This window comes from Haliotis cracherodii, unplaced genomic scaffold, assembly GCF_022045235.1.
Source record: "Haliotis cracherodii isolate W230 unplaced genomic scaffold, xgHalCrac1.p SCAF_4, whole genome shotgun sequence".
NCBI classification, from domain to species: domain Eukaryota; kingdom Metazoa; phylum Mollusca; class Gastropoda; order Lepetellida; family Haliotidae; genus Haliotis; species Haliotis cracherodii.
The window spans coordinates 64,828,198-64,895,777 of NW_027266297.1; the positions used below are offsets into that span (position 1 = coordinate 64,828,198).

The window sequence follows — 67,580 nt, forward strand, 5'->3', positions numbered from 1 at the left end:
TATATATTCACAACTATAAATACAGGGAGATTATGTGTCTTCATGTTTCCATAATTGAAAGTGGAAAGTTGAATGTTGAATAGATTCTGAAGTAAGACTCATTACAGAAAAAGATAGCCAGTATACCTCCAACAAATAATATACAGATTATCTTCGTGCATGTTGTGTGTGCATGTATGCGCATCTGTGAACAATGTCTAAAGTCAACGAGGTCTTTTAGGGAGTTATATTAAAGATGTCACGGTATCAGTGATTGGCTCAAATTCATCACAGACCAACATACCTTTTTAAAAGTTGATGATGCCTATACCGTCAAGCATTACTGTTTCATGACAACATGATTGCAGTACATGCTCAAGCAAAAATTTAAGGAAGAGAATTAATGGATGTCAACTTCTTTATTATAAGGAACACAATGTTTCTGAGTATATGCTTACTCCTTCATCAGGTGAATGAATGCAGTGAGACAGATAGCACATATATGTACATGTAAGAACAACAAAAGTGATAAGACAACAAAAGGTGGAAAAATTGGCGAAGAAAATGTATTTATTGGGAATTTATTTTTAAATGAACAATGACTTTAGCATACAACACTTGTGATTATTGTGTATATTTGTGATAAGTAAACTTCAACCAACTAAGTACATACACGTGAATACATATACTGGGGACCGCCTCCGTGGTCTAGTGGTAGAGCGTCCGCCCGGAGAGCGGAAGGTCAGGGGTTCGATTCCCGGGCGCGTCATACCAAAGGACGTTAAAAGATGGTACGTGTATTTACCTGTCTGGCGCTGGGCATTAAGGGGCTAAAACAAGGACTGGTCGGCTCGGAGTCAGTATACTGTGTCTGAGTGGGATATTCATGTTAAACTGCGGCATGGTATCTCAGTGAGCTAGCACTTTAAATCGGTCCGGACTAGTACAAGCAGCCACACAAACACACACACGTACATGCACGTCGCTATATAAGTGCAATAATCCTGGGCGCGACGTTAAACCCCATTTCACCTCACATCACATATACTAGACACGATGTTCCAAAACCTGGGAACAAACAGGAACGTAGCCCCAACCACTAACGTCAAGTGTGAAATCGCACCCCGTTCCCAAACCAACCAACGTGGACGATAGTATCAAGTATGTGTTCCAAGCAATCTTTCCGGAAGAGTCAAGGCCACAATAATGAAATGTCAAGAACCAACTGTTGAAACTTTGTGTGGAACAGGTCAACAACACCCTGTTGCTGTCGTAAGATGCGGGGGCACGGTAGGTTCAGTCGTCTAAGGCGCCGTGATTCGCTGTGCAGAGTTGCGTCCCTTGGGCACGCCAGATTATGTTTCTAGGTTTGTCAGCACCATACCCGTGCTCGTGGGTTTCACCGAAGTGGTAAACGTCTGAGATCTGCATCACTTCGGGCTTTCCTCCCACATTAAGCTGGCACGCCGTGATATAACTGGAATACTGTTAAAAGTGGAGTTAAACCCAACTCCTTCACTCACTCACTCGTAAAATGCGTATTTAATGAACACGTATCAGGCGCTGTTACGTGTAATCGTATCCGAGGCGAGTCCTTCAGTAAGTAGTTCATCTGGTCCATATTCGATTGTTTATGTGTCTTTTGTGGCATATTAATCACCACAGGAACATAAATAAATACCATGCAATTGATGCATACTGTCCCAGTATGAGGAACTTTCTGCTAGCTCATAGCAACGACTCTAGGTTCCAGCATAATAATATATATGTTCCTGTGTTCTGTCTGCGTTATGCATGCATCATTGCAGACAGCAGGAAGGTTTGCCGACACATCATATGCCCTGGTGGAAAGACCAAGTGTATCAACAGATGGGCAACGAGCAGAATCATTCATCTAGAACTGAATTTAATCCTTATTATTCCGAATCTATTATCTATCTAATGTAGTATTCAACAACTTATTTCTGCCATAGTGCATCCCGAATGTCAATAAAGACAATGTAATGTGGCGGTAGAAACTGTTGTATGTTTATTTCTTTGTGATTGTCAGTGCAGCAAATGATTGAAGCACTGGTAAAATGCCGAGCCCTTTCATGGCCACATTTTAGCGGCAGACACTGGCAGCGATTTACAGTTATCTACCTTTGTGTAAACTCGTTTGAGTCGTTGTGATATGGGACATTTTCTAGAAGGCTGGCTGTACCTATATAGGTTCGACAAGAGGTTGATTCGAGGCCTTTTCTGCCTATATTGCGTCTTATCTACTTGCCAAGTGCGAATCTGATAACCATTTGTAAACACCGAATTCCTGCCAGCTTACAACACTATTCGGGGTTCAAGAACGGAGACAGGCCTGTTTCAATACATTCAATATGAATATATAAAACACAACTGTATTTCTGTAAGCGTTACGAAAGCCAATAAACACAGCATTTAACCGATGTGTATATATGTTTACATTACAGACATATTATAAACGTTAGAGGCTATTCTCCGATAGACTTTTTCAAAATTGCCATGTCCAAATTGTCATAGGTCAAGGTTATGAGACAGAAAAATCTCACAAAAATAAAAAGTTTGTGGTTACAAATTCTCAAAGACATGTTAGTGCATTTATCAGTCAACTTGCTTTATACCTTCACTGGATGAGGAACTGCCTCGAAAAGGTTTTGATCAAGTTATATTATAGTCAAGTCAGCTTTTGAGGCATGTATACGTGTACCGTCTTCCCGAGGCAAGGGAGTTAACTGACTTTAAAAGTCCAGTTTCCACCCTTGCCGAACTAGGCTGGAATTACTGGGCTCGATCGTTGCGCCACCAGTGGCTTTTAGCAATTATGTCCCTTCTCAGCCTCTCCTATGGACCGATCAGATTCCACCTCTCGTATCACTTGCGTTTACTTCACACAAAATAGTGGCGCCTAGTCAGGACGATCTGATCGATAATCAAGATCTATATTGTGATAAAACGTGTCTTACATCGCGAAATGCATCAAATCACGTGAGCTCCTTGATTAAAAACATGAAAGGATTTGGAAAATATCTGCTGACAACGAATTGGCGATGCACATGCTTTGCAAATCCGGCAATCGATCGAAATCTGCACGACAGTTTACGAACCGGATTTGGATTTCGGTGCGCGATTTTGATTGGACTATGCATAGACTCGTTAGTCCAGACAAAACGTAACTCCATAATACCAGCCTAGTTCGGCAAGGGTGGAAACTGGACTTTTATAGTCAATTTACTCCTTTGCCTCGGGAAAATGTACGTGTACAGGCATGTGTCGAAAGTATTCTACCTTCTCTTGGATTCTGTGCAAAGATGATAGAAATAAGAGGATATCCTACAATGGAATTGTACAACATGGATCAAGGGAATTCGTTTGATAGAGGCTCATGAGAAGGTCAAAAGTCGAGCTGACGAAATCTCAAAGTTATTGGGTTACAGTTTCTCAAACGTGTTAATGCATTGATCATTGAGCGTTGCATGTCCCTCCTAAAGGATTGGGCCCTGCTCTGAAAAGGGGTCTGGTAGATAAAGAGTGATTACAATAAGTCATATGTGTTCAGAACACGGTGAAGATGTGTCGAGCTTCACTCGATGCTACCACGTGGTCTCAGTAAAAGGTAACACGGAAAGCACTTTCAGCAACATTAGTTAATAAAATCAAAGTTGGATCTAAACGATGTACGTTGGAGTTGATGTCAGATTCATGGACTACATTGTCACTTATAAACTGAGAGTTCACTTTTGCGTTTTTCTTGCAGAGTCTATTTTAAATGAACACACAATGACAAGTATCACCATTCCGACAATTATAAATCGGCACGTCTCCCATGGCATTGTATGTTCATAGCTTTCGGCCATTGGAGCCGTGCCAATTTACACTTGTCAGAGGGGTACACAAAGTACGTGATCTACCAGTTGTCTTACTTTGATTTTGGTGGAATCCTCGGTGGCTGAGTGGGTTAGATCGCTGACTTTGTGTGGTGGCGATTAGGCGCCTCACTAATTTGCAGTGTGGGTTCGAATCCCGGACGGGCCTCAACGCCCGAAAGTGCTAGAATCAGTACTATCCCAAAGTCCCATTTTTCACAGCATATAGAAAAGGAATCATATGGATCTTGTGCACCGGCTGCGTTTTTGTCAGAGAGAACTGAGTCATCTGCATTTGATATTACAATGCATATATGTCACATCTACGGTTATGCAGGCTTGCCAATCTTTATACATTCAAAGAAATCACAGTGCTTTTAAGGAGGTGTGAAATTCATTTTATTATCCATCTTTTCTGTTTATCATGTTAGTATATGTAAGAATCACATTGTTTAATCCCAGACTTATGTCCTGACTCAGTACAAACAATTTTAAAGATGATAATAACAATTTTCCAAAATAAATTCACTGTGAAAATCTTCATGAGCATATACAATGAAGGGGGCACGGGTGGCCCAGACGTCTAAGGCGCCGCGATTCGCTGTGCAGAGTTGCGTCCCTTGGGCACGCCAGAAACCTATGATTGTGGGTTCGAATCCCGGTTCGCCCAAATTGTATTTCAAGGCTTGTTTCACCGAAGTGGTAAACGTCTGAGACCTGCATCACTTCGGGCTTTCCTCCCACAAGCCGTGATATAACTGGAATACTGTTAAAAACGGCGTTAAACCCAACTCACTCAATTTACAATGAAAATGAAAATAGGACTATCTAACTCCACGACATCCCTCAATATACAACTATTGCTTAGTTATGCATCACATGCCACACGCCCGAACACACTCACACTTTATCATGCTGAGTCACCATATGCCATGTGTCCGCAGATGTGTAAGGTAGTTAAACACAATCTGAGATTTGATCATGTTAATTCCGAACCCGTAGTGTGCCCCATCGTAGCTCATGATGCCGTCTGTCATGTTGAAGGTGTCTAGTATTGGTATCCCAGCCGCTCTGACATGGCTGTTGATGAAGGCGTTATATCTGACAACGCTGCTGTAACTCTGGCCCGGGACTCGTGGGGTTTCCAGTATTCCGGGAGCGTGGGGGGACACCCACACCAGTTTCGGCCATGTTATCTTATTTCTTGCGTTTTCGTGTAGAAAGTTGATTGATGGAGAAAGAAAGTTGTTCCAGACCAGCTGTTCTTGATAGGTCCCGTGGATACCAATGCCAACGAAGAAAATAGACTTCTGGTTCTTTTTACTTTTCAGTAAGCTGAGTAATCTTGGGCCTTGATTGTGTGTGATGAGTTCAACATGGATGACGTTGGTTTGGCCGCCACACACGGGAGATACGTAGTTTAAGTAGGAGTAGCACAGCAGCTGCATCCACCCTGAACAGTACTCCCGCCACCCTGGAAACATACAGCACAGTATAGTCACAAACAGCAGTGGGGAAGCACAGCACACTCCTATCACAAACAGCAGTTGGGAAACACAGCACACTCTAATCACAAACAGTAGTGAGGAAACAGCACACTATAGTCACAAACAGTATTGGAGAAACACACAGCACACTATAATCACAAACAACAGTGGGGAAACACTATAATCACAAACAGTAGTGGAGAAACACACTGCACACTATAATCACAAACAGCAGTGGGGAAACTCACTATAATCACAAACAGTAGTGGGGAAACACACTATAATCACAAACAGTAGTGGGGAAACACAGCACACAGCGCACCAGATCCACAAACAGCAGTGTGGAAACTCTGCACACTATAATGTGTGTGTGTGTGTGTGTGTGTGTGTGTGTGTGTGTGTGTGTGTGTGAGAGAGTGTATGTGCGAGTGTATGTGCGTGTGTGTGTTTGTGTGTGAGTGTACGTGTGTATGTGCGCGTGTGTGTGTTTGTGTGTGAGTGTACGTGTGGATGTGTGTTTGTGTGTGAGTGTACGTGTGTATGTGTGTTTGTGTGTGAGTGTACGTGTGTATGTGCGTGTGTGTTTGTGTGTGTGTGTGAGTGTGCGTGTGTGTGTGAGTGTGTGAGTGTGCGTGTGTATGTAAGTATGTGTGTGCGAGGATATGATAGGGCAGTTTTAATATCTCAGCATAATTGATAAATGCTATTGAGCTAATGAAGAGACTGGTGGACTCCAGCATAGGGGACGTTTATATCACTTATTCGACAGAATGAAAACAAGACAATTCAATGTTGTTCAAGCTATATACTCTACTGAAGTAAAATGTTTGGCATGATGGTTATATCCCTGCAGAATAGCTGTTACATTGCTGCTTTACATAACTTTTGGGGTAGGCGACTAACGTGATCGGGTGGGTCAGGAGTTAACAAACAAATAAACAAACCTTTTGGTGTTGTAGACTTTAGCGTGGAGTCCTTATAGTTGCCAGTGAGGATGTGGACAGTCACTGTGTACATCTGCCTCAAGAACGAGTCCCCGATGTAATAGATAGTAGCCCCTTTAATTAGTTCACACGCATCGTCTTTGTTCGACATTGATATCTGACAATTAGGACTGGATGGTTTCCAATCAGCAAGTTCAGCATTAATAGGTCGGCGCATGTCAAAACAGTTCTCACACATACATTCCTTCACTGTCTTATACACGCACTTGTTGTTATAGCAACATGGTTTTGGACCAAACGGATCACACAGGGGTCGGAACCACAGAGCCTGGTGTTGTAAGCCTTTCAGAATGTCAAAAGTTGTATTTCCACAAACACCATCGGGGCGTGCCAAGGTTGTTGGTATGAAATATTTTCCTCTGGATGCTATCAAGAATCTTTCAACTTTCTCTCTTTCTTCAAACGTCACCCTCCTTGGCGTCCATGTTCCTCGCACCATTTCATCCAAGACGTTTTTGCACTCGGTCTCTGAACCATTTTGGCGGAGAGAAAGGTTATAAATGATGTTAGAAAAGCCTGCGTCCAGGATGGTCATGAACTGCTGTTCCCAGGTAGTGAAGAAGAGGAGTCCAGTCATCACAAACACAGCGGTGAGGAATAACACAATATTCTTCGGCATAGCTTCAACACCGGTGATGCCCACTGTGTATGTGCCTTTATAGAATATGGATGGCTTAGTGGTGAAATCTTGATATCATTTCAGTATGACAATCATCATAAATTGTGTTATAATAGGTTCGCATAATCTGGCTCTGTCCACCAAACAGGTGCACAGTTATTCATTCTGTGCGTTACTGACAAGGGAGAATTGATAATGATACATTTTAAAATATCATCCGTAAGAGAGATATAAAAATACATGCGGATGTGACACTTTGTGATACCATGCCCTACTGAATTGTTGACATGATGTTAAGACCATCGTGACCTAATGCTTAGACCATCGTGACCTAATGCTTAGACCATCGTTACCCAATGCCAAGACCATCGTGACCTAATGCTAAGACCATCGTGACCTAATGCTAAGACCATCGTGACCTAATCCTAAGACCATCGTGACCTAATGCTTAGACCATCGTTACCAATGCCAAGACCATCGTGACCTAATGCTTAGACCATCGTGACCTAATGCTAAGACCATCGTGACCAAATGCAAAGACCATCGTGATCAAATGCTAAGACCATCGTGACCTAATGCTAAGACCATCGTGACCAAATGCTAAGACCATCGTGACCTAATGCTAAGACCATCGTGACCTAATGCTAAGACCATCGTGACCTAATGCTTCGACCATCGTTACCTAATGCTTAGACCATAGTAGGCGTAACGCTAACAAAAGATTCCTATACACTATTTAATTGACTTAACTCATTCAAATGGTCATACATTTAACTCCATTTACCTGTTTATCTTTAAGACATCGTTCAACACACGTATTGCAGTAACATTGCATTATTTACACATCAACTTTCACCAACGTATTTGATAAGTCACTTATCCTTTGGGCACAGTGGCAAATAAGTTGCGAGTTTGGATACGGCTGACTTTGACATGCGATAGAACTACACTGCTTTGAATTATTCATATCAACATGCGTTTTGTGTGGAGTTTTTAACAGCAGTAACGACATGTGGTGGTGGGAACACACGCCGTCTCCGTCTAATTCTTCTCGGCAGTAATCTAATCAAAACTCCGTTGGTTTGATGATGTAAAACCATAACGTGGTTTTATTCATATTTTCTTTGTGAGTGTACATAAAATGGTTTAATCATACTTACTTCATTTAATAACTTGTGATATACACAAGGTATATTTTGATGTGTTTTACAATGAATTGGGCGTAGCTCTTACACTGCAACACGAAAACGTCGTAAACAAAAGTCTGTAAACTGCATCTGAATGAACTTGCTGGCTGTTACAACTTATCTTTTGTTGGTGGTCACCGTTGGGTATATATTGCTAGAGACTATATACTGATAATTCGGCTCTGATATTGCTTGCAAGTATAGAAGCTTGGAGGCTAATTGTATGATAAATAGTCAGGTGGCAGTGTAACAGAATGCTACATATCATCCCGCACAGTTATGTCTCAACGTAAATTTAAGTCAGGAAGAAGTAGTTAAAGGCGTAATGTCATATTCAATTACTGAATATTTCCCTTACATATAAGATGCTGGGGTACCACATTTGCATTAACATTAGCTAAAGTCATTAAAAAACGTTCAGTCTTAGAAAAGGTCAAAGAATAAGAAATACATATACTTTGAAATATTTGGATATTTGGAATTTCATACAATCCATCGAATGATCAGTCGTTATCTTCCCAATATAATGAATAAATACGCAACGAAATATGACACTTCAATTGCAATATATTAACACTTGCAGGCATTAAAAACGTATGTTAACAAGATATACAGTGTATCCAGCCAATAAGGTTCATTCCGACGACGCCTATATAGTAAACATATTTGTCGACAGAACAGAACAGAACTTTATTACGCTCAGGCCAAAATCAGCGGCATATGAGGTACAAAATGACAGCAGAATACACATTATAATAGCGGATATGTGGTTAGCCGGAAGATTTTACAATTGGCATTACATATTTACAGAATTTACTAAGGTTTTTTTAATACAGATATCTCTTTACAAGTGAAAAGTCTTTGAAATTTAACCATATTAGGTCTTTTAGAATATGTAGGTGGGATATACAAAATTCTTTCTTTAGTAAAATATGGACATTTAAAAATATAGTGAAATTCATCTCCAATATCATCAATAAAACACAGTTTACATTTTCTTTCACAAATAGGTATCCCATTCCATCTTCCTTTTTCAATTGGCAAGTGGGGGCATGAAGTACGAAATAAAAGTAGAGGGATAGCTTTATTTAGGGGTAGGGACGTTAGATACTTTTCTAATTCAAATTGTGGTTTCAAGAGAGAATAGACTACACGAAGAGTAACGATAACGACGTGCGCGTGATGAGGTCAGAGTGAGCGCTCCCCAAATCTCTGTCTGTTTTATAATCCCAAGCCCTTACCAAAACTGAACAGGGCCTTATTCCTGTGGGTACTTTCGCCACATATATACGACCGCCTCTGTGGTCTAGTGGTAGAGCGGAAGGTCCGGGGTTCCATCTCCGGCCGCGTCATACCAAAAGACGTAAAAAGATGGTACTTGATGTTACCCTGTCCGGCGATCGGCATTAAGGCGATAAAACAAGGACTGGTCGGCTCGGAGTCAGTATACTGTGTCTGAGTGGGATATTCATGTTAAACTGCGGCATGGTATCTCAGTGAACTAGCACTATAAATCGGCATCAGTCCGGACTAGTACAAGCAGCCACACAAACACACACACGTACATGCACGTCGCTATATAAGTGCAATAATCTTGGACGCGACGTTAAACCCCATTTCACCTCACCTCACCACATATATACAAAAAGCACTATGCGCCACGTCAGCGCATACTGGTAGTAGTGGAGGTGTTGGTGCCCCGGAGTACCTTGCCTAACCCAAGCTTGTCAAAGACTGAGACCACCTTGAATTTTGTGTAGCTATCTGCCGAGATTATTGTCGAGCCCTGATGGTATGCACTTTATTTCGTGTGTATTTAAACACAATTGATGAGCGATACTCCTTTGTTCTGGTTTTACTTGCCTAGTACCTGGGCATAGACTAACATCCAGTTATTTTACTGAAATTTGTTTTGGTTAAATTATAGATATAAGATATAATTAAAAGGAGCCCACAGACTTTCTTGTTTTTCCGATACTGCAGTAATCTAGATTTGCCAAACATTAAAGACTTGCTTTGGTAAACAGTTTGTGAGGTATGCTCCAAGAACGACTGTCCCTACACTCATATACCTGGACACGCAATATGAAAAAATCCCTGAAAACTCACTTAATAGCCAAAGGTGCCAGTCAAGCGCATGTCTAAAGTGTATATTAAGTTTAATGAAGAACGATGGAGATAATTTTACTTCTTTCTGATTTATTACTTAATATTTATTATATACTCTTCAAAAATGTTTGGCCACAAAAGCAAAATTAGCCAACCAAGAGGTGCAAAATGAAGAGGTTTAATGAGGTTTCAACTTTTTCCACATCAAAATGATCACATCAAGGACATGCAAACTATTAGTCAAGAAAGCAGCACTATGAACGGTATTAAAGTGGAAAGGTTTTTGACTGCCTGGCATCTGGGTCAGTCGAACAGTGATAGTTCAACAATATGCCAAGATTAACAGAAATGCAAAGAAACAACGTCATAGGCCGCTTGCAGGCAGCTGAATCCCGGTCAGCTGTTGCCAGGGTTTTCAATGTAGCGCCCAGCACCATCACAAGGCTATGGGATCGGTTTCAACAGCATGGGACAACACGTGATCGGCCAATGTGGTGATGGTGGTGAAATGGGGTTTAACGTCGCGTCCAAGATTATTGCACTTATATAGCGACGTGCATGTACTTGTTTGTGTGTGTGTGTGGCTGCTTTTTCTAGTCCGGACTGATGCCGATTTATAGTGCTAGCTCACTGAGATACCATGGCGCAGTTTAACATGAATACCCGACTCAGACACAGTATACTGACTTCGAGCCGACCAGTCCTTGTTTTAGCCCCTTAATGCCGAGCGCCAGACAGGGTAACAATAAGTACCATCTTTAAACGTCTTTTGGTATGACGCGGTCGGGGATCGAACCCCGGTCCTTCCGCTCTCCGGGCGGACGCTCTACCACTAGGCCACGGAGGCGGTCGATCGGCCAAGGTCGGGACGACCAAGAGTAACCTACCCCGCCCAAGATCGCTACATCCGACTACGAATCCTACGTGAAACGACGACCGCGGCCACATCAACCGCATCCCAAATAGCCAGACTGCGCAGAATCTCCAGACCGTACGAAACCGTTTAAGAGCAGCAGGTCTACGAGCAAGACGTCATGGCGTCATATTGAGTCGACAACAGCGTCAACAACAACTGCATTGGTGTTCAGGACGACAGGACGAATCAATATTTCTTCTCCGTCGAGGGGATGGAAGAGCACGGGTCTTCAAACGTCGGGGAGAACGTTACGCCGGAAACTGCGTACAGGAAGTAGACAGGTTTGGTGGAGGTAGCGTTAGGATGTGGGCGGTTATCTCTCATCATGAGGGGACAGGTTTGGTCCATATCCAGGGCAAACTTACGGCTCAACGATACATCAACAAAATCCTCCTACCACACGTCAAAATTGCGTCCCTTGGGCACGCCAGAAACCTATGATTGTGGGTTCGAATCCCGGTTCGCCCCAATTATGTTTCTAGGTTTGTCAGCACCATACCCGTGCTCGTGGGTTTCACTCAAGTGGTAAAAGTCTGAGACCTGCATCACTTCGGGCTTTCCTCCCACGTTTAGCTAACACGCCTAGATATAACTGGAAAACTGTTAAAAGCGGCGTTAAACCAAACTCACTCACTCACTCACCACACGTCCTCCGTACGGCAACGGTGTATTCCAGCAGGGCAACACTCGGCCGCATACAGCACGGATCACAAGAGCCCGTCTACACAACAACAACGTTGATGTTCTCCCCTGGCCCTCCAGATCCCCAGATTTGAACCTGATAGAGCACATGTGGGATGAATTGGATAGACGGCTACGCCGACGTCAACCACAACCCCAGACATTGCAGCAGATGGCTTAAGCGTTGCAGGTCGAGTGGGCTACCATTCCCAAGGTTGTGATTTGCATACTCGTCTCTTCCATGGGCAGGAGATGTCAGGCCGCTATCGATTCCAACGGGAGACATACGCTTTAAAACCAGTAATCATAAATTACCTAAATAAACAGGCCGATTGGAAAAAATGCACGTGAGCAAACGATATGTACATATTGTCACTCCCGAGTATCGGATGTAATTCTCTTTCAACCTTACAAACTGACACCCCATTCAGGCAATCACCCCAACGCCTGTTCTTTTTGTTATTATACTCATGTTCTTCCGTTTTGTAACAGTAATTAGTAAGACAGCCCAGTTGTGAGACACCTTAAAACAACAATGTCAAACCTGGTTGCACATGTTAATCAGGTAATTAACCCCTATCATGAAAATGGACTTGTCTTATTTTTCTTAAAGACAAAAGAAATGACTCAAGATGCTTGATACCCTCTTTTACTTTATTTCATTCAACATTTTAATTCATCCATCCCTTAAATCCATTGTTTTAACATATTCGCCACTTAGCGTTCATTTAAAGTTAAAATCACAGTTCACATCACAGTTCACATCGAGGTTGTCACACTGACACAACCTTAATCCATCTTCAGAAGTTTGCCAACAGCATCCAAGAACTGGAGTGGTGTCTTGACACCCTGGGATAGCTGATTCTTCAGTCTGGAAAGTCAATTGTCAATCTCCTTGTACACACGCTTTCCTGCTGGTGGAGCTGCATCTAGGTCTAACTGAAATAGCTTGGTCTTCTCAGATTTCTCAATCTTCTTGATGATCTCGATGAACCTGTAGAGATTAGGATGACGATGATTCAGTGATGAATTGAGGCGACTGTGGAAACCCTCATGGCAGCAACTTCAAAGTCGACCTGGAATGTTTCTGGGTTGAATGGTTGGTTCAGTAGTTGTTGGATGTGGACCTTCAACTGAGCAAAGAGGCGTTGGTATGTTGTAGTCCGACAATCAGGCATCGATGCGTAGACTAGGGGATAGGTAATGCATCCTTTCCGTACATGCAGTATGTAACGCTGATTCCAAAGATCTGGGCAGGCGGAGAAAGTACCATCAATGTAGACAATGGAAGCTGACTGGAGGACTCTAAGCTGATCATCAGTTGCAAATACCAGCATCTTCTTCACCGTCGGCAAAAAGCAGAAACCGCTCTCTCTCCAGGGTGCTGCAATGTCGACTTCAGCTCTGGTTTTAGGGAGTTTCGGGATGGTGGGACTGCGGAAGGAGGGAAATATAGCTGCAGCCTCCGGATCATGTCTCAAGACCTCGTCGTTGTAGAGGGCTGGCATAGGAGTGGTTGGTTCTTCTCTTGCTGTCTTCCTTAAGCTGCCAAGGAACTGGATTCTGCTGGTGTCTTCTGATGGGTGGTTGTGTACAGTGAAATTTCTAACAAAATATCCAACTGTTGTACATTTGCCAAGGTCTTAACGGTACATCGCCAATGAGTACCAGTTTGTCTCAACATTTTGAGTAAGCTCCTACTAGCTCCTAACTCATTTATTTCCTGAGAATATTCAAACAGAATTACTGGCCTACTCTTATTAATTAATCCACTATTCATGGGCTGTGACCATTGTTAAGTGGGTAGACTGGCTGTGTTTGTTTAATTAATCCCACCTACTCCACTGTCTTACAATGGGTGTCTCACTAATGGGATGTCTTACTAATGGGATGTAACCGATACGCGCTCCTGTAACTTAACATTATTCTCAAAAGTGGGCCATGGCATATGTCCGACAATACAGACTTCTTTTCAAACGTTTAAATTATGTTTCAACGTATTTTATATATGTAGAGTTTATTCCTATATCTTACAATTGATTGCTAAATTGCATATGTCTAGCTTTAGCAGATACATTAAGGAGTGATTTCGCAATAGTGAGACAGCGAGTGAGGTGATTTTGACGGTTCTTTTAACAATATTCAAATTATATTCAGCAACGACCATACATTCCAGTTATGGTTATGATAGAATTACCCGACTGGGTCCACAAACTGCAACTAAAGTTATTAGTTTGAAGTTACATATAACTGCAAAATATAATGCAAGATTAATTTGCCACAGTTACATGGTACTTAGTTCTCCAAGAAATATTACAGACATTTATTGTCATTTAATTATTACGTATATATAAATACATATGTATTATCAAATGCATATATTTTCATTCATTGTTCATAGGTTTTTTCAGTTTTCATCTTATCCTGTACACGTGTGCACTAGTGCTGTGCAATGTAGCAATCCAAGTCGATCACTCCAATAAAAGCTGTCGGTCCCAAAGCTGTAAGGGCGTGGGTAGACTAATTGCCAGGTTGTGGCCATTCGTATGCTAATAGTGATACCTTTATATATACTGATCGTAGATGACCGTAGATCGTGCAAAAAGAAACTCTCATGCGGGAGTGAGTAATCTGGTTACTACCACGTTTAGCTATATCATCCAGCCATATTGGTTTTACACATGGACTGGGCTCTTTGATGTGATATGGGGAAAGAGGCAAAAGCACGTAAATAGATTGCGAGGAGACCATTTACATATGATTGGTTGGTTGGTTTGTCGTTTAACGCCGCACTCAGCAATATCCCAGCTATACGACAGCGGTCTGTAAATAATCGAGTCTGGACCAGACAATCCAGTCTTTGTTTTAGCTCCTTAATGCCGAACGGCAGACAGGGTAACAACAAGTACCATCTTTAAACGTCTTTTTGTATGACGCGGCTGGGGATCGAACCCTGGTCCTTCCGCTCTCCGGGCGGACGCTCTACCACTAGACCACGAAGGCGGTCTGGACATTTAAAACCCAAACAATGCGAAAGTTAGGCTTGCTTTATATAGGGCTATACCATTACAGTAAGGGCTAGGCGGAAGGGAAAAGAATATGGTCCAGGGATTGTGAGACAGATTAGAAAGCCAAGGGCTGTCTGCCGTCTAAATATCAAGAGCAAAGCAAATCGAGCCATCGAGACAGTGACTCCACACGGGGGCACGGGTGTCCCAGTCGTCTAAGGCGCCGCGACTCGCTGTGCAGAATTGCGTCCCTTGGGCACGCCAGAAACCTATGATTGTGGGTTCGAATCCCGGTTCACCCCGATTATGTTTCTAGGTTTGTCAGCGCCATACCCGTGCTCGTGGGATTCACCGAAGTGGTAAACGTCTTAGACCTGCATCACTTCAGGCTTTCCTCCCACATTAAGCTGACACGCCGCGATATAATTTGAATACTGTTAAAAGCGGCGTTAACCCAATTCACTCACTCACTCACTCAGTGACTCCACACCTGTTTGCACCCATCAGATACAAGTCACTACTGTCACTTCTTCTCTTTCCCAAAGAAACTTAAAAAGAGTAATGTCGGATGCGTATATTTCTAAACCTACAAAATTACTATTTACATACATGTTTCAACTTCAAAGTGATCAGTGTACCTCGCGTACAAGAAAGTAATATATATATATGTGATGCTAGTACAATTTTGTGTCGACATTGTGTGGCGTGGCATTATTATTGAAGTTCAAATCACAACAACACATACATGTATTTCTTTAAAAACAGTAGAATTAGTGTTGGTAAAGATTTAATCTCTACATTAACAATCCCGAAAGAGGACTAACCGCTTTATTACAGCACTGTGACCCAGCTTGTCCTATTATGCCAACAGTCCGTTAGTTCCCCATGCGACACTCACACCGTAGTCTGTCCCCAAGTCCTGCGCCATGACTGGGGAATTTAAATTTATATCATTTAGGTATTCTTTTTCACTGAAAGCCTAGACAAGTCTAGATCAAACTAACAAAGTCTACTTTAGTTGATTCCAAAACAGCAGAAGAGGAAAGGTTCTTTCGAAAAAGAAATATACTTATTTTAAAGAAATATTTTCATTGACTAGGTGTTAGTCTATCTGTCTTCCAAATCATAGAGAATAAATTTGAAACGGACTTTAAGTCAAGAATGATTTGGCAAGTCTAGATTGCCTAAGTTCTGGTCCTGAAATCAAGCATTGTTCTAGGCCCCATTTGGATTCTGTTGAGTAGATTTATAATCTTAACTTTGAAAATTGTATTTCTAGGATGTTAATTGATTTTCGATTTATTTGGGTATTTAAAGGTAACAAAATAATATGAAATATATAGAATTTATGATGTAGCTAAGGTATGTACGTGTAAAAACTGTATTTTGTAGTCAACCAAAAAAGATCTTCAACACCATATATTGTATATTGTTTTGAAATATCCCGCCTAATTAACACGTTCCTTATTTCAATATTGTATTCAATTCCACACATGACTGCACACAACATTTATATATTTCACATGTATACAACGGCTACATGGGCAAGTATAACGGTAAACACAAACTTGAGTTTGTTTAACATTTTTGTGTGTTAAACACATGTTATTTTAAAGGGAAATATAAACATTTTGTCTGATTCTAACTATTGTTTCCTGAATAAGATATTATTTAAAATGCATTAGCTTACCTCCGGCTGAAGCGTGTGGTTCGGTCTGTATCCCTTCAGACATACACCCTTTGTTTGGTAACATGCATTGCCAGATCAACCAATACTCATGTCGTTAACAACTACAGAAACATCAATGCTATACAAAAACAAATTTCGAGCTTGAGGCTCATATGAATAGATATTGTAATGCGCAACATAATTTTCGTGTTAAGCGAGCTGGGACCACGTCAATATACCAGGTGCGAGATGAATTGACATTTTGAACGCATTGACAGAGAGTATTGTTATCTTGAACGGTTTCTGCAAACGAGGTAGACATTTGGAATTCCATTTATGCACAAGATCTTTCATGTATCAAAATATGCCTGTGTTTGTTTAAAGGGAACATGCTCTTCATCGACTTTGCTGCGGTTGGAGCACACAACGACTATTCAGAGACAATCAGTTCAATTAATTAATCAGTGCTACTACCAGTGCAAATAAAGAATATTTATATCTTTATAACATGTTATGTCTTTGTGGGTATATACTTCACATAAATAAGTACAAGTTTACTTTTCTACAGTGTGAAATACCAGTATATAAAGCACAATATTACTTTTCTACTTTTCTTTGATCACTCCATTCTGATAATTAGGTAACAGAGGGTAGACCAGTCAGTGCCTTCCGCCATGACCTATGTTGTTTTAAGGTGCGTGACAAATGGGACCTTTAACTAATGAGAGGATACCGATTACACTGGCCAAGGCTGACCCAAACGGGATTCCCTCTACTAGTCAGTTCTCCATGAAATACTCACAGCGTAGTCTCCCAGACCCTAGAGAATAAATTTGAAAAGGACTCCAACTCAAGTCAAGAATGATTTGGCAAGTCAAGATTACCTCAGTTCTGGCCCTGAAATCAAGTATTATTTTGTGCTCCATTTGGATTCTATGTAGTAGCTTTTTAATTCTAACTACTAAAATTGTATTTTAGGGACGAAATGTTAGTCCACTGACACCGGTACATTCCCATGACGAAGTTATTTTTATCTTGAATTAGAATAATGAATTATCGTTCATTGTCCGATGTTAATACATCGATGACAAGTAAGGGGTGTATCATAGTTAACACTATCATATATTTATTACAATCAAATTTACCTGTATGTACATTACTGCAATGGACATGTACATGATCACGCACCAAGTATTATCAAACACTATATTCTGTTATGCTGTGAATTTAACTGGTTCAATCAATATTTGTCCTGGTTGGTCTATCCATGTTGTATATTCAAAAGCAATTTGTTATTTAATTCACTGAATCATGTAGTCTGAATGTATACAAGTACATACAAAGTACTGGTTTTAATGCCATTCCAAGAGAAGATATACATTTGCCATCATTTACTTGTGGGTCTGTGTTTTGTTGTGTTCACGGGAAAACATTCCCGCGAGTCAGCGCGTGCATACCAGATGAATCCATAAATCCGGAGCTACCATCCGTTATCCGCTGGCCTTTGGTCATATCATCTAACATGGTCTAATGAATTTTCTAAGCGAACAAGAACCAAATCTGTGAAGGGTCCCTTATCCTCCTTATTCGACTTCTTGTTGAAATCGGGGCGGTCGGGTAGCCTAGTGGTTAAAGCGTTCGCTCGTCACGCCGAAGACCCGGGTTCGATTCCCGACATGGGTACAATGTGTGAAGCCCATTTCTGGTGTGATATTGCTGTAAAACCTCACTCACTCACTCACTCACTCACTCACTCACTCACTCACTCTTGTTGAAATCTGATATCTTAACTCACAGCCGGTTAATACGTAGTTTGCGCTAAATATTCGAAACAGAGTGAGTGAGCTGGTTTGAACAACATATGTACAGGGCCTCTATTTGAAATGGCTGAAAGTCTCCGGTTGGAAAAAGTGTGTGCTGCTGTTTAACGCCGCACTCAGCAATATTCCCGTTATAAGACGGCAGTCTTATAAGAGCTGTACTAGGAACAACCATTCACGCCAACACCCCCATACTTTCAACCATGAGTTGCCACGCACTTTAACTTTAGGTTTGCTTGGGACTAATTCCGACCCGGATTCATCGCCGACATACCGATATATTTTAAGCTGTACTTTTCTTTACATTTAAAATGTGTGTAATGTCAAACATGCATGAAGGCGATAATGTCCCTTGTGGTGTATTTGTTGTTTTTCACACGAATGTACGAGGGGGTATCAAAAAGTTTTGAGCCTCAAACAGAAAAAGTAAAAGAATTGGATTGTTACTACTTTATTTTTCAACATAGTCCCTTCCCAACTCCACACACTTGTTCCACCTAGTTCAGGGCTGGTACTGGTTGATGGCCGTCCGGACCGGGCATCATCTTCTAAGCTCTCTCTGCTACGCTGAAATTCCTTCAGCCACCGTTTGATAGTTGCAGACAATGGGGAAGACTCTCCATAAACTGCAGTCAATCGCTCCTCCACCTGTCTGGCAGATTGACCCTCTAGGACAAGGAACTTTATCACCGCTCTGTACTCAGATTTGTCCATTTTGCCTATTCACTAGGGGTAGGTCTCTTCCACGAAGTGTTGTGACAAAATAATTGCAGCAAGCATTGCAGTACATTCATGTACATTAGGTGTAGCGCATTGTACCATTCGACCAGGAATACTGTGTGAGGCTCAACACTTTTTGATATCCCCTCGTATGAGCGTCCACGTACATGCACAACGATAACGTACCAATAAACGTGGAAAAAATAAACATACACACACAGCAATGGGATCCATTACAACATGCATTCACAGGCTATCGACAAAAAAACATATACACAATACTCAAATTGATAGTATCTGTTAGAGAACAAAGAATTGTTGCATATATTTAATTGTGATATTATAGTTTGCGTTAACGAGAAAGAAATCTGATTAAATTAGATAATCGTTATTGCTAATAATTTATTAAAAAGCTATGTACGATTAAAACAATCATCAGGTAGTTCACGTTCACTCGACTATGACACATTCGCTAACTCTTATTATGGAACAGGGGCGGTCGGGTAGCCTAGTGGTTAAAGCGTTAGCTCGTCACGCCGAAGACCCGGGTTCGATTACCGAAATGGGTACAATGTGTGAAGCCCATTTCTGGTGTCCCCCGCCGTGATATTGCTGGAATATTGCTAAGAGCGGCGTAAAACCATACTCACTCAATTAGTATGGAACAAAATATCGCAGTGCAGAGTTTTCAGAACTCCCAACATGCATGAGGTGATGATTGCGCTTATCTAGACTTGCCTATTATAATCATAGAACTACTATATACCCATGGACTTATCATTCAGTAAGTGGAGCAAAGCTAACTACAGAGAGTGGGCAAGCGGCTGACAGCATGAACAATTTGTAGCTTCCACTTGTGTAGTTAAAACTAGGCTGAATGTCCCTACTGTGGAGAGTGGAACCACATACAGCAAAACGGACATATATATAACATGAGTAGAAATGTTTGCTTTAATCTTTTTTCTCACCCTTTTAAAAAATTAAATTGTGTCATCTGCATCTGTTATATCTGTTGGTCATTAATCATCAGTTATGACCAGGTGGCATGGCCTAGTGTAATGGCCAGTACATGCCTGTAAATGGAATGTACTCTGGTAACTTCAAATATCACAATCTCTCCTTACATCCGATCAAATTCCGACCGCTGGAAGATATATGGACTTACAAAATTGTTAGTTTAAATCATAATTTCTAGATTACATAGGGGCGGTCGGGTAGCCTAGTGGTTAAAGCGTTAGCTCGTCACAACGAAGACCCGGGTTCGATTCCCGACATGGGTACAATGTGTGAAGCCCATTTCTGGTGTCCCCCGCCGTGATATTGCTGGAATATTGCTAAAAGCGGCGTAAAACCACACTCACTCACACAGCAAACACGAAAATGTCGTTTTCCCCCGTACATGGTCATTGGTCAGAAAAAACGACTAAAAATTCATTAAAATTGATTAATTGGTTAGCGTCTAGAAAGTGTCCGGAAAAGCATCGAGTTTTTCAAGCGTGAAATTGACGGAAAAAAGATGCTTTTTGCTCCGCCTTGTACAACTGTTAACGGCCAATCAGATGGCGCTGGTCCCCCGACGCACGTGATGCCCAAGGCTTCCTTTTGGAAGCATTAGGTTTCGTATTTCTGGCATGCCTTGCTCTAGTATCTGTCGCGCGCAGCGAGATTTACTGATTAGTCAATTTTGGGATATGTAACATGTTAATGGAATTCAGACACGCGCCAAAAAGTCAAACCAAACCATGTTACCAAGTTTATTGAGATAACATATCCCTCCGCTATGCACAGTTACCTCTATCGGGTAATGGGTTGTGTTTCATTTGGTTATAACAGTAACTAATTTTGTAATGTGAAGTTTACACGATATACGGCTTTTCCATAGGACGAGAGGTGGGTCACATGACGTTTTTCACGTGACTGTATTCTTGAAATTACGTAAGCACTGACTACTTCCACATTCCTAGGGAAAACCCTGGGAATTCCCTAGTACGAATTCACAAAGAAGCGTTGTTTCTCATCATTTAGACCCTTTAATTTTGAACGTAGCGTCTTAGCATACTCTGTGATAAGTCATAGAGTTTGGGTGCATGCCCGTTCAAGGATACCCTCGCTACAACCCATCCTAGAGAAATAAACCCCAAAAATCCAAACTATCGTAGTGACAATCTACAGCATTCTCTGGCATTACCTTAGTATCTATTTGACACATCTTTACAATCACCTTTCAATGATCGGCCAATTGATCAGTGATCACAAAGGCTTGAAATCGCCACAGGCAAATTAACAACTTCGGAAATATCTCCCGTCATGTTTATCGTGTCGGCCATTTTGACGTCTTGTACTTGATGTAAATATAATGTATTACGACGCTCTGTCATTGTGATTGACTTACTGAGGTAGTTCTTAGGAAGATATGAATTATTTAAACGAAATTTCTGAAAAAGATCGACCATAAAGTAAAATCCAATTTGATAGCTACAAATAGGCATTGTTAAATCTGAAGTCAGATCTGTGCACAGAGACAATTTTTAATGTATTTAATGCCTGCCAAACCACATGACCCATCACATCATCAAAGAACATGAATAGACTGGCATCTGATAATGCTAAGCTGTGCCAAGTCCTACAGATATCAGATCTGACAGTAATTGGATGATCTGGTGAGGAACAATAGCTTACAAAATGTTATACATGGATCATGTTTGATTTCTCTCTCCGCAGTGGAAGTTAGTCGAAGTTATGTGGCTACAATTAGGCATGACTATCCACAAGCCTAGTCTACATACTTACACGAAGTCTGGTCGAAATCGAAACAATGATAGCGGAGTTACAGCTGTTTAGAGGTCTGGTTTAGGGAAGTTTCTGGTTAAGTAGTGCGGGAAAAGAAAGTGTTAGCTCTTCAAAAGACTGTAACTCATCTGCCCATTGCGCTACAGTCAAACGGATTAGTGTTCTGGATTCGTCAGGGCTTCAAGTATAGCATTGATGCATTGCTACAGGAAATGCTTTCTCAGAAACGCAGAATCTACATCAGAATCAAACTCCAGTATGTCGGTAACTAATCAATATATCTCAAACCGGTTAGCATTTATTGATGTGGAAACATTATATGCAAGTTTCCAAAGCCCTGCAGCTGATACAGGCAGAGGAAACGATTGTTGAAGATGCGTACCTCCCAAAATGACAAATCCGCTATGGGCATGTTCAATCCAGTATGGCTGCCAAACCACGTGACTTTTGACATGTGCTCAAGAACACAAAATGCCAAATAGCAAGATAGAAAGCAGTTGCGGCAATTACTTTGCATGATAAGATTCTATTCCATGAAATCACGTAAAAATGTTTAAGACAACTTTCGGCCGAAAGTAGCATTCAATATGGCGGACATCAAAGACAAATCACAAAAGTGGCTTAAGAGCATTGTGGTGTCCTTCATAGAGACAAAGTTTCCGAAGTTTTGAAGCTATTGCTGTGATGTTGTGAGAGAAGAAGATATGGGTAGCCAAGTTGTGAGAAAACTGTTAAAAAACATGACCAAAACCTTCAATCAAATATGGCTGCCTAACGGTGCCTTGTAGCTATTGTGGTCCCAGTTGAAAATGATAGGCATCTGATTCCCCTGCGCATAACAAATTTGGAAGACATTGGGCAATTAGATTTGAAGATAAATGCTGCTGGAGTTGAAACTTTGATGGGTTATCTGCCCCTAGCCATTGGGATTTTTGTGGTAACTGCTTCACAGTGGTGTCGATGTTGCTGCTGATTTTGGAGAGATTCTGGCCACTGATTGTTGAGGTACGGCGGAATAATAATAAGAAGAAACACAACAATTACAATATGGCTCAACAGCCTTTCAGGCTTGGAGACCTAATAAAATACGTTTGGCTGATGGCATTGTTATTAGCTAAATATATGCAGAGAAATCTGTGAAAAATAAGATTTTAAGTGAATACAGATGAATAAAAAATAGTTCTATTTTTAAGTGAACGTTAGAAAAGTAAAGAAAAAACTAAAAGTATTGTCTTTATTACTTGAATATGAGATATAAATGCTGAGAATAGTAAAGTGAATGCGGATCCCGAGGCCATCGTATGTAAATAATTTGAAATTCATTCCAATTAACACATTTTATAAAACTCTGTTCTTGATGAACGATTCTGTTTGTTCCTCATCGTTTGAGCCACTTGGTCCTTCCACCGGGGCATCTGATGTGTCAGCAAACCTCCTTGAAGTCTGCAACAAAAACAGAGAAGCATATGTTAAAGCCTAAGTTCATAACTACAAGCACACATGAAGTCCCTGGTATTGGGAAAGGATGCATGGGTAACGTGCTTGTCATTTATTTGTTAGTTGTTGCTGCAGTGAGCAATATTCCACCAAAAGTCTAATCGAATAGGACCCATACAAACCAGTCACTGAACGAACTTGGAACGTCCCAAGCCTCGGATACGATGACATGTAACAGAGCCTGAATAAAGTATCCAATCCGTTACTTTTTGTGTTTGATTGAGGTCTTCCGTAGACTATATATGGAATGACATAGCCAGGCCCTTGATTGACAAAATTAATCATAAGCAAAATGTGTCTTTCAATGATATTTGATAACAAGATACATGCTTTCAGGTGCCTAAACAATTGAGAAATGAAGACGTCATGACGAAGAAATTCAAGGTTAGAAACCATCACGGTTAGAAACAAGAAACCATCTTGTTATCCAGCTTGGTATTTTGAATTTCTTAGCACAGACTAGATAAGCCGCTGAATATTGTTTCATAGTTGTTTCCTTGATATCCAACTCTGAAGGATTAGATGAATATACTCATGTGCCATGTTGTACATTTAAGTTAGAGGAGTTGGTACCTTTTCACAAAGTTATAATTCTGCAATAAGCTACGACCTCCTTGGGTTCTGGCCCATGATACTGACCATCACATGTTCTTCTTCCTGTTCACTCCTCCAGAAGAAGAATTTTCTGATGTAGAGGGGGTTAACTTCATCCTTGTTTCCACCTGCAGTATTCAGACGAAAGTTTGTTTCATAGCGATGTTTTGATTCATTTTGTCCCTCGAAGGTGTAGGGTGCTCAATTGAATATGTTCTACGAACGTACATAAACAGAATTCTATCAGTTTAGGACCAGAACCATATTCAGCCTGAAAGGATGAGGATAGTATATTATGTGGTTATATTGTCATTTACCTGTGGCCAGACTGAGGACAACGCCCACCACCTGCACGATGATGAATCCAAACACATGGTACAGCATGTAGGAGAGGCTGTAGAAGGCATCGAGACCTGACCTAGCAGGAAATCATATTTAGTTACCAGACTGGCAGAAAGAAAACACTGAATAAGTCATGATTAGGGTTGAATTTCATGAGGTGTTTCCTCTCAATGTGGAGATGTATTTGACTTCATCCTTCTTATTACCATAACAAACGTAATTTCTCTTTTCAAAACAAATACAACAATTCAAGATACTCTTTTATGTAACTCATAAGCAGCTGATGTATACAGTTTGAAAGGTATTAACCATCATATATATTGTTTTTCTTCTTTAACAAAGCAAAGTGTAGCGAGTGTTACCCAGTATATTGGCGTAGATCATCACTGGTTGAGTTCAGTGTCACCATGGTGTATGGCAGAGAGAGGTTGACACTCGGGCAGTGATCAGTCGGGGCAGGTGGTAGAGGGGGCGTCTTCCTCACCCCTGGGGAAAGTCTAGCACCTACCACCAGCCACGTCAGGCAGCTGATCCCAACCAACAGTGCAACAATAGCGCTCTAGGGAGAGAGGATGGATACTATATATAGTAATACAAACTTGCCGATTCAAACATCTTATCTCTACACCATGGACCCAGATCACATCATACTTTGCCATGCCTACATATTTATTGCATTCATTTTCACAAAAGGGTAAAGAAACAACATTAATACAACGTTTGCACATGAGCTACAGACCACGGATACCACCTTCAAGGTATAAATGCACCTTGGTGGTCAAAACAAATAAGAACCATCATTTTCATGTGTTAAACCCATGTACACAGGTTGCACGATGCTAAATCAGTACGTCGCAGGTATCTCTTTTGAAGATTATCTCATGAGCCTTTACCCAAATACGATACCACTGTGTCACAATCTTCTTATTAGCTAATCAGCGTCGATGCTTATACATTCTCGGTACAGTTGAGAAAAACCTTCAGACAAGCATATCTGATATCTGTATCTCAAAAAGAATATATTCGAGCAGTTCAAATAGTTTCTGATCGTCATGACATGAACTCCCAAAAGGGTTTACTTGGAGGGCATATTTTGCACTGGAGGTTGTCTTATGCTGAGATCGAAATTTCCTAATCAAGGCAGTAGAAAATGAAATGTTTGGGTGGTCAAAGCTCACTGTTCACTTGACGCGACCTTCTATGAAGGTGTTGCCACGTAGCGACGAACATTCCACATGCAACACAATAACATGTTTCTCCCAAGCCTGTAACAATGGGACAGGCCCATTCCGAAAACTTAACTGGTTCAATGATGCCCCATGATACTTGATGAAGGCCACCCTTTAACACATACTCATATAGACATGACAAGTCTCTATCCGTGCCTGTTTCCGTGCAAAGCTCATCAGTTGTAACAGGAATGCAGAAATGCAGGAGGTAAATGCTGTCACTTTTCTCCTCAGACAAGTGAAACTCTGTTGCTGCTACAGACAATCGACTCATTTGTGTGAGTAGCTGCAGACTTGTGAACACTCGAATAGTCATAAGCGCATAGCATGACGCATTAGCGCTGTACTGTGGGTGATGCCATATCAGGTTTAGTTTTCTCACACTGAAGAGCGAAATCAAGGGTTTGTCATCCACAAATAACACTCAGTCAAGCTGAGAGTAATGCTTCTCTCAAGCAGTCAAAGTTCTGGAAGCGTAGCTAATAGGTCTTTCTGATCCATCAAGCATTTTGTGCGCCAAAACAAATTCAAGTCCGTGTGGTGAAGTGTCGCACTGCAGTAACAGTAGCAATTGTTGGGTCAACATGAAATAGAAGTTTAGCAGAATGCAACAAGTCTTTAGATAAGTCAAAAGCCTGTTTCTGGGTCTTTGTCCAAGTTCAAGGAATACCCTTCTGTAGTAAGGCATACAGTGGAGACAGTGTATTTGGCAATAATGGATGATAATAATTGAGTAAGTTCAGGTAAGACGGTCTGTAGTACAGGAGCGTCTTGTATTGATGACATACTCTTGTCAATAGGTCTGAGACCTTCTTTGTCTAATTTATTTCAAAGCTGTTGAACAGAGTCTGTGATGAAGACACAATTTTCTCTTCGGAATTTTAGTTCGGCTTCAGACAAATTTTGGAGGACACTGTCAAGAACTCTCAAGTGATGCTGATCATCAAAACCTGTCATCCTGGTAGGCAGCAGACTGATGAAGTCCTTGTGAAACATTCTCTATCATCCGTTGAAATATGGTTGTGACTGAAGCAACAACAAATAGAAGACGAGTGTAGCAGAACAAGCCTTTGAGAGTGTTAATAACAACGTACTGCCTTGATTCTTAATCAAGAACAACTTGTTGATAAGCATTAGTCTTTTCAAGCTTTGTGCATTTCTGTCCTTCTGTCAACTTTGAACACAAATCTTGAAGTGTTCGAATTGGGTTATTCTCTAACTGAGAATACTGGTTACTGTCAGCTTATAGTCTCCACAAACTGTGACTGTAGAAACTGTGTTTTTTAAACCGGAACAAGGGGACAGGCCCATTCTGAAAACTTAACTGGTTCAATGATGCCTTCAAACAAGTCTTTCCAACTCTGTTTCAACTTTTGGTTTCAAGGAGAATGCAAGTAGAAACGTGGTTGAACATTCTTGTCAATGTAAATATGAGCCAAGTATCCTTGTACCTTTACAAGGACATTTGCCGGTTGCTTTAAGACATATTCCAACGTGAGTTATTCAGGTTCAGAAACCACATTCACTGTAACTTCAGACAAGTGAGTAGGGTTGATTAATGCTGCAGCAGAACCAGTGTCAGATTCCAATGCCGAAGCAAAGTAACAATATATGGATCAGTGTTCACAGTATCCTGGAATATGGAAGCGACAAACAGATCTTCGGGTTATTAAGAGTATATCAATTGATCCTCTGTCGCCTTGGGATCAGAATTTTCTGAGCAGCTCGACTTCTTGAGCTATTCTCATTGCTGTATTTAAAGTTTAGTCAACTTAAGACAGTAACTTTCTCAGAGTATTCTCGTCAGAAACACCACATACAAGTCTGTCTCGAAGCATAGCACCAAAGTTTCAGTTCTCACTAAACTTCCTGAACTCAGCTACACATGCTGCAACTGATTCACTGTTTATCTCTTGTGTGAAACGGTTTCAGAAGGTCAAGGATTGAAATGGTTCCTCAACCACACTACTAGGTCACCAAATGATTTGTCAGAGGGCAGGTGTGGCTGTAGTAATGCACGAAATAACTGGTACGCGACAAGACCACAAGCGGTCAACAAAATACTTTTGTTAACTCCTTCATCGTCAATTTTGTTAGCATATATACGCAATGTTCTAACTACTCACACAACTCTTCCCAACTTACTTTCTTCGGGTCAAATTCCGGTAAAACACCAACTGTAGCCATAGTTTTCTGTGAGCACCAACTAGCAAACAGTTCACTTAAGTTATAAACATCATTTAGATTCATCATTCAATTTATCCGCATAACAATGCAAGACGGCAAGTTCGTATTTGAATACATGCGCGAATACTGAATCACAACTCTCAACTGCGTCAAAGTTCAATGCGAGTTACCCCAGTTCCAACTACTTGTCAACCTTTCACAACATCTTTAATCCCATCCTCGTCGCCAAAATGTTGTACTTCCAGCGTAATGCTGCATGCTTACGTCAAAGTTCAATGCGATTTACCTCAAGTTCCAACTACTTGTCAACCTTTCACAACATCTTGAATCCCATCCTCGTCGCCAAAATGTTGTACTTCCAGCGTAATGCTGCATGCTTACGTCAAAGTTCAATGCGATTTACCTCAAGTTCCAACTACTTGTCAACCTTTCACAACATCTTTAATCCCATCCTCGTCGCCAAAATGTTGTACTTCCAGCGTGATGCTGCATGCTTACGTCAAAGTTCAATGCGATTTACCTCAAGTTCCAACTAATGGTCAACCTTTCACAACATCTTGAATCCCATCCTCGTCGCCAAAATGTTGTACTTCCAGCGTAATGCTGCATGCTTACGTCAAGGTTCAATGCGATTTACCTCAAGTTCCAACTACTTGTCAACCTTTCACAACATCTTGAATCCCTTCCTCGTCGCCAAAATGTTGTACTTCCAGCGTAATGCTGCATGCTTATGCTCAGTCTTTAGCCGCACCTCAACACTCCACATACACCGCAACACTCCCAAGTGTGTATTACCCAGAATGCTAATACCAGAAACCACCAGTTTACAGCAGCTAAAACAAAATGTAGGACCGCCCAGTTAAATACATTCGTCACCACTCGCCCCTTTCCGTAACCTGCAAGAAGACTCGTCCCCCTGTCGATAAATGTTATGTGCGAAAATACGACAAACGACATACGACAAGTTCTTCGTCAAAGAATCCCTCAGAAATAATTTTTGATTTTACATATGTCTTGTATCTAAAAATGTACCCAAGACACAGTTAAATGTATTCAATCATACTGTATAATTCCGCATGTCCCGATGTGCTTTAAATTGCATCTGAAATATATATAACATATGGGGAAATATATGTGAACCATTACGCAACGAGCTGACAATTGTTTTAGGTATGCCCGTTTGCGCTAAGACGGAACCCGGTCACAAAAATGGCCACGAGATGGGCACGAGTCGCTATTCGGCTTGTTTTGTTCCCACTCTGCTAATAGCCCAGCAAGGAGGCGTATTCTACTCGCGGCTGTTCATACAAGAGTTATCGGAATACCAGACCATCCAACAGTAGAGAACCACAAAAGGACATATTAGGAAACAATCACTGTGCCACATTCCTGGGGCATTCAGAGATGCAAACCAACACACCCCGTGTGGACACTGATGGATATAGTGTAAATTGATGACACAGTCTAGTATAATTTCACAATATATAACTCAACAGTTAAAGTGAGTGAGTGAGTGAGGTCAAAAATAGTATGTCATAAGATATATAGAAACTAGGTCTTGCAAACACAGCGCCAGTATTTCACCACCATATCTTCAAACATCCGAAGTAATAAAATGATACAAGGAACTTCCAAAAGAGCATTGTCTCCAGACCTTGACCTTAATCAAGACAACTCCTTAATATCCAACATTGCCAATTCCCAGGACTGTGAAGTAAAAGTGAAACAGTAGTCGGTAATGAATGATACACCTATGGTGAGAATGACCTGTAAGTAACATGGCACCAACATTAGATGTGGTAGGATTTGCAAATATACATGCAGATATACTGTGTCATCTGCGAAGATAACACCCCCGAAGAACCGGGTTAGATTTGTCTTCGGCAACGCATGCTGTCCGCCAGAGGCAACTATGCTTGTCGTAAGAGACGTCTAACGGGATCGGGTTGTCTGGCTGCTCATGGTGTCAATCACTGGATTGTCTGGCCCAGACTCGATTATTTACAGATAAGAGTCACATAGCTGGAATATTGCGTTTAACAACAAAAAACAAACTGTGTAGATGTAATCATGCATCAGAAACTAACAATGTTACAATCATGTTTTGCTAGAACCAGAACACTGACCGTTACCTTTGACTAATCGTGACCAAAACCGTTTCAAAGCAGGGTTTCGTTCTAATGAAGGTATACACCGCGTATAATCATACACCCAGTGATACCTTTTAAGAGAGAAAGGTGTAACAAAACACTTTTTGAGTAGGTTTTTTTTGTGCCTCGTGAACTTGAACTTTGACCTTTTCATAACATCTCCCAACCATCTCTATTCCGTATATACATGTAGTAGTCATGAGAAAACTCCCCGAGTCAGCCGTGTTTAAATTCCAATGACACCTAAGAGCAGTCCCGTTTCTGAGGAATGTTAATTATCAAAACGAATGATGACAATTGGACTAACGTCACCCCGCGATAATGCCGTGGTGATGCAAGCACGCAGGTCTTTTAATTTGTTTTGATGTTAACATTCTCTGAGGCGAAATGACGCCACAATGTATTGCATGATATTTGCTTGGACGAAGTTGGAGCAATTTCGTTAAGTTTGTTAATAATACGACTGTACATACTTGAGGCTGGAAAAGACAAACAAAGGTATCAGACTAAGCAATTGCTTGTTTGGTGAAATTTGAAAATGATATATATATAATTCAAAAGCTTTCATTGTAATATGATACCAAGCAACTCTTCAATCGGTATTTCTCAACAGTGGCGCTGCAAAATACAACTATACTGGTAAATTGATTTGGGAACATCAGCAATGCATACATACTCTTGTATTGACAAACGGGAACATGGCACCGAGGTAGAATAGGCCGAACATTGGTCCAGCTGTGATTGAGTTGGCACTGTAATAGATCTGAAACAAGTTCCTTCTTGACTTTATTCAAAGTAAAAATAAAAAATGTAAACATGTAAATGATTAAATCAAATGTAACTCAACACGCTCAGACAGATAATGGCCCTGAAACCTTTTCACCTAGAATAGGAAGATGAAAAAAGTGACGGACTAATTATCAATACACTATTTACTTCAATACGTTCAGAGACAAATATTTCGCTTTATCCTGTTATCACCTGAAGTAGGGGAATGGATTTCAAGGATGACACACATATCGCCACGCCAAAAATCACAACACCCCACGCCACCACTGAAAAGAAAACCAGAAACAAGAACGATCATAACATTTTGGTATGGTGTCTGTTTTCCATCTTTGTGGACAACATTCAAGCACAAATACACAACCTGTCTTAATGCAAAATCGTATATCAAAACATACTACCAACAAATTGAAACAAAAGGAACTAATCATTTAACTGTCTCTCCCGTTAAAGTTTACATTTACAATATCGTGACGTTGCATCTGAACGTAACATCAAATCAGAAATAAATCTCACATCATGCAGGAACAGCACGTGGTGCACGTGCAAACAGAGGCCAAAGTATGTGCGCCGAAAAATGCAGTTGAGCTAAGCACACGCTTAAAATGCCTTCGAGACAGTTTCTCAATAAACAGACAAAATGGCCAATTGTGGGTCAATTGAGGTGGGGAACGTCAGTATCCCAAGTTTCCTAAACGTGTGGAACGTGTGTTTTGACGTGAACGGTTGACTTCTTTCCAAAGTGATGATATTGTGTTTCGATGAACATTAAAATGTCTGGCAACTTCGTTTTGCGCCATTCTTGTTTGCTGCATAACTTCGCCGCCTATGACATTGCTGTGGCATTGCGTAAACCTTATTTACCGTTAAACAAAACTGTTTTTATAAGCACCTATAGCTATCAATCATTGTGTGCTGTTAACATTTAAACAACACGTGTATGAGTATCATGTTTCCAACAAACACGCAAATATCCAAATTGTACGCCGTGCATGAATACATGTATGAACGCGCAAATTGTGTATCACGACCTTGGAATCGAGTAGATCTCTTCATGCGAATGTGTCGAAAGATACGTTAATGAATTTCAGAATATATCTATTTTCACTGAATTTTGTATCAAACACAGTTTTTTTCGTTAACCTCGTCGGAATTGTACAATGGACTAATACGGTTATTGTTTTGTCACTGTTTTGTTATGATTTGGAAAGGGATTTGTCGACTCATTGTCATAAACAAACTGTTCAAGACAAACATGTCTGGCAGTTGCCATCCAAGAACCCGTACATGTATCTCAAACAATAGAACATAACATTCATCACTGACAGTGTGTATTTCAATGCAAAATATAATTCAGAAACATTCACTCGTTTTACTCTGTTATACCTGATACTTTGGCAACAGCCATTTGTTTAAACTCCGACATTGTAGAAACACGGGGTTTTACGAAGTCCTCCCATGTTATGTGCGCGAGGGCCGATAGTCCTGACGATAATGAGCTGAAACAAATAACACTATTTAACTTCATTAATTCCAGGTCAAGTTAACGTGTTCGTGGTTGTACAGTTAACGTGTGCACATTCCGGCACCTATAGATATCGCTGATAGACAGATACAGGTTACATGGATATGGTTATTTATATACAGGTTACAGGATACGCTCACCTTTCTGTGAATAACTGGTACCATCACTATGTCATCAACACATACCAATGATGTAATAGTGGGTGAGTGAGTTTGGTTTAACGCCGCTTTTAACAGTATTCCAGTTATATCGCGGCGGGTCAGCTTAATGTGGGAGGAAAGCCCGAAGTGATACAGGTCTCAGACTTTTACCACTTCGGTGAAACCCACGAGCACAGGTATGGTGCTGACAAACCTAGAAACATAATTGGGACGAAATGGGATTCGAACCTACAATCATAGGTTTCTGTATGATGTAGTAGAAATCGTACAATGGACTCAACTAGAGACAATATAGTCGTACATTTTGGCTTCTCAATGTCCATTTGTTTTCAAATTGTGAAAAATGATAAGCATGGTGGTGAAATAAATTCCTTGTAAGATTATCCATTTGTGAATACGACTTCATATGATCCCACAACGTATATCACAAAACTGACCTGAGAGACGCACTGTAGAGTGCTGCAAGAAACAGTCCTGGCATTCCTGGCATGCTTCGGAAAATGTCGATTGTCATGAAGGGTAATACCTGGGGAAAAGAGAGTGAAAGGAGGAGCAAAAGGTGAGTGGAATGTGTTTTAATCAGCTCTTGCTGCAGTTTCAGATATATTTTTACAGTTTCAGTGGAAAATATGTAAATAACATTGCCCGTATAAACATTGGCAACAGTTGTCTAGTCTAAACAGTAACATATATCTTTAATAGTTGCGAAAGGAACTACACGGACGCATTTTAAAATCTGTTCTTCTTTATTCAACATTTATGAACAGGTTTTTAGTATTTACAGCGCATGTATGAATGAATCAAACGCGGTTGTAATTGTACTTTCATGTTAATCCCTAAGGGTATTTAACCTTTTACCTGATCACTTTTGTAGATCTGATTTGATACCACAGGGTCGCATCTCTTGTAGTCATAGTAACCATATGCCACAAGACCACCAATGACGCAAAGGATTCCAAATACAGGACTGCAGAGCACGCCAAATATCATCGCTCTTTAACAGAAACATCGAGTTGTTATGTCACGTTCATCAAAGTGAAAGAAGGTAGTTAAAATCTCATAACACGAAGCTCTCAAATATATTCATGCCTAATATAACTTGATGCATGTGTGTGTGTGTTTGTGTGTGTGTGTGTGTGTTTGTGTTTATGTGTGTTTATGTGTGTGTGTGTGTGTGTGTGTGTGTGTGTGTGTGTGTGTGTGTGTGTGTGTGTGTGTGTGTTCAATTACTATACAATTATGCAAGCAAAAGAAATTGAAAAAATTAATGATGTGTTCATACCTTCTTGCTTCAGTGAGTGACTTCGTAGCGGCAATACGCTGTAGATAGGCAGGTCGGAAAAGAATACCAAGTGTATTAAATATTCTGGCAAAGCCCACGGTCCACACAGTGTGACGGATTGTCGGGTCAAAGTCATATCTGAAAACAGAAGCAAAATGTGTGGGCATTTCATGATGGCCATGAACAGATGGCGTATCGTTCACAAGTAAGTGCTATAGCTACTGATCACAATCCCACCCGATATGTTTGATAACTCAGTATTTCCTGTAGTTCTCAGTATTTTCCCACTGTTCTTGGTGTTGACTGACATTGGGAGAGTACCCGGGTTTGAAACCAGGAATACAGCCCTTCAGACGATCTGGGTAATGCAGACTGCAGGTAAGACTGCAGTGTTGGGGAGTCGTCACATTCTCCGAAAAGTTGGGTGGGTTTGACTAGGCAGCGCTTCCTGGGAGAAGTCCAATTCGCTATCTGGGCTGCGTGTGGAGGGGGCAAGGGTCCTGAGCTGATGATGAGCCTGACCAGCCTGACTGTGCCAGGGTCACCCATAACCCTCTTTGCTGCATTTTCTATTTTAATCTGTAGTAGTAGTACTACTACTACTACTAATAATAATAAGAAGAAGAATACGGCGACAAAATCCGTGAAAATGCTAAGTAAAGTAGCCAGACAAATGGACCAATATATAATTGTTAAGATTAGTTACATGGTGACATGACTCAAACCGTTAAAATTCTATACCTCGTGCAGACCTTCCTTATATGTTCACGTCCTTTTTTAGGTTAACAATTAACTTGCCTTTACCATGTGTTTGTGATTGGTGCCACTGGTGGGGCAGGATGCACTCACCCTTCGTTTATGATCGAGAATGCGAAAACCTGGCGTCATCACTATTTGATAGTGATTCATAAATACACGCTCATGATATGGTCAGACTCGTATACTCTTATGAATATATGATAATTTATTATCCTCCAACCACTGCGGTCATATAAAGGGTAATCTCTATCTGTCCATAACCCTGCTGCCGATCCACCCTAGCATCCAGCCCTGTCCTCGTAACCCATTAATCAGTACGTACAGAACACAATTGTAAAATCAGTAGATGACCACACAAGATCAATGATAAATCATAAAGACATGTTCAAACTCACCACTTTAAGTTTACAATAAAAAACGTATCAAATAAGTGTCAGCAGTAATAAATAACAGGCTCTAGAAACAATGAAAGTACACCCACGAATATTCAGACTTTCGAACATCTTTAAACTGGTCTGTCTTCGTTCTTGAATGTTGGATAGTGTTCGAAGCTGGCAGGAAAACGTCCTGTTCAGAAAGGTATCGAATCAACACTTGGCTCCGAGATAAAACGACAATTATGTCGGAAAAGGTCTCAAATCAACGTTCTTACTAAAGTACAGGCAGACTTAAAGAAACCGTATCATCCCGAAACCTCTCGAACGATCAAGCCTGTCATGTTCAGAATCAGCGAGGGGGAGGTAACTCTTAATTTCACTCGCCGCCAACAGTCGCCATTTTACTAGCACTTCAATGACTTGCTGAAACTGAATAAATTTACAGCGGTTGCTCTAATAGAAGACTTATCTCCCTCTAACAACAACCCGGCAACACTCCAATCACCCTTTTTCGCATATGACAACACCAGTACTCACATGATAGTAAGTCTTCCTCCAGACTTTATCCTGCTCCATATCTCCTGCACTCCTCCTACGTCAATGGTGCCCTGTTTCATTTCATTTAAGATTTGAATACAATTCAAATCAATCTGTATCTTTATCATCCTGAATACAATTCAAATCAATCTCTATCTGTATCATCCCGAATACAATTCAAATCACTCTCTAACATCCCGAATACAATTCAAATCAATAAGGAAATATTCCAGTTTGTTCGTTTGCTGTTTAACGCCGCACTCAGCAATATTCCAGCTATATGACGGCGGTCTGTAAATAATCGAGTCTGGACCAGACAATCTAGTGATTGACATCATGAGCATCGATCCATTCAATTGGAATACGATGACATGCATCAACCAAGTCAGCGAGCCTGACCACCCAATACCGTTAGTCGCCTCTCATGACAAGCATAGTCGCCTTTTTACGGCAAGCATGGGTTGCTGAAGACCTATTTTAACCCAGATCTTCATGGTCCAAATATTCCAGTAAAGCAATATCATAAGTGGGGGCTAAGGGGTGGGTGGACCTTAGGTGTCACGTGCCCATGCAATGAACACGAAGCTATCCTACCACCCTAAACAATACCACAGTCGAATGTTTGGTATTTTAGGGACTTATTTGCCATTTTCCTAACAAAAAAACTTCGGTGACGACTACGTCCGTATTTCGTGACGTCATGTGACGTTATCCGTTATAATATTTAAGAAATACTTGATGTTACAATATGCTATTTGTGAAAGTTCTTATATGTGAAGCAATATTTCTCACCTTTATTATGACTGCTAGTATCCCAGTAAGCATTAAGATGTACTGGAGAACATCTGTCCATATCACCGCTTTCAGGCCACCCTGGGAACGTAATAATTATATTATGATAGATAACCATGTAGGTGAAATGTGAAATTCGGTTTAAATACTGGACCTGAAGTCTATCACATCAGAAATTTTGAAACGTTTCAGCAGATATTGCAGGCATCTTGTACATTTATTGAAATGATATCAATGTCATATTTAGATGTTTGCAAAAGATACATCCATTTCGGGATATATGAAACTAGCGAATATACGATGCTAAAAAAAAAACTTATGCCATGTCACTGCAAATATTTTTTTAGAATAAGAAAATAGAAGAGGAAGAGATACAAAGAAAGTGTGACCTGATGGAAAGGATCATTGCTCAATATATCAAGTACATGAATGCCTAGGCCTGACTTCATTGTTTAAAGGCTGATGTGACATTGCTTGAAAATTGAGTGTTAGATTTAAAACCTTTTAACAAATGAAAATACTATATTTCATCAACTAAATAAAAATATATTTATCAACTAATAAACTATGATTGTCAGTCAAACCAAGTTGTTTTTCAGTCAGAGCTCAATGACATACAATGGCTACCTCCAAAAGAAGATGCCAAACAAAAACGCATTTTCGGAAACAAATACTTTTTGTTTCAAAACACTCACAGCTCCCAAAATACATCCTATGAAATTACACTTCATTATTAGTGACCGTGGCCAAAGAATAACTCACAATAGAAGTGTAGAGAACAGCTGCCGCTGACGTCACTAAGATTGACCCCACCGTCGAGAACCCTGTCACTGAAAAATATATAAAAGATGTTATTTGTCTTGAGTCGTCACAACCTTTGGAATCCGGGTAAGAATATAGGTCCCCAACAACCCATGCCTGTCGTAAAAGGTGACTAATCAAAACGGGTGCTCAGACTTGGTTGATTGGATGACATTGTCTATCAAAGGAATTGTTAGATGCTAATGATGTCAATCACTGGATTGTCTAGTCCAGACTGGATTCTTTGCAGACCTCAGTCATATATATGGAATGTTGCTGATAGATGAATTAAACAACTGAAAAAACAACTTGAGTTGCGTTTTAGGTGTGAATTGGGGGTCGGGGTTGTGAAAATAGTTACTATCTCAATAAAATTTTAGCTGAAGCACGAAAGATATTTCCTTGAAAAAGGAAATATACTGCTTAATTTCCCACAGGGTTAGAAATAACCACATTTTGAAAGACGTCATGCTAGAAACGGGGTCATAGCTGAAGATTATTGACGTCATCTTACACTATGCATTTCTCTTTCTTCTTTCGATCCTAGGTGGAAACAAAGGTTTCCAGCTTCTTTAAAAACAATTCACCCGAACACACCCAGGATCACCATGGTCACCTCTCAGTAATTTGGGTCATGCATGCTTTTCTTGCCGTTGACCCACACGCGCTGAACACATGGCTACCCCAGCAAACACATTCTGTTTCTAATCGCCATCTTGTGGTGACGTGTTAATGTACCAAGGGGATTCATTTAATTTTTATTTTTTTTGTTCATTTTGCATCTTTAACTGGGTAGTTTTCGTTTCTACATGTTTCGCATCATGAACGAACAGTACACGCGCTGTCCCGCGTGGCTGGCTTGCAGACAAGTATTTTCACTATCAAACCCACACTACATGGACTCCATGGCGAGGATACTCCTACAATACTGCTTACCCGGATTACCATTTTCAGAGGGTTAATATCCCTCTCCTCGGGAATTTTCCTCTCCTCATCGGCACAGAGACAAGCCTCATCGTTTGGCGACAACCATTGTCTACAATACATCCTTCAGGTTTCCCGTCTCCACCTCCAGTGCGACGTACAGATGTCCTTGTAACATCACAAGGGCCTTCTCAGATACGTCCCACTTTGTGGAATTCTAATGATTTAACATCCATCTCGGTGTAGCAACTTCATACTCTTTTCCAAGCTATGACGTCAGCATGCCTCCCCTTAGTCACGTCCTTCTCCGGATACAGCAACTTCCAAGCTGGCATGTATGCCAACTTTTGACATCGACAATCACGTCTACTTCGCTCATGGATCCATTGCCAGAGGAAGAGTTATTTGACCGTCGTGCCTCTCCTGCTTTGTCCACAGGTAGTTTTCACACAGCAGATCCAGTTACCTTTCTCATTTGGATTGTGGATATAGTTCAAATTTCCCAGAGTACTTTGGCCGAAGATACTTTATCATCTTTTATTTACCCTTCAGCTACCTAGCCACCCAATATTACACTTCCTCCAAAGCCGGTGCGAGCTGATCGATTACAGTCTCCACACTTTGTCTCATCTGATGCAGGTATGCATGACCTAGCAACTGTGGCTCCCGAACTGGATGGAGATACGGTGACATTGGTCCCTAACGTCCGTTTTCATGCTCTTCTGTGGACGATAGAGATCTAGTTCACCTACACACTATGGTGAAAAAACTAACTTGGAAAGAGAGCAACCAGCTTTCATTTCGACTCAGCCAGACCTGCAAGAAGATTTGAGTAATGGGTCCAGCTGTTTTCATGGCTGGAAACGCGGTGACAAACCAAGTGGACGGACCCTACCATATCTTCTCCAGACCTAAAAGTAGTGCCGAAACTCCCAGATCGGGAGACATGGCTTCCATAATACTTGTCTCGATTACTTGTCTCCTCTTGAGAACGACTGGATACCATCACCCATCGGCGGATGATTGTGACTATTAGACGACGCATTTGTACAAACCTTTCTACAAAGCCTGGTCCCAAAGAAAGAACATGAAAATCTTCAAGAAATTATACCTTGAGGTGCCTCCGGTACATCTTAACCTCATGCAGTTTCTACTTCATCAACTCTGTTAGATTAGAATATCAACACCTAAAATCTCAATGTCTTCAGTGTATAGGGGCCTTCTTCGACATTAGTCAAGGAAAGATTTTCGTGCCCCAGCATCGTTGGATGAAGATACAACACCTTGTGTCATTAGCGCTCAGACAGTCCCTTTATCTGTAACAATGCCATCAAATCCTCGGTCTCCTGAGGTCAGCACAGGCTCTCACCAGGAGAGGACAACTCCACATATGACCAATCTCTACAACGACAATTGTCAGGTTCAAATATCCCTGAACCACTTACACTTTTGAACTACTTACACCGACATATCCAATGGTAGTTGGTTCTGTCGATGTCTGCAAAGGAGTCTTTTCATGGTCTTTTATCCCAGTGCTACATCTCTTCATCGATGCCTCAACTGTGGGTTTGGGGAGCTCATTGTCAGTAACTACAAGTGGCAGAGCAGTGGTTGCGCAAAGAAATCCATCTTCTCAACAACCTAGAGTTCAAAGTAGTGGCAATAGTCCTCTGTTCCTCCAATACCATGAACCAGTCGGACAACCTATCCGTCAGTTGGTACATAAAGAAGATGGGCTCCACCAAGTCAATGTCACTTAAAACAATTCGCTTGAGCAATTTGTTTTCAACTGATCGACTCACTCAACATTCAGGTTCGGGCGAGAGACATCCCAGGCATCTCCAATGTCAGAGCCGACTCTCTTTCCCGACCTGACAAACCATCTACCATGAAATGGCACCTGCATCCAACGATTTCCATTTGGGTTTCGAGATATTTATAACCTGCTTCAACTCTTCAGCCATCCTGGTTCGTATTTCCCATTCCATATCCTCGGGCCTGCGGTCACGACACATTAGCAATCTTATCCACATGCTAATGGCTTTCCCCCAACCGGTCTTCTCCCTAAGGTTCTGCAAATGATACGTCCACCAGACACCTCACAAAGCTTTTGGTCACATCCTAATGGCCAAGACGGAGTTAGACATCATCCACCTCTACGAGATTGCATCATCCACATCTAAGGGTCGATTTTCATTTTCAACCTCACTCTCAGCTGTTTCACCCAAAGCCCTCAATATGTGCGCCTGGCGCATTTACAGAATTTACTTGTAGCCAAGGGTTACTCTTGAAGGTAGCCAAAACCATTTCTGAGGTTCATACATAATAAACGCCACAAAAGTGGACGGGTTATGAAGCCTACTGGGTTTTTTTCACACCTGCCACTGCATCTCCACAACAAATTGCTAAATATCTTCACCATCTTCACTTGACATAAATGAATAACACGGGAATATATCTATTAACACACTAGACAGTGTTATTTAATACGGCGTTGAATCACACCAGTTTCCTCGTGTATATCCTACGATAGTTGTCTTTATAGACAAGGGAGTTGCTTCAATCTTCGAATCGAGGAATAATTTTTTAAATTTTTACTATAAATTGTATATTCATAACACTTATCCTATCTGACACGCCCATCCGTCAATCCCTGAATCCATCCCTGAATCGGATGAAATATTTTAAAAAAGCTTGAAACCTTTGTTTGGGCACTCCAGGATTAAAAGAGGAAAGAGAAAAACATAGAGCGAGGTGGGATAAGTATTATTGATGTACAATTTATTGTAAAATTTACAATTGCACTCACATGTTTGTCATACTGCTTTCACGAATTCATATAAAAATTCATGTATTACCACCGCTCTCGCTTGAGAGAAATAAAAATTCTGACTCTCGCTTCATAAGATCAGTATGGCACACATGCTCGTATAATAGTTTCTATTTAAACGCTATTAGAGGTGCCTGCCTAAATACGTACAAAATGGACCAACTCACGACACCACTGAATGTATGCTTTACATCATAGATGGAGGTTGGCTATTAACAGGCATGCTTATGGACCTTAACTGTACCAATGTGGTATTAACGTGAAACATGAGTGGTACATGTTGAATGCAGGTGTGATACAAGGGGAGTACAAACAATTAACAGTGTACAAACGTGGTAGCGATGTATTTGGTGTTGGTGCCAGTTCTATTATGGGATGTCGTTTAAATGTATTTTGAGTGCTGTGTAAGCTAGAGATACATGTGTGGTGTTTAGGCTAGAATGTTTCAACTATGCACACCTTCATTGTTTAGTAAATACACAACAAATGATGTCTTAATCAATGTCGTCCATTCGTCTTACCGGCCTGCAATGCCATTCCTTGGCCAAACAAGATTATGCTCATGTAGAACATCTGGAAAATAAGCAATAAGGAATAAGATTAAATGTGTAAGGAGAAAACAAAACTCGGTTAGTAAACCCTGATCTAGGGGGGACTAGGTAAGTAAAACCGAGAGTGGGGAGTGTTTCTATAACTTATAAACCTAACAATTTAAAAGGACGGAATATGTTATTGCTTTGATAGCGCTAAACCTGTGTGTCACTGAACGGCAGTATTGCACATGCCTGTATACGCGTGGTCGACTGTTATCTGTTTTGCCTTTTGAGAGTACAATCGAATGTTATGAAACAACTCGATGATGATACAAAAAGCTTGCTTAACTGAAAAGTAACACATAACAAACAATATGAAATTATTTTTTTTACCTATCCAAATTTATAAACCAATACCATTTCTTCAATATGCTACATGTGTGATGTAAACATGTTGCGAAGCCTGCACTTCTCTTTATAGGGTGTTCATGAGTCTTGCCAGTTGAGAGCGTTGAAGAAGCCACACATTAGTGTCAATCAATTAAAAACGAAAGAAAGTATGATAGTCCTGTGGGGGCAGATACGTTATTGCTATTCACGCAAACTAAATGGCACAAAATAATCAAAATAGTCAACACAAAATGATATTGTTGAAATATTTAAGTAGGGACCGCAGAGGATGTACAGTATTCAGTGAGATGAAACCCGTTACTTTTCAAAAGGTAAGATTAGTATCACTATTTGACAAATAAGAAAGCGAATTTCATCCAACAGAAGTCATTGATTAACTATACACAAACATGCAGACAGATACACCTTTTCGAAAACCTTCGAATTGATTTCCTCACAGGAAACAATTAATCAGTATCACTTATGCTCAGTATCACTTATGCTCTAGATCGTAAAGGATAAACATTCATTTACTGTCAACGATATACGTGACAAATCTTTCTTCGAGGTGGTATGATTTAGATTGTTCAAAATCTACAAAGTTCCTGTTATTCACATAACATAAAACTTAATTCCTAATTCCCTCTCTTATTGGTCAGTATCTGTATGCAAACAAAGTAATTCATTGTCAAACATTTTTTAACAAAATGTACTTCCCAAAAGGAGAAACGCATTACCGGTAATCAGATGTTTGATGTGGGAAGAAACACACATTTAATGCACATCTGTACACTTTAGGGTAATAAAAGTGACAAACAGTTTTGATCTCCGTACAGAACACAAAGGGCGAGGAATACCAGGAAAGGACATCGAATGAAATGGCATTGTCTCTGCAGTGTTATCAGGAGGAAACGTCTTCAGATGAACTTATATGAGTCGCCATGCATACTTCAAAGATTTAAGAAACATCTTGTATGCTTGAATGGAAGCACTGATTTTGTTCGGCAGAACATTGAAATCGATGTAAGACAGACGTCAAAATGCACACCTTGCAAGACAAGACTGCATCTGACGTTTACAGGACCGGAGGTTAGACCTCTTCACAGATAGGTCGACGTTTATCGACGACGGACAGAACACTTAAGTCAAAGTTTCATCTTGACAGCACTGATGGCTGTCAAGATGGTTATCGACGGAACATGCGTTGTCCAACGTTCTGCATTCGGTTTCGGGAGCGTAATTGTATTATCAGAGCACATCGTAGGCCCTCTCTTGGTGTAATCGGCGGCAATGTGACAGGTGTACGGTACCGGGACGAAGTTACCGTTCCTTCAGACCCATGGACATCATAGAAATTTACAGCAAGACAATGCACGCCCTCACGACTTCCCTGGGCAACAGAACATTCCTCCACCTCATTGGTCTGATGCTTCGCCAGATCTGTCGCCCATCGAACATATGTGGGATGAAATGAAACGTTGTTTTCGCCGACTTTCAAACCAACTGGTGTGACAGGCCTTGATCCTGATCTTGAATAACATCCCACAGGCCTTCCTTAATCCTCGTCGTAACAATAATGGTGGTCATACACAATACAGACTTATGAACTGGCAATATCCCACACGCCACTTTTAGCCTGAGATGTGCTGACGACTGTTAAAACTGTGATGATGAAATCATGTTTCATGGACATGAGTCAATTGTTAAGATGCAAAATCGTCCATTGTTTCGTTTTTATATTATTTCATATGCTCGTCATTGATACACAGGAAATGGTGCGTTTGTGTATATGCCCTGCAAGACTGACACTCAAGTATGACTGATATTAGACATTATTAGAGGACCATGAACGTAGTTGCAAACTATTTGAGTGTTTGTGAACAATATACAGACTATTGGTGGATTTCATAACGAATGTAAGTAACTAACATTCATCTGATTTGGTGTTACAAGTAGGATATCTTACAGGTTTCTTACACAACAGATGAATCACTTTAATTTGTACTTCAGATAAAACATGTTTGAATTCCAAGTACTACTTTGAAGTAAGTCGAATTATTTTCATCTGGCACTCTATTCATTTCTTTATGATATAAAGCAGGGTTTCCAGACTTTGCAAAGAAAATCGGCAATACGACTTACGACATCATGCAACCAAACTGTCCTTAAATGATACTATGTATGGACATATTATGTGTTAATTACTCTCCCTGACTACACGAAATTGATTATACTCAGAGGTCGAACTGTTGATGGCAAGAGGGGTCTTACATTCTGTACACAAGACGCCACCGTGACCATGAGGGTGAGAAGTCTGGACTTGAAGCGACCCTCGATATACTGGAAATGAGAAGAACCAAGGAAATAATAATATGATTTTAATTTCCTTCGAAACACTAAAAAGAATAAGACTTACAGTCTAAAATGTTTATTGTCGAGATCAACCAACATCACCTGTGTGTCACATTCCATACCGAGGATTGGGTATCCCAGTGATAATTATTCACCTGAAACTTCGATGATACGTGCGTACAACAAGAAAGAAGTGAGCAAAGCTCACATACCCCCGTTATTCCCGCTGGTCAACAACAAATAGTAAATAGTTTGTTACTTAATGAAATATTACATATTTCTATGTGATTTGAACTTCAATGTTTTAAAAACTAAGATTGAGTTTCAGTCATAATTGACCCCTTCCATCATGTTTCAATGAAAACAGCAAAAGAGAAAACTTTCAGAATCTTATAAAATATATAAAAAACAATCATAGTGGTTATTGTAGCAGGTTTGATGAAGCTAGGATACATAATATTGTAAACATGGATCGTACAAAAACTGTACCCAAATTTTATGTTTAACCATGATTCCATAGAAACGGCAAAAATAAAAAAAATCAGAATCTTCAAACTAGCAAAAGGCACAAGTACTCTTTGTGGCAAATGTGTGTAGCAAGCTTGAGGAAGCTAGGATGCATAGTTAAAAAGATATGGGCCGTGCAAAACACCCACCCTAAAAGTTAAAGTTTCTTAATGTGTCCATGGAAAAGGCAAAAATGAAAGAATTTAGAATCTTCAAACTAGCAAAAGGCACAAGTACTCATTGTGGTAAATGTGTGTAGCAAGTTTGGTGAAGCTATGGTGCATGGTTAAAAAGATATGGGCCGTACAAAACACCCACCCTAAAATTTTAAGTTTCTTAATGTTTCCATGGAAACGGCAAAAATTAAAAAGATCAGAATCTTCAAACAAGCAAGAGGCACAAGTACTCATTGTGGTAAATGTGTGTTGCAAGTTTGGTGAAGCTAGGGTGCATGGTTGAAAAGTTATGGGTCTTACAAAAGCTCGGACTGAAGGACGGACTGACGGAACGCTATATACCCCCGATTTACTTCGTAAACGGGGGTATAATTACCGAATCAGATTATATGGTGAGTATTAGCCGAGCGTTTTGTTCTCATGACCACAATAGACTAGTATCAAATCTATTACCTTGAGAAGGTATAATACTATGTCTCGGCCCTAATATATGATACTGACAATGTACTGACAAGCATGGAGCATGAAGTAAATGATATCAAATAACTTCAATTAAGATTTATTAAAAAATTAAGACGTATTTTCATTCAATGAAATACGTTCAGAATCTGCATATGAATAAAATGCGGACATGTCAAGGTCACATATTGGAACTGTCCCTCTTACCGCCCTAAGAGTAATATGGTTCACTACTTAGTGTGCATATTTTTTTTAAAACAAATATATGATAAATGATAATCATTGATCCATGATCATATATATATATATATATATATATATATATATATATATATATATATATATATATATATATATATATATATATATATATAGTTAGTTAGTTAGTTAGTAAGTTACCCGCGCTAGCGGGACAAAAACTAAAGTAGATGCAATAGGACTTTTTTTTGTTTTTAAATGTTTGTTTGTTGTTTAACGCCGCACTCAGCAATATTCCAGCTTTATGGCGGCGTTCTTTTTAATGAGGAACAGAATTTATGAACAGTTAACAAACTTATTGAAAAGGGAATAAGTTCATTTTAGCAACATGTACTACTCATTTTACCATTACGGGGGGTATGAAATGGAAATATAACCTCCCCTTTGCCAGACAAATGAATGCACTACACATAAAGCTACTCCCTGTCGACCGACTGTTCATGGTCATGGAGAATGTGAAATACAACACTACCTGAAATGGGCTTGATAAGTTCAGTCTCTTCAGAAGGGTCAGCAGGAGGCACATGTCTATAAGTTTTCCCACTGATTGCGCTATTTCTTTGAGAGCCCACATGATGCCATTACTATACGCCTCTCCTGATGCTCCAAGCATGGTAATGATGGACGTGAACGAAGCCAGCATCGACAACGCTATGGGGAAGAAGGGCATAGCACGTCCAGCCAGGAAGTACTCCTCCAGTCTATCATGTCTGCCGACTATGGCGTGGTATATGCCAATAAACACTGAGACGGCTACCATGACACCAAACACTGTGTAATCCCATTTTCCGAACGTGTGAAACTCCATTGGCGCTGTGAACAAATCAATTGTATAAAACTGTTATATTCGGACTTTAACTTTCAACATATCAATACCCATACCTGTTTCGCAGCTCAGTCATCAATGATGCCATGTCAACAAATACATGGACGTACACGTGCTTATACAAATACTTAACATCTCAAGCACCTGCTTTTAACATTTATGCAAAATTGTGTGTGAGACATTGAGGCAAGAAGTAGGCATCCTCATGGGCACCAGTTATGTACCCCTTCTTGCTGAGATGTTTCTTTGTGCATAAGAATCGAATTTGCTGCACGGACTCTGCTTTCTGCTCAAAAGGCTATTTAGGCTAGGAGTTAGCTTCAGATATATCGATGATCTGATATTATTCAATAACATATTCCCTTCTACTGATTTACAGAAACAGTATTAGAAGAGAACGTGTTTTCAGGGACCGAAGTCGGGCAATAGATGTTTTAGATGATATTGATTTGAATTCGCGATATCAGTTCCCGATACATGCCATCATTGAACTGGTTAAACAGCCATCTCGACCGACTTAGCGTTCGCGTTCTCTCTCTACAGATGTACAAGTGTTGTGTACCTTGAGATACTTTGCTAAAGAAGGTCTTTACATAGAGATCATCTATATTTACGGAGTTTCCAGACTACTTTCCGATACCACGTCCGCCATTCACCGTACCGTCCGACTGATACATTTTCCAACACTGGCCAATCACAGACAACTTATGGAAGATTTGCACCAAATATGTTGTTTCCCAAAGTTTTTGGATGTATTGATTGCACCCTCATCCCTATACAGAGACCTAAAGTGGACGAGGTCGCCTATGTATCACGAAAAGGATACCACACTGTCAATGTTCAGGCAGTGTGCTACGCTAAACTTCGGTAACTATAAATAGTACGTCCTTGACCCCTTTACCGGAAATGTAGTACATAGACTTGCCAATACTTTATGAAGTATAATTGGCAGTGGTCTATAATATAATTTAATTGCAAAATAAAGTCCATACCATATGAACTTTGGTAATAAATGTATAAAGTTCTACCCTTTGTCCATGTTAATTGTTAATACAGAAAAGAATAATGTATAAAATAGTTTTACATTTATTTTTTTAATAATAATAATTCATTAACATGAATAATATGTTCCTTTTAAAAATATAATAAAGAAAGGGTATTTCTTGTCTCGATAAACCTTATTATGAGCAAACAGTATCTGGAGATAAATCTTATATTTATGTTTTCCCGTTTCACCTATGTTGTTGTGAACAACAACTGTTCATTGATAGAGAGCTGTCGAGGAAGATAAACCAGATGGATGACTGCTTAGTGATTCAGGGTAATGAAAAAACATGATGATATTCAACCTGAGTTCTCTTGTCTATATATCGATAATGACTTGTCTATATGAAAGTAGGCTATCCATAAATCATAGATTCCTTACATGTAATCTCACTCTGAAACCTTTCCAACCCATCATTTTGCTTTATTTATTAGATCAAATTGAATTATTTGTATACCATATGTGAGCAGTGTCTGCAAGAGAAAATAGGAAAATATTACATTATGTATGAAAGAGTTACTATCATTCCCCTGTATATGTTTACAATGACATGTATAAAGTAAAATATTTCTTGTGCTTCTGAAAAGGTTTGTTATATGCAAATTATACATGCTATGAAAATTAATAATACATTATGAAGTTACAGATATCTATGTAAACCGCATCTACTGACCCCAGTACTGAACCCAGCCAAAACCAGCGAGGAGAGGTATAAAAGGGCCCACACTGGTACCCGCAACATCATAGAGAGTGCCTTTGGAGAATGTAAATCCAGATTTAGGTAAATATATGCATCCTAGTTTGGGGTTCCTGTATCAAAGTATTCTCGAATGACTCATGTTAATTTAAAGTAATTACTAATGTAGCCAGTGATGTCAGATTCTGAGACACAACTTATTTTCCAGGTGCTTGCACAAATCCTCTGGGTGCCTGTTATTTGAACCTGAAAAATGCATAGCTGTCATCACTGCATGTATGCAGCTACACAATCTAGCAATAAGCCTAAGACTTTCAATTCCGCTATAGCCTATACTATGGCCTGCGAGGATATTAGAAGGAAAAGGGGCAATACAAAAACTAGCTACAGCAGCTGAGGTATCTAGAGATATTGCTCAGGATTGGTTAATGAAACAAGCAATATGGCAAATATATACCTGCGAGTTTATGGGATCAGTAACTAAACTGTTTACAAAACATGCGGTTACAATCAGGCGTGATGAAAAAGAGCTCGTCGTAGATAAGCTATTGTTGAAAGATTTAACGGAACATTAGCAGAATACTTGTTTGGATATCAATGTGCTCAGGGGATGGTGATGACTGATAAAAGATCAACAGAATGGGTGGCACGAGTATCAGCTGTTGTAGAAGCGCTAAATAATAAAGTAACAAGATTAATTGGTGAGAAACCATCCGATGCTATTAAAATGAAATCTGTGACTCCTGAATCTTTAGCGCCACGGAGAGGTCAAGGACATTAACTTCCAGATAGACTAAGTGTAAGATATTATACCAGCCCTGTGAAGGAGGTCAACGTCGTGCGAGTGATCCAGTTTGGCCTCATAAGAAATATATCCTTAGTCGATTGGTTATGAAAGAGAGTGAGCCTTTTTTATATTATTTTAAAGATAGGCCAGGCAATTTGTACGAGAGGTGCTTATAGTTCCCAGTGATAAAGTATTAGCTCCATAAGTAGCCATAGGTAATGGTGGCATAGGTGGTTATACCATCCTTATCAATTCCTCGTATTGTATCTAATGAGGATAATGATGTCTTACACATTCGAAACCAATATATCATGTGCTTATCAATTCTTATGGTATTCATCTCATGTTTGAATGTTCTACCGTTGAATAATGCCTCTTTATACTGTTCATGTTTTACATGCTTTTTACAACATACTTCTTGAAACTTTTAGCTTTTCTTATATCCTCATTCTTTCTAGTATACATTTTCGGTCTTAATCCAGCTAACTAAGCAATAGGAGTTCCAGCACATTCATCCTTCATCTTACCTAATACCTTCTTATTTACTGTGCTGTGCAATTGATTATCTTTTGGGTAATCGTTCCTGCCATATCTTTATACCCATCATCAGTTTGTATTTCCATTAACAAAGAACCTGTATCAGTATATAACACCTCACATCTTGCTTCTGAAGTCCATTGTTATAAAAATCTCACAATAAGTGTTTTGACAAGAGCAATACTCAGACCAGCATATACTGATCTGTTGAATTTTAAGTCAACGAAGGACTTTCTTTATATTCACAGAAAGAATTTGACACAAGTGGAATTAATACCCTGTGGATTCTGAAGAAGGATTTGCTACGAAGTTCCATTCTGTCAAAACATTTGATTTTTCAACCTTGTACACCACTATCCCACATGACAAACGTAAGGAAAAACTTTATTCCTCGATCCAATATGGCTTTTGTTATAAAACTTGGTGAACACAGATACAGTTACAAATCTATATTCAGAGGTTCATGACAATATGTGGAAAATGAAAGCAAATACCATCTGAAGTTTACTGAGAAAACAGTATGTGAAATGCTGAACTTCCTCATTGATAATATGTACGTAAGACATTAAGGCAAGAAGTAGGCATCCCCATGGGCACCAAATGTGCTCCCCTTCTTGCGGCTCTGTTTTATTTATGCATATGAATCGGAAATTCTGTTCGGATTGGCAAAGTCAAACCAAGGGAATTTGGTCAAGAAGTTTAAAGTAAGCTTCAGGTATATGGATGATTTTATCGTCGTTCAACAATCAAAAAACCAATTCCCTTCCACTGATTTACCCACCTTAACTAAAAATAAAGGAGACAAATGAGACCGCCTCTCTGTTTCATATTTAGATCTGACCCGTAAGAAGCGACTAACGGGATCGGGTGGTCAGACTCACTGACATGGTTGATGCATTTCATCGTATCTCAATTGCATGGATTGATGCTCATGATGGCAACCTCTGGTATGTCCCCTTTATCAGAATCTGCGGGATAATTATTCACATCAACATTGTTTACCCACTCTAAACCGCCTGTGGGTAAAGGTTGGCCCATAGCGCATTGAAATATTTGTACATGTATATCCAAAATTGGCATGGCTCCGTGTCCAGTTCTAGAAAAGCAAATTACTACACTACATCCAAGAATTTTGCAATACCAGAACATTATCTTAAGTGTAAATGTACATAAGTTTAGAACAGCTCTTTCTCGATAGCTTTGAAGCTCATATGATCTATTTATTATATATATATAGATATATGCAAGAGAACATAAAACTGATTGTACTGAAGATGAATATCACTTTTTATGTGTATGTCCTGTGTATAATGGTTTAAGAGCAAAATATATGAATAACTATTTCTACCACAACCCAAATGGTAACACATTTTGTAAATTAATGACATGTTATTGTACAGAAACTATGAGAAATGTATCAATGTTCATGTATCATGCTATGAAACTAAGAAAATATGTGAATTTGTAAACCCCAGACAATGTCCCATAGGCCTTGGCCTCATCAGTACCATGAATAAAGATTGATTGATTGCTGATGATACTGAAATGCCGCCTCACCTGTGTCATCGACTACTTTAGCTACAGATTGCCGTGTTCTCCTGAAATATGTAGCTCACTACAGGGTACAGAAACCATAGCAAACGAGAGCGCCTAGCGATGATGCCAGACGCTCACTGTATCGGTCAACATTGGTCGTAATTTGGGCAAAATAGGTAAATATGAAATGAAATGAACAAACAATATATTTGCTATGCAAGCGGCATATCTTACTTACTCGAAATCGTTTACATATGGATACATATTTTCCATTTTCTCATGAGATCCACAACATACATCAACAAATGAGAACGAAAGTGCAAAGTTAGTATCAAATCCCACTATATGCAAGTCTGAATTGTTATGAATTATAATGCTAAACAACTGTATTTCAGGCTCCCAAAAGTATGTTGCAAGGGCGAATGTCCAAACCCTTTTCCAATCTAAATTCAACTTATACTGGTGTTGCGTTTTGGCGCTCGCCAAGAGAAAGAGACACGTTTCAAGAACATTTTAACAAAGATGAATATGTTGTAAATACATGGAATACGTTGTTAACAACAATCTTTTGCCGATTCAATGCGTATGCATCAAGCCATTGTGGACCTACTTTATATAACTATTGAGCTAATAAGGTATCGCATAGATTCAAGATTAATTACCTTTGTCAGTATAAGGTAATGACCAAGCCATCGACTGGCTCTTGGATCATAAGTTGCTGCAGAGATACGGAATACGCCATACCGTATACCCTTCTCGGTCCAGAGCCTAGTATCATCTGTTCTCTATCTCACTACAGCACTACACATTCATTCGTTAGAGTGAGTGAGTGAGTTGGGTTTAACGCCGCTTTTAACAGTATTCCAGTTATATCGCGGCGTGTCAGCTTAATGTGGGAGGAAAGCCCGAAGTGATGCAAGTCTCAGACGTTTACCACTTCGGTAAAACCCACGAGCACGGGTATGGTGCTGACAAACCTAGAAACATAATCGGGGCGAACCGGGATTCGAACCCACAATCATAGGTTTCTGGCGTGTCCAAGGGACGCAACTCTGCACAGCGAATCGCGGCGCCTTAGACGACTGGGCCACCTGTGCCCCCACCATTCGTTAGAAACCAGAGCCAACATGAGTCATAACATGTGTAATACGCATTAGTCCTCGCATTTGCTACAATAATATTTGAGATCCGACTTGAAAATTGTTTGATTGTGACATTTGAAGCCTGGTAAAACCTTATGATTTTTATGATAATGAAGTCAAACAAAATGGCTGGAGTGTCTGATTCTTATTCAACAGTTTCTGATGCTTTAAAACAGAGATTGGTTTCCCATTCAAACGTTTAGTGGTACTTACTTACACAAGTGAACTTACATGTACCAAGAGTCCTGTTAGGTGGTATTTCTCTTCAAAAACGGAAGAACAAATGAGCCACGTACGTCTACATTGCACACAAACCGGCTTTGTAAATGGAATGTATTATCATAACACGACAGCTCGTATTTCCAACATTCTGCCATTGATATTAGATCTAATTAATATTAGATTTACAAATCATTGATGGAGACTGTACTCTCGAATAACGTATGATAATCTATTGCAAGTCTTTAACTATTTGATACGTTATATATAGTGTCAGCAATGAGTAACGTTTTGTGTTTTTAGTTCAATGACGTTACAATTTGCAATTTTATTTGCGTAGGCTGACAGACGGTCGATGATTACCCGCCGTTGTGAATTTGTCGTCTGGACATCACGATTAGGAAGATTTCCACGGCGACCGATGAGTAAATGTTTATCGCTTGAACACCGTTAGAATTTCAAGCTACGTATGTTCCCTATGGTGGGTGTATAGTGATAATGCTGTGTTCTTGTATATTTTGTATCCTTAATAACATTTGTAAAAAATAATCTTGTCTAGCAGCAAGATATCAATGGATTCTAAGGTTAGCCTATCGTTTCCTTGTGTTAAATATAGCCTTTTCCACACTTTTTGAGCTTTCAAATTCAAGTAATAAAATTGTTCATTTATATCACGTTTAAAATTTAAGTTTAAACCATTAACAACACATCATTAGACACGAAGTATAGATAAGCGGTCTGTGTGGTTGCACAACGAAACGATGCTTGTATGATTTGGCGCCCGAGTTACGAGTGATCGAAAAAAGGTCTATTGAATAGATGTGATGCCAATGCAAACGTGTCAACGACTTTGGTTAAATCTACGTGTTTAATTACTCTTGGGTGAAAGTACGTAGCATAATCTTCTTAATTAATGGGTGAGTGTGATGTAATATACAGTAGCAGACAAACTAAATGAAATAAAGTGTAGTGATAAACATATATACTGAGTCAAATTAAAAACTTCACATTTTAAAAAGTAATCCCATATATGATATACAACGGACAAATGTATCAGAGATGGTAATTTTTAATCATTAATGTCCAAAGAAGGATTTTAATTAACGGGGGTAACCATAATTTGTTCCAAGCACCTATGGTATTCGGTAATAATATCAACAGTTTAAATCATAAGTCCCAAGCACGATAATCTGATGGCACACAAGTTCAGTAGCGTGTATGGCCACCATGTGCGTTGACAACTGCCACACAACGCCTCCGCATGGACCTTGTGATGCTTGTGAACACATGGTTGGGAAGACGACGCCATTGTTGCTGCAAAATGGTGCCAAGATCTTGCCAAGAGGTTGCCACGGATGACAAGAAGCCTGGAACGTGCATTGACACAGAAAGCACCCCACACCATGACACTTCCGCCTCGAAATCTGTCAACTTCCTGTACACAACACTGGACGTAACGTTCATGACGGCGCCTCCACACCCTCGCCCTACAATCAGCAAATCGAGAATTAAATTGGGATTCATCACTGAAGACGACTTGATTCCAATTCCTCTGAGTCCATCGTAAGTGTCGCTGTGCCCACAATTGACGTTGACGTCTGTGTAATTGAGTCAGAATCGGCCCGCAGTATGGCCGTCGTGCTTGAAGGTGAGCAGTTCTCAGACGGTTTCGAACAGTTTGCGAACTCAGTCTACCCCTAAACAGTTCATTTCTTGTTGATGTAGCCGTCAAAAATCGGTTACGGAGGTGACGTAAGACAATCTGACGATCCTCTGCATGTGACGTCACACGTGGTCGACCTGGAAGAGGGCGATCAGAGGTGGTACCCGTTTGCTGTAGACGCGTCTGTAAATCATAAACATTCCGTCGACTACAACCCATCGTCCTTGCGACTTCAGCTACGGACGTTCCCGTCTGCAACATGCCGATGGCACGTTCACGTTGCACATTTGAAAGGCGTGGCAGAGACAAATGGCCGTAAAGACTTTTGTTTTCTTGTGTTTTTCTTTTTTTGTTAATGACTGCTAACAAGTATGGCTGAAAACACGTGCGGTATTATGGCCACGTGACCAGTTGCACGTGAAAAACCACTTTTGCCACCATAGTGCTGTTTACATGATTTTGATCGATTCACCTGCACAAAAACGGGTGTTATCTGAAGACAATACGTGGCCATTACTGTTTAAATACACAATAAGGGCCCACAATGATAACTGGTCAAAATGTTAAAATTTTAGGATTGTGAAGTTTTTAATTTGGTTCAGTATATTAATGATGTCTGATATGGTGGAAATGTCAATTTGAGGTTTGTTTGAGCTGTTTAGCCATCTTTTATATTTTGTCCTTTAAAATGTCCGATGTCAATCACCCCGAAGTTGATTATATAACCAATGACACTGACACTGAAACATATATGGACGTAACCGGGATTCCTTCAAGATATATAACACAAACTGTCGTTTGTACTGTAACATAATCTTTGAAACATCCCGCGCATGAACTAAAGACGACCACTTTCGTCATTTTTGTTTTGAAGTAAAACACACTGATGATGTTTTAACGGGTATTTTTTAGCGGTAAATTAAACTCGCTGAAATTTTCAATGAATGTATACTTTGACATACATGTCATAAGCATATCATCGTTAGGAAATGTACTTTCAAATGATATGATATTATTGGAGCTCTAGATTTCAAAGAAGGATGTTTCGAAACTACAATATCCATTTAAATATAGGTTACTTTGGAAAGATTCTTCAACGAATCCCAAAGGGACTAACTGATAATGAAACAAAATTCACTTACATCTTGTATTTTTATTTCTTGTCAACATAAAGGTGCAATTTCCGTTTCCTTTCAATAATTAGTATATTTAGATTGAAGTTGCGTTTTGTTTTCAATTTAAGTATACTTTGATGAGGTTTAAGCGAACATATTTACAGTACAAATGTGTATTATGTTTGTTTTGTTTTGTCATCAGTTATTGAGCTATTGTTGACTTTTGAATTAATCGTGTATAGATCAGTCGAACCCGTGACTATCGGTGGGGCAGAACATGCTTACCATTTTTGCAAATACCTGGAGTCATCACTGATTTTCCGTGATCCATTCATATAATTTTCACCGCTATTTTGCCTTAGTTACAAAATGGATTCTGTTTCGTCGGATATTCAACGCTGACGTGTCATTTAGTAAAGCTTTCCGACCCGTGATGATCCGTGGTAGAATAGGTCTTTAGCAACCCATGCTTGCCGTAAAAGGCGACAATGATTGTCGTAAGAGGCGACTAACGGGATCGGGTGGTCCGGCTCGCTGGCTTGGTTGATGAAAGTCATTGATCCCAATTGCGTGGGTCGATGCACATAATATTAATCACTGGATTATCTGTCCAGACTCGATTGTTTACAGATCGCCGTCATATAGCTGGAATATTTCAGAGTGCGGCGTTAAACAACAAACTAACCTAACCTAGTAAAGCTTTCCAAAACAGAGGCCTTAGTAAAGGCTTTCAAAAAGTTGACGGTATACCTGTCGAGGACTCTTCTAATTTTGACGCATCAGTGACCAAAATGACGTGGGATGCAATTCATTGTTTTGAATTATGTTTGGGGATGTGGACATAAAACCAGACCATGGTTGTACGGTGCAATGTCGGCCGTTAGGCATAATCTTATAGTCTGCTCAATGGTTGTCATCATTAACCCGGGGGCATGGGTGGCCCAGTCGTCTAAGCCGCCGCGATTCGCTGTGCAGAGTAGCGTCCCTTGGGCACGCCAGAAACCTATGATTGTGGGTTCGAATCCTGGTTCGCCCCAATTATGTTTCCAGGTTTATCAGCACCATACCCGTGCTCGTGGGTTTCACCGAAGTGGTAAACGTCTTAGACCTGCATCACTTCGGGCTTTCCTCCCACATTAAGCTGACACGCCGCGATATAACTGGAATAATGTTAAACGCGGCTTTAACCCCAACTCACTCACTTATCATTAACCCCCCGAATGTATTGTTATTAATCACTTTTTTTCTCTTTTTGATTTCAACAATTAATTTCAAACATATACTCTCAAAAAGGGCTCAAAATTTGCCAACTATGATGAACTGCGTTCGTTGCTGAAAGTATTGTATTTAATGCATGCACAAATTGTTGGGGGTTTTGACTCTACAATACTTCGTAGTTCAGAATCAATCTAATTAAAATCAGACCTTAGTTCTCGCTACCGCTTAACAAAGATCTGAAGACATCCCATTTGGGGTCACGTCAGAACGACCTTTCATCCGACCAATCAGAGGTCGCTTACCCGATTATGAAAGTGACAGTCGGAATGTGATTTCTAATCATGCAACCTCGAAAACTTTAACACAGGGTATTCCGAACGATAGTTACGGGTTCAACGACCGAATCCATACAATCTAGACTATCTTTTAGCCATTCCAGAATGTTCTTTTGTTCAGGTTTCAAATTTGTCAAATATGTTTCGAAGCGTAGCCACTAATTATAATTTAGTGCCGTAAAGCTGGAGAAAGCTGCCTTCTGATTGGTCATTCCATTGGTCGGTCAAAGTTCGCGCAAGGTCAGTCTGACGTGACCCGTAATGGGATTTCCTCAGATCTTTGTTTAGAGGTAGCGAGAACTGCCATCTCATTTTAATGAGATTGACTCAGAATCTTTCAGCCATCCCCCGAATATCATGGATGTGATGAAATCCATCATAGTGCATCCTGGGTTAATTATGTTTACTTGGTATAGTAGAAGTTGGGTAGGGTTATAATGACAGAGATATCTCCAAGATATACTGAAACGCATTGAAAACGTTACCAGAGGTAAAAGGTGAAACTGACGCTAAACCAAATTTTATATGGTTTTAGTTATGTACTACAATAATACTCAGATAACTTTGTTCCACATTAGTAATGACAAGTATCATAGGAAAGTACACACTTTTAATGTAAAGGAAATGGAAACACAAGGTTGGTTGGTTTGTTGTTTAACGCCGCACTCAGCAATATTCCAGCTATATGACGGCGGTCTGTAAATAATCGAGTCTGGATCAGACAATCCAGTGATTGAAATCATGAGCATCGATCCACGCAATTGGGATCGATGACATGCATCAACCAAGTCAGCGAGCCTGACCACCCGATCCCGTTAGTCGCCTTTTACGGCAAGCATGGGTTGCTGAAGATCTATTCTACCCCGGAATCTTCACGGGTCGAACACAGAAGGGGTCCAAAGACAACGTCAGTACTGGGTATGACCGACCCTGATTGCAATGCATGCCACACAACTCCTTTTCATGGACACTGCCAGTCTCTGGATAACAGCTTGTGGTATCCTACGACACTCATTGCAAGACAAGTGCGAGCTCTCTAACGTTGGCGATTTAAGTCGACATACAATGCGCTGTCTCACAAGTGCTCGAAGGGCGATTGATCGGGAGATAATGCAGACCATGGCATAACAGGTACGTTATTTTGTGACAGTCCTTAGAAGTACGTGCTGTATGTGTTCTGGCGTTGTCCTGTTGGAAAGTGCGCAGTCCTTGTTGACAGGGGCGAACGTGACGTCTTAAAATGGCGTCCCTGTAGTAGTGAGTGAGTGAGTTAATATTGAACGACACATCAGCAGTATCTCAGCTATATAGTGAACAAATTGAAAGAAAAATACATGTCACAAAGGACAGCAATTCATAAGCATGATATCACATATTGAAATCTAAAAACTAACCATTTCGACCACTAAAACTTCTTACTAACATATGCACATCGACCTTACATTTTATACTTTTAAAATACGAGCTAACCAAAGCCAGACCACCTTACTCCTAAATGTAAGATTATTCAGTTTGAAAGATATCTATGTCAAAGTATGCCAAAATATAACCTACGACAGGTATGGGGATATCTTAGATTTACGACAGTATTACGATATCTTAGGGCTACGAGAGTTTCGAAAATAGGCTACGACAGCCTACGATTTCCTTTCGATAAGTTTACGATAATTTTAAGGTTCCGATCGTTTCGATAATCTAGGCCCAGGTGAAGATGTCATTCATACATGCTTTTATAACCAAACATAATCTACATACAGACCAATCTATGCACCAGAACGTTATTACCATCAAACAACAACCATGAGCACTAATATAAGGGTGTCGTGATTGTGGCAAAGGAAAACTCATAATAGCAGTGTAGGGAACAGCAGCATAGACACACTCTAGGTGTTTTACAAAACTTTCCATCCTAACAGGATGCATTTGAACCAAATACCCAATCAGACATTTTATTTCAGCAGGCTTTGAAGTGACCAGGTATTCTCTGATATCGAAATGGACAAAATGGCTGTAGCTACATCAAGTATCTCCAACAGAAAGGTCTACCTACAACAGCTATCCATGCGGGCTCGATGTCAATTGTATCGGACGATGCTCCTTCCTTTTAAAAGGTGTGTAGCGGATCTTAAGACGGGAACATGGAGTCTCGAATTGGATCCAAGATCAGGAAGACCTTCAGCTATCATCAATAAGTTAACTATGGATAAATATATGATATGATTATGGAACATCGACGTCTCAAAACTGTTTAGGGGTAGACTGAGTACGCAAACTGTTCGAAACCGTCTGAGAACTGCTCACCTTCAAGCACGACGGCCATACTGCGGGCCGATTCTGACTCAATTACACAGACGTCAACGTCAATTGTGGGCACAATGACACTTACGATGGACTCAGAGGAATTGGATCAAGTCGTCTTCAGTGATGAATCCCAATTTAATCTTCGATTTGCTGATTGTAGGGCGAGGGTGTGGAGGCGTCATCGTGAACGTTACGCCCAGTGTTGTGTACAGGAAGTTGACAGATTTCGAGGCGGAAGTGTCATGGTGTGGGGTGCTTTCTGTGTCAATGCACGTTCCAGGCTTCTTGTCATCCGTGGCAACCTCAACGCTGCTGCTTACCGCGACCAGGTACTGGCACCAGAACTTATGTCTTTTATGGCAGCACATGGACCCGGTTTGATCTTCCAACACGACAATGCCAGACCCCACACAGCAATTTTGACAAGGAATTTCCTTCAGAATGCAGGAGTCAACGTCATGGACGAGCCGTCAAGGTCTCCCGACCTCAATCCCATCGAACCCCTCTGGGATGCTCTTGGCAGAAGTCTGCGCACTCTCCAGAAACAACCACAGAATTTGCAAGATCTTGGCACCATTTTGCAGCAACAATGGCGTCGTCTTCCCAATCATGTGTTCACAAGCATCACAAGGTCCATGCGGAGGCGTTGTGTGGCAGTTGTCAACGCACATGGTGGCCATACACGCTACTGAACTTGTGTGCCATCAGATTCTCGTGCTTTGGCCTTATGATTTAAACTGTTGATGTTATTACCGAATACCGTAGGTGCTTGGAACAAATTATGGTTACCCCGTTAATTAAAATCCTTCTTTGGACATTAATGATTACAAATTACCATCTCTGATACATTTGTCCGTTGTATATCATATATGGGATTACTTTTAAAAATGTGAAGTTTTTAATTTGACTCAGTATATATGTTTATCACTGCATTTTATTTCATTTAGTTTGTCTGCTACTGTATATTTCATCACACTCACCCTTGTACTGTATGCACACACAAGTAGTTCATTGCATATAAATACCCTTCATTTACTCATGTGTTTGGTGGTACAATGGTGTTCTACTTTTTCAAGTTTTAATTATAGAACTTTGAGACACTGTATCTGGTGTACGATTCATACTTGGAATAGACAAATTAACTTCAATTCACATAACATAAACAATAGCAAATCTGTCGGTGCCCTTGCCTGGTTAATACTATTTCCTGTTTTAGCCAATGACTGATTTGAGTGCGTTCAGAACATCGATAGGTTTGCATTACATTATTCAACTCGCCTAAAAAAGGGAAAATTCCGCATTATCAATCAATCATCCACTGCCTACTTTAGTTGTTTATTCCATGGATGTTTTGAACACTTTTACTTATCCATCAGCTGTAGTCTTGTTCAAGTATACCTCTGTTCGGGACAGTCTTTCACTAACTCCAATATTATACCAATCCTCATCTTACTTCTCATTATTGCTGGAGATGTCGAGCAAAATCCTGGCCCTGTTTCAGTAAATTCGCACAATAAGGAAATATCCATATTTCACTTAAATGTAAGAAGTCTCCGATATAAACGACCTCGTATTTCTGAGCAAATCTCTGAATATGACATTGAATGTTTTACAGAGACACACCTTGATGATTCTGTAAACACAAATGACCTGAAAATAGACCTTTATCATTCTCCCTATAGGAGGGATAGGAATTGTTTTGGTAGTGGTATTATTGTATATTTCTCGGCATTGTTGTACGTTAAACGTAGGGAAGGTTTAGAATCATACAATTATGAAAATATGTGTTTCGAGGTTTTCTTGCCTCAGAAGAGAATATTATTATGTGCGTGGTACACACCACCTAACACCCCTGTGTTGTATTGGGATCAACTAGAACCCTCACTTGAAACTGCTCTAGATTATACGCCTTTCGGTGTTCTACTCGGTGATTTAAACGAAGATATACTCAACAGCAACCTTCACCATCTGCACACTATTTTAGTTGGGCAGAGTTTACGAAATGTAATTAAAGAGCCGACACGCGTCACTCAGCATTCACAAACTCTGCTTGACCCTATTGTTATCAGTGACGATTGCAATTGTATAGAGTCGGGTGTTGTCGACTTCAGCACGGATATAAGTGACCACAAGGGAGTTGTTGTTTCGCTAACGAACTGCACTGACATGAAAAAATCCTATGTGAGAGAGGTTCTAATTTATAAAGATGGTGACTATGCGAAGTTAAATGAATTGATTGAATCAACTGATTGGGTGTGCATGTTTAATAGCTACGAGTCTATTGATGAAATATGTGATATGTTTCTGTCCACATTTAAAAACTATATAAGCTTATGCATACCAAGCCGTGCTGTTAAAATAAGGCCAAGGAATAAACCATGGTTTGATAGTGAACTACGTAGAGAAATAAGAATAAATAAGAATAAGAAAAAAAGCTAGACGAACATGCAATGAACACGATTGATCTATATATAGAAAACACAGAAATAAAGTAAACAATTTGAAGAAAGCTGCCAAGGAAAACTTTTATCTTAACTTAGATGAATTATTATCTACACAAATCAAGGAAAACAGTTCTAATTATTGGAAACTTCTGCGTCACTTGATCAAAGAGTCTGCAGCCAACACTGTGATCCCACCTCTGGTCACTAATAAAAACACTGTACCTGAAGCATTTTTCTTATCTTGATAAAGCTGAAGCTCTCAACGATTATTTTACGTCAGTTTCCAATGTTGGTGATGAAGGTGCCTCACTACCACAATTTGTTAAACTATGTGATCATAAATTGGATTATACCGTTATTGAAAGTCAAGAAATAACAGATCTCATAAAGTCCTTACCAGTAAATAAAGAAAGCGGTCCCGACAACCTAAATCACAGAGTACTAAAATATATATCACTATCCATAGCCAATCCTTTACGCTTGTTATTTAATTTGTCTCTTGAACAAAACACATTCCAATCACAGTGGAATCTAGCTAATGTAATGCCTTTGTACAAAAAGGGAGATAAATCCAACCCTTCCAACTACAGGCCTATTTCACTGTTATCTTGTCTTGGGAAATTATTTGAAAGACTTATTTTTAAAAGAATGTATAATTACTTTCTTGAGAATAAACTACTTTCCAAATATCAATCGGGATTCATGCCAAACAATTGTACTACATATCAATTAAATGAAATTTACCATCACATTTGTAATTCGCTTGATGATCATAAATATTTGTATATGATATTCTGTGATATTTTTAAGGCATTCGACATGGTATGGCACAAAGGTATATTGCATAAACTTCAACAATATGGTATAACAGGTAAATCATTAGCTTGGTGTCGTGGTTATCTGTCAGCCCGTTGCCAAAGAGTATTTATTAATGGTAGTTTATCAAGTAAAAATTTCACTAAAGCAGGGGTCCAACAGCGTTCTGTACTGGGGTCGTTCCTATTTCTAGTTTACATAAATGATATTACTGATCAGCTTCAAAACTTTACTAGGTTATTCGCCGACAATACATGTATTGGAACTTCATCTACTGATATGGTCGTAATTGAAGACTGACTAAATCAAGACCTTCTCTCTCTCCACTAGTGGGCAAGCACATGGCTTGTAAACTTTAATCCAACCAAGACAAAAGACATGCTTTTTAGTCACAAACAGGTACAGGATTATCCATTGAACATGTAGAAACCCACAAGCATCTGGGGGTCACGTTATCTGAAGATACGAAATGGACTGCCCATGTTTAAACTATTGCTAGGTCAACAGCAAAAATGGTTTCAGCTATGCGTAAACTTAGATATAAATTAAATAGACATTATCTGTCAAAAATCTATCTTACATTTATAAGACCTATTCTGAAATACTCATCGGAAGTATGGGACAACTATTCTGCTTATAACGAAAATAAACTTGAATAAATACAACTTGACGCTGCCAGAATTGTGACAGGCTTGACTAAATTTGCCTCGAGAGAACGTTTATATTTCGAAACCGGCTGGCTACAACTAAAAGAGAGACGAAAAATTAAAAAACTTACGACAGTGCACAAAATAGTAATAAATGAATGTCCCTCATATCTAAATGATTTGTTACCCAACAATAGATTAGGTGCTTCAAATTATAACCTACTTAACAAACAGAACTTTTGCCAGAACAAGTACATTTCAGAAATCATTTATAATAGACTCTTTAAAACAATGGAATTCACAAAATGAAAATATTAAAAATAGTATATATGTAGCTGAATTAAAAGCAAAAAAATATCCAAATGTTATTAAATCTCCATTTTATTTCAGTTATGGAAAGCATCAAATTAATATTATCCACACAAGACTTAGACATAGATGTAGCAATCTAAATGATGATTTATTTAGGGTTAATTTGTCAGACACTATTTCTTGCCCTTGCGGTTCCCCATGCGAAAATGCTTTTCACTATTTTCTTGAATGTAAAAAAATATTCTTTTATAAAGACAATCTTTGTTTATCAACATTAGGAATATAGGGACTCAACCAAATTTAGAAACAATTCTTAGTGGCAACAAAAATCTATCCGAAGAACAAAATAACTGAATTTTTGAATATGTCCATCAATTTATTGTAAAAACAAACAGATTTTAAAACAGATTTTAAATTGTATCCTAATATAACAAGAATTATAACAAGAATTATATTTCACAAGCTACTTTCTTAACATCTTGATTTTACAGGTGCCTTGCACATATAATACATGGCTGTTTCAAAACAAAAAGTCTTAGTTATATTTTTATATATTAGTTTGGGTATTTGTTATAACTTTGATTTTGATGTAAAACATTAGCATTCCATGAAATTATCACAGCTTAGTTACATTCTATATTTCCCGCCCTTCACATAAATTTAAAATGTCTACTAATTTATTAACTACTGTGTAAATTTATAAATTTATCATGTACCATTGTATACCAAAAATGTAAATTGATCATATAAATATACATTAATTCATAAAGTATTGAAATAAAATTTCAAATAAAATTTCATTACAACGTTCTAAATCACCTTTACATTAAACCACAAATATATACTTTGTCACATTAACCAAAACATTGAATACTTATTTCTTTTGAAACTATGTTTAATCTAAAGGCCATTTAAGCCATGACTTATTTGGGGGTGTCTAAGTATCAATGATAACAAATCTTAATCCCCATAATCCCCTGTAATTGGAAGACTATGGAACAGGTACCAACATACTCAAAATGTTGAGGATCGACACCGTTCAGAGCGTCCCAAGTCAACGGCAAGAGTACAGGGTCGATTGATCCCAACCCAAGCTCAACAAAAGCAAGCTCAAACAGCGAATCAAATCGCTGCAAACTTCAACCAGGTTACTGGAGTATGAGTTATGAGCCAGATGATTAGAAATTGTTTACATGCACCTCATGTCCATGCCCGACAGCCACGCCTTGTGCCGCCCTTCACAAATCGGCATATTGCCAACAAACGTCAATCATACACACGACGTCTGAATTTGGGTAATCGTCGCTTGTCACATTTCATGTTTTCAGATAGTCCCGATTCACTTTGCACTTCCTTGATAGGCGCTGTCGTTCCCGCCGACGTCGAAATGAACGGCAAGTCAATGTCAACCTTTGACCTACATAATTCAAATGCTTAATTGCCTCACCCCTATTATATGAATGGGCATTGTCCATCTCAGGCTGTTAACTAATCCAAGCTCTAATCTAATCCAAGCGGCATAGAGGTTCAAAGTGAAGTTTTTACAACCTATGACAACTTCTCACAACCCTTGTTTGACTTGGTCATTCTGTTAATCCTTAGTTGCTTTGAATGTGCAAGTAAATCTTGTTTAGTAAATAAATCTTATTTAATAAATAAGGTGTAAAGAAGCCTATCATCGCTTCTCACATTGTTTGTAATTGTTACAAATTGGTTAGTTCTTAGTATTGGTTTAATTAAAGGAAATTAGATGTCTGCTCAATTGTTGAATTGTTATTATCATTGCATTAGTATATATGTACCTGACCTATCAGCTTGCCCACGTAGGAATATATGGTAATGAAAACGCCGATAAAGCAGCTAAACTATCCCTCAAAATCCCAGAAATAAGCTTAAACTTACCCATCTCAAAGTCAGAAATTAAAAGTGTAAACAAGCAAAAAATCACCAAAAAATGGCATAACCTATATCTAAACTCAAATAGCCAAATAAAAAAAGTGCTCAGCAAACCACTAACCAAACCAAAAATTGTCCATCCATCAAAAAAAATCGACAGAGTAATCACTAAACTCCAAACAGGACACACCAACCTAAATAACCACCTAAAAAAACAACCAAAAAACACACTACAGGTAACTGCCCACACTGCAAACAACTAGAAACCCCAGAACACGCACTCATCCACTGCACACACTACCTCACACATCGAACCGCATTACAAACCACCCTCAATCTAAACAAGGCTCTCACTCTAGAAGCAATACTAAACCCACAAAATAAACTAGAAAACTTCAAGGCCTTAGGCGTATATTCTTAATCAAAACGGAACTAATAAAACGCATCTAAAAACAAAATAACCTACCAAATCAAAATCACATAAACAAACAAACATCCACCATACCTAGCTCCCTTAGTTCTCCTCCCCAACCCCATCGGCATCTATTCCAAATCTAAAAATTCCCAAATTATATATAAGCAGCCCCTAAAGCCCCCTCTTGGATTGCACAGACCACCTTCGCCCCTTTCGGAAACACATTACATGGCCTGGCCGGGCCCGTGTGCGAACGAAATACGCATCAGTCGTTCGTTCGTTCGTTCGTTCGTTCGTAAGTAAGTAAGTAAGTAAGTAAGTAAGTAAGTAAGTAAGTAAGTAAGTAAGTAAGTAAGTAAGTAAGTAAGTAAGTAAGTAAGTAAGTAAGTAAGTAAGTAAGTAAGTAAGTAAGTAAGTAAGTAAGTAAGTAAGTAAGCTTGCTAGCCCGTGTGCGACATACGCTTGCAGTCGGAAAGCGCACGTTAAATCTCCAATATAAGTAAGTAAGTAAGCTTGCTAGTCAGCATCAAAATGGCAAATCTTCAGAGAGCGGAGTTTGTAACATCACAAAGACGTGGCCAGCAAGTCCTTTATGCAGGCTATAGATACAGACTGAATGTCAAGCGTCAAGTTGCTGTTCACTGGAAGTGTGTCCACACAGGTTGCAATGGTAGATGCAGCACTATTGCAGAACACGTCGTGTCTACAACTCCTCACAGCCACCCCCCTGTAGAGAAGAAGAACACATCAGACTCATTGGTCGACTCAAGCAGCGTGTCCAGACCGACATTTTTCCTGCACAGCAGATATACAACGCAGAACTGGATCAACTTGATGAAGAAGTAGCTGCGACTGACCCTTCTTTTGCAAGTGTTCAAGCTTCCCTGTACAGAAACAGAGCCAAGACTATTCCAATGGAAGTAACGTGGACACAGACAGAAGATGGAAGAGACTTTCAGTGCATCAATGACGGGGAAGACGACAGACTACTGGTGTTTGGTGAGATATTAGAAATCATGAGTGACTCTGACGAGAATACACGAACAATCCAGCAATTCACTCCCATGTTTGACGTGCCGCAGCCCTGCCACTTCTCCCACTTGACCAGGTTCAGAATGCATGGGTTGAGGTGATGGAGCAAGGACCTGATGATCAACAGATTTTAACGAGGGTAGATGACGACGCTAGATTCCCCTGCCATATTTGGAACCAGCACGACAACACCGGTCCCCGATCCAACAACCATCTGGAAGGGTTCCACTGTGGACAGAAAAAGAGAATGTCCCGATCTCACCCTAACATCTATCAGTTCTTGAAGGAGATCAAGAAGATTGAAAAGGCAGACAGACGCTCCAGGAAACAAATTGATCTTGGAGGATCATGCAGACCCCGAGTCGTGTTGACAGACGAAAGAATTGAAAGACTAAAGACACAGCTTCTTAGTGGAAGAAAAACTGTAATGCAACTTCTTGATGCCGTTGGATATGAACTAAAGCTACAGTAATCATGAGTCATTTTTATTATTATTACTGCATAATGTAAAAATCAGCTATTAAACAATGTATGAAGCTTCAAGATTGTCTTGTCTGTTTCACCTTCTTTTGGGTCAGTTCATTATTTTAGAGGTAACACAGCCATAACTTATGTGCAGTCAGCTGTAAATTTGTTTTGATAAGGGTGTAGGCGAAATGAGGTGTAGGCGAAATGAGGACAGGCCACCGCAACTTTAAACAAGATGGCGACTGAAGTTGAAGGTCACTTAGCGGTACTTTTCATGAGAGAAAAAAGTCGAAAGCATGTCTCCTCGAAGAAACGAAAACGCACACCCTTTTGGGTTTTTGTTGTTCATGTTTTGCGACTGATTATGATTAAGTCACGTTTTCGTATGTTTAATGAGGCGTGCCAATTTATCAAAAGACGTTGAAAAGTAGGTTGGTAACAACGGCATATAGATTTGATGCAGTGCCGACTATATTTATAATTTATTGGTTATATAAATATGTAAACAAGATGAATTATGAACGTGTAAATGTCAGTGAAAATTTCTTCAATACCGGTTCCCAATTGAGCTATTTATTACCACGGTCTGAACGCGTTCGTATGTCTAAATATAAATGGCTAGGTCTTTGACAGTAGAATGCATTACTAAATTATTAAATTAATAATCTATCGTTTCAGTATGTAAATTTGGTATTCATGCGGTTTGTTATTGTTCAATACCTTATTGTTATTGCAAGACTAAGGTTGTTTTTTTCACGAATACAAATGAAGCTGTTACGGTTATCGACGTTTTGGTTTCAATCATCCACCATTT

At 39.8% G+C, this 67,580-nt stretch overlaps 2 protein-coding genes across 2 annotated transcripts; both read right to left on the reverse strand.

The window, feature by feature from the left end:
- Window positions 1-4,551: 4,551 nt before the first annotated feature.
- Window positions 4,552-7,119, reverse strand: LOC139480200 (uncharacterized). Its single transcript, XM_071263233.1, has 2 exons — window positions 6,289-7,119; window positions 4,552-5,331 (listed from the first exon to the last, which is right to left on the reverse strand). The coding sequence occupies exons 1-2, from the start codon at window positions 6,965-6,967 to the stop codon at window positions 4,778-4,780; spliced, it is 1,233 nt and encodes a 410-aa protein (XP_071119334.1). The 5' UTR covers window positions 6,968-7,119; the 3' UTR covers window positions 4,552-4,777.
- Window positions 7,120-23,205: 16,086 nt separating this feature from the next.
- LOC139480418 (sodium-coupled monocarboxylate transporter 2-like) lies at window positions 23,206-46,132 on the reverse strand. The gene is made up of 16 exons (XM_071263486.1): window positions 45,788-46,132; window positions 43,835-43,903; window positions 41,162-41,213; window positions 36,848-36,915; window positions 36,086-36,166; window positions 35,294-35,364; window positions 33,621-33,758; window positions 33,197-33,332; window positions 32,776-32,864; window positions 32,039-32,151; window positions 30,848-30,921; window positions 30,543-30,629; window positions 24,663-24,859; window positions 24,276-24,376; window positions 24,004-24,086; window positions 23,206-23,310 (listed from the first exon to the last, which is right to left on the reverse strand). Exons 1-16 carry the CDS (start codon window positions 46,121-46,123, stop codon window positions 23,206-23,208), a joined length of 1,800 nt encoding a protein of 599 aa, XP_071119587.1. The 5' UTR covers window positions 46,124-46,132.
- Between the last annotated feature and the right edge of the window lie 21,448 nt (window positions 46,133-67,580).

Bases quoted from the DNA above. Each gene is read 5' to 3' on its own strand.
- LOC139480200 (XM_071263233.1), bottom strand. From the start codon at position 6,967: ATGCCGAAGAATATTGTGTTATTCCTCACCGCTGTGTTTGTGATGACT. The intron at 5,332-6,288 runs GTTTGTTTATTT...GTATGTTTCCAG, and splicing joins AAAGTCTACAACACCAAAAG to GGTGGCGGGAGTACTGTTCA.
- LOC139480418 (XM_071263486.1), bottom strand. From the start codon at position 46,123: ATGGAGTTTCACACGTTCGGAAAATGGGATTACACAGTGTTTGGTGTC. The intron at 41,214-43,834 runs GTAAGACCCCTC...CTTATTTTCCAG, and splicing joins TGGCGTCTTGTGTACAGAAT to ATGTTCTACATGAGCATAAT. The intron at 36,916-41,161 runs GTAAGACGAATG...TATATTTTTCAG, and splicing joins AGGAATGGCATTGCAGGCCG to TGACAGGGTTCTCGACGGTG.